Below are 60948 nucleotides of genomic sequence, written 5' to 3'. Positions count from 1 at the left end.
CCCATATTTATGGAGAGGGGCTCCTCACAGGTATCACACAGGTGGTCTACATGCAGTCTGCAGGCTGGTCCTCTTAAGAGTATAATGTCCTCCACCGGGCATGGTGGCGCACGCCTGTAATCCCAGCACTTGGGAGGCTGAGGCAGGAGGATCGTTGCTAGTTCCAGACAAGCCTGAGCTACAAAGTGAGCTCAAGGCCAGCCTGAACTGCATAGTGAGACCCTGTCTGAAAAAAGACAAAAAAAAAAGTATAACATCCTCCTATTTTCACATCAGTAGCAGATAGTGTTCCTTGGCAGTTCTGCTATCAAATACTTACTAAATAGACCTATTGAGATCATGAGCAAAAATGAGAGCAAAAAATCTATGTTGGCCATGAGATTAATAGTTTAAGGTAGCTGCATTAGATATTTAATTTTGTAAATCAGAGTTGTTCTTATTGTAATGTTAAATGGTAGAAAATATCAGATTAAATAGGTCTGGCGCATCATGGCATCAAATGCAAGTACTCCTTGTTAAACCATTAATGATTTCTAGGAAGAAACATTAGAAAAATTGTTATTCCATACAATGTTTGGCAATTCTCCAAGATGAAATCAAGATAGGATATTTTTATACCTATGATTAACAGGATTGTTTTAGCTTTTGTTATAAACAATGTGACCAAGAGAAAAAAAACTGGAAAGAAAAAAATCACTACAACAATACAAACACCATCTGCAAATAGGATTAATCTCCTCTCTTTGTTAGTCAGATTAGAGGCTTTCAACTATTTTTGTCCATTTAGAGTGGATTTATATAGAATTCATTTTTATCTCCCACCTGAGTAAGATTAATCCATCTCTGAGTAGGATATATAACTTTATCTGTATTCTAGATAATAAAAATAGTTTCATTCAATGTAGTCTTGATATTTTATTAAAATATTTTTCAAATATATGAAAAAAATCTCCATGTTTTATAGAAAAAATATTTATCTAAAAATCAAAGAACATGTCAGCTCATTTAAGAGGTTATGATTCCAGTGCTTTTGATGGTAAATATGAGACCATGCTACCGAAGTTCTTCTACTCCATGGATCATCATGTCTTCATACTCAAAAATCTTTGTAGTAATTTCATGGGAGAAGGACATATTTTGCATAGGATACCAGCTAATTGCTCCCACAGTTCCTTAAAGCCCCCCATGCTTATTGTCCCTGGGATTCTGTTATGTACATGGATATGGTAAATGGTTTTCACTGCCACAGGCTCAGGACAATAGAGCTCCCAGAAGGTGGATCTGGAGAGTCCATCAGAGCTTTGTTCCCATTGGATGAGGCAACACAGAGACAAGGACACTGCCAATCTCAGGAGGATATAAACAATAGGGAGAAAAGAATGTCCCACAAACACACAATGAGCTGTGCTTCTACGGAAATTGCAGACATACTTGTTGTTTCCTACATACTTTAAAGATAGGAAATCTAAAAACTTGCACGAGCAGCTCCTAAAGCTCCAGTCCCACAACTACTGAATCAGTGTTTCTGGACATCACCCTGGGCTTGCATTTGTGACATTTCCATGCAGCTCTGGTGAACAGCTTCTGTTCAGATGGATTTTGCTCATGATAAGTAATGCATGGTTGCTGATGGCAGGGCCATGTGCTGGTTTATAGCAGCTTGCACGATTGATCATTGTACAGTTATACTGTAACAGCTGATAGAAATATAGTCAGTTGCATTACATGTAGATGTTCTCCTTCCTTAGAAACTTAAAGAAGATGTCAAGGGCTTTTGCTCTTCATTTCTGGGCCTGTTGAGCAGCTGTCAGGCCCAATACCAGGGACACCTTTCTGATATGGCAGCTGCTGTGCAAAGAGCGCAGCTTGGCACTGAAAGTCAGTCTGCAAGGTGAGACATCTCCACCTGGATGTGAGCTGGTGCATGCTTGGGAGGAGTCTAGCAAATGACCGCTTAAGTCATTTCTTTGGACCCTTTGCTGATTCCTGACAGTGTCAAGAATACATCCCACGTCACTCACAGCAGTGACTCAGTGCCAGCTGTTTCCTCGTGTCTGGCTACCTCTGCCTCTTCTCCCTTTCAGCCCACCCTGCCTCAGGGTCTCCTCTTTCTCTTTTGACTTTGCCGTTTAGGGCCAAACTGGCACTTTTTATGCCCATTTTCCCCAAACAGGGCCAAGGTGTCCTGCTGGCTCCTTTCTTTCTTCCTGTCCTAGAATCCACAGTCGAGGCCACTCTTTGGCTACAATGGCTTTGTTATCTCAAACTACTGGACTTGCACTGTGGTAGTGCTTCAGTGCTGTGGCAGACTCCTCAATACTGCTGCATGTGTCTAGATCACACTTGTGGCAGCCATATTGCATGGTGTCCACCCCTGAGACAGGTCACAAGCCAGGAATATGGGAAGTCATCATCCTGTGTTTTCACAGATACGTGTATCAAAACATGTAGACTTCTATTGCTGTCCTGTCAGGCTAAAAGATGTTTACGATAACCCAAGTGATCTGGACTCCCTCAGTGGCCTCCATAATGCATTCACTTGTGTGACTTCCCACAGCATCTCGGGATGTGACTGCTGTGTTTGTAGGTGTGTGCACATATATGTATGCATGCTGTGTATAGTACGTGTGTGGTATTTGTGGAAGGAGGGAGGTGTTAGTGTGTATAGTGTTGCATATACAGGAAGGTTGTATGCATGTGTTTGTGTGCTATGCATAGTGTGTGTTGTATGTATGGTATGTGCATTGTGCATGAGGGGTGTGTATGTGTGTGGTCTCCCAGATTGAGTACACCCACCACTGTATGGCAGTGTCACAGGGAAGAGGGAGGAGAGCAGCTACAGCTTTTCCCTAAGGATATGCTGCCCTATGTGACATTTCTGCAGCCCTAGACACCATCCAGGGGTCACTGCCCACACTGACTCTAGGAAATATGGCTGAGAAAAAGATGTCCCTTGGTGTTTGTTCATGATAACTGTCCTTTTTGAGGGCCACAGGATGTCCTGGATAACAGCCTCCTCAGGGTGTCTTCATCTCTTTAGCTGATCCTCATCAGAGGTGGGTGTCAGACATGGCTGGTGCTAAATTAAGCATTGTATCTGGAAGGTCAGGGGGTAGAGCAGCCAGTGCCGGGACCAAGGAGAGCTGGTAATCAGCCGAGTGGCTGAGTTGGAAGGCTCCACGCAGAGGCTACACTCAGTCAGGGACTCTCCTTCTTGTACCTGTTCTCTCTCTGGGTACCAGTTTCTTTCCTAAGGGAGACAAGCTCTTTAAGGGTGCTGTGTTTCAGGGCCATGAGCATCACATTATGGTGCCCCATCTCGGTTCCTGGAAACCCTGGCCAAGCTGTGCCCTACAGCTAACAGCACAAGTGCAGCCCCAGATGTTTGAGTGACTTTCCTGGGTGCCATTTATCCTCTAGCCACAGCACAACTTTTGCAGTAGCCTGCATGGGACTTCAAGCTATTGGCCAGGCCACCTGCACAGTAACCTGTCTGGGTACCAGGGTGTGCAGACTCGGCTGTGGCTATGTATTAGATCAGTGTTGAGTAGACAGTCTCCAGTCATCCTCACGTTCTGGCTAGGTCATGGATGAATGGGGAAGGAAGTAGAGGCTGCAGGTCACCACTAACAGTACGCAGAACGAGAAGTCAGACCTAGTTTCTCTGTTACCTCAGATACCCACAGAGCAGGCTCCAAGACTGGGGTAGCTTTCTACCATAAGGTGATCGTGGAGCCTGGGCTCCTGAGTGTGTGCCACCACCATTCATCCCTGTGCACACAGGACACCTGTAGCCTCAGATGGTCCAAAGCCTATCCTACAGACTACTTGGGAAGTTCAGCATCTCCTGTAACATCATCTGTGCTTGGAGAAGCTATTCAATGTTCCAGGTTATCTGGCTCTCCTTTCCTGCAATGTTGCTGTGTGTGAGCTTGGGTGAAATTATCCTTTCAGCATGTCGGTCAGAGATCCTCCATCTCCAACTGTCTTTGAAAGAAATGCACATGCGCTACCACCTGCAGAAGCAGCGGAGGAGAGAGCTCCACAACACTCTGGTGGTGAGGGCCCCAGGAAGCCAGCATATCATCATTCTGTCTACAGTAGCAGACAGCATCAGAACAGACGTGCAGTGGCATGAAGACACACCTGAGTGACACTGGACCAAAGTTTCAGAGACCCTCATGAGAGTACAAAGGGGTGGGAGGACAGGTGGGGGGGTCTCAGCATAGTGGGCAGCAGAAACCAGAGTTGAGTGCAAAGACCATTACCTGGGATTGCATGTCCCCCTTCCCTAGCAGGGTGCTGTGGCTAGTAGATTGGGAAGTGGCCAAGGAGAAGGAGGGAGTCACTATGGTGTTGGTGTCAAAAGGCCCCTATGGCTCAGGGCCATGCGGAACATACATCAAGTCCACATCAGCATCTCTGAGATGACCAGTGGGTCTGGATGAGAGGAGTACAATGAAGAGAGGTGGGAGAATATTGGGGTATGAAGGGCCAGGAACCCAGAGCTCTTTCTGGTGGGTTGTGCTGAGTTCTCCACAGTGTGGGGACCTAGCCTCCCCTGTACCCTGTCAGCTCCTTTGCTCCACAGGGAGTCCAACAAGAATCTAAGATCTCTCCCTCACTTTCTTCAAAGGTATAAGATCTGCAGTCTCAGGAAAGGTGAGGCTAAATCCCAGGCCTCCACTTACCAGCACAGCGGTGGAGGGGCACGGTTGGTGTTGATTTGAACAGTCATGCTTCTGGGAGGTGTGGCTTCCTGTGGTTGTACTTTAGCCAGTGTCTCTAGCTCCAGTGACCAAAAGCCCACATTCCTGAGGGGCTCTCTGACCCCGTGAGGAAGTGATCCTTCTGTTCAGTAATAGACATGCATGAGAATAATTCTCAATTTAAGCACATTTTCTTATATGGTCCAGTACTGAAAATATTAATGAAAGACAGTTATTGGGTACTTACTGTGTACCAGGCACTTTTTAAAGCATTTTGGTCATTTATTTAAACTTCAGAGTGGTACTACCTTTCTGGATTGAGAATCTAGTGATGAAAGACAGATGTTAAGTAAAAATTCCCTATAAGCTGTAGATTCATTATGGGGGAAAGGGCAGAATGAAGCTACCTAAAATGGACACCAGTCCACTGCAGAGCACTGACTGCGAAGATTCCAAGAGTGCCGAAATGAGCTTAGGTCTCTTGGTGTCACCTGTCTGTGTCCCCCACATGGACAGTGTGGAGAAAGGCTCACTGGCTCGGCTCCTGTGGGAACACAGAGGACCTCTTGAGAAACTGCCAGGTAACTAGCTAAAGTCACTCACTCAGTTTTCAGAGCGTAGCTGGAGCTTGTTCCCAGCTTGTGGGTGCACACCCTGCTTGCTCCCTCAGCACATTGTGTGTCAAGACTGAGCAAAGGGAGCACGTACAGCTTCTGCCTCCTGTCAGGGTCAGGGATTGCCACACCGGCACCCAGGGATGTCCTCTAGGCTCTCCCCTGGCTCTTTCCAGATGATCGTGTTTCTGAGTTACTTGGAGATGTGAAAAACAGGCTTTTTATATCTGAGAGTGATCAGTTTTGAAAGGGATTGATCAGAGTACTGCACACTATTTTAAGAGACTAGAGCAATAACTGAAGGTGACGTCAGGGTTCAGAAAGTGAGGTGCACAGGAAAGATGGGGGGTGCTGAAGAATATAAGGGCTCCTCAGCAATGGCAATGCTCTGCTAAGCCAAGACCAGTTTCCAGGAGAGATTTACATGGTAAAGTTGACATCATCATTGTGTTGTTACTAGCCAGCCCTCTTGAAAGCTTCTAGAGAAGTATGAGGGATGGACAGCGCCTCTGGCAGGGGTGCCCTTGCCACCAGGCTTCTCTATCCATGTGCTGATACCCAGGTGCAGGCAGTGACGGCCCTGTCTGCAGGGTTGGCACATGTCCTCTGCAGGTGGGATGCTGCTGGGTCTCATATATTTTCTCCCATCTAGCCCTGCCCTCCCCCTTATTGAAAGCTGTCTCTTGTCAGGTGTTCAGTGCAGCTTTCCTCCCCTTCTGATCTTTTCTGTGACTCTGGGTCTGGCTTGGTGTACTTTCAGGTACATGCAGACTTACATATGTGCCAAGGATCCCCCTACCTCCCCAAGTATGTCACCGTGACCTGAGAAAGGAGGAGCCAATGGCTCCCATAGGGTTGGGTCCAGGTCTCTTTGGATGCCAGATGCCTGTGTGCCATGACTTAGATTTTATATGATGGCCCCCAACTTCGTGTCAGCCATCAGCCTCAGAGCTGCTGGGCGTGCGAGGGCTCTTCTGGGCTGTGTGTCTGGAAGGGCAGAAGGGCTGGAGCAGCCTCAGTCCTGTTCAGATCTGCATAGGACCCATGCCAGAGAGAAGCTTCTCACTCCAGACACAACACTCAGAGAAGGGTGAAACCAACCTGGTAGATCTTAGCCATCTAAGGACACTGGTGGGACTTTGCTGTGACAAGGTCTGACGGGAGCTAACGAGACGGCAGCAGCACCCAGGGTTGAGAGTGTTGTCTCCAAGCTCAGGGTTTTGAAAGAGCCATGTGGAAAAATGGTTGGCATCTTTACTGTGGTCCCACATCATAAAGGCATGGGTAGGGGACACCAACATAGTACCCAGGGGCAAGTTCCCTGTCATCAGAGCCACAAGAGGATAGCCTGCAGAAATTTACCTCTCAGGTCTATGGCTGGATTAAACACTGTTTTGAAACATATTCATACCATAATATAAACCTTATTAGTTCCTTCCTTGTACCCTCATATCTGTGGTGACAGCATAGCTGAGTGGTTCTTTGCTTTTGACTGGGCAGCATCACATCTTAGAGCAGCTCTTTGGGGAGGGTCAGAATGACAAGGAACAAGATGAATTATCTAAAATTCTATCTAGAATGTCTAAAACCATTAGTCCAGGATACCATTAATAGGTATTTTTGTTGATAAATATTGCCAGATGATAATCATTTGCCAAGGAATAGATTTGTTACTTTGAATTTTAAAATGCTGGCAGTAAACAACGAGGGACAACCCTACACTTCAGGGATTTCCCCCCAAGTCCAAATGAGTCTAGCACACTAATGATCACATCTGTGGAAAAGGCTACTCCCTGCACATCTTCTGCCAGAGTAGCTTGGAGCTAGGTCTTGCTCCTGTGTTGACAGTTGGAATTTATTTATCCTTGCAGGAGCTGAAAAGAAATATCAGAGTTCACTGTCGAATTCGTCCTTTCTTGCCTTTGGATTGTGAGCTAGATGACCCAATTTCACAGAATGAGTAACTTACTATGGCACTCTTGTGTGACTGTGTGTGGCTGGGGAATTTTTAGGAAAAGGTCCCGTAGATGTAGCACTGGGGAATTTTCATGTCCTCAGTTTTCCAAGCCCTAGGTCCTCATTAAAGCTCCTGGGATCTGGATGAAGGTTCCCCTTCAGGACTGCTCTGTCCCTGTGGAACATGGCTTCAAAGTGGCCAAAGTATCTGCACACACACAGAGCATCCAAGTGTTCTGCTGCACATATCTCCAAGATTTGTCCCTGTCCTGTCTAGGGAAGTGTTACCCTCGAAAGGAGCATCCCTCTTCCTTTTTACCTCCTCCAGATACTCCTAGAGGGACAAGAGGGTGATCAGAATTGACCTGACTCATATTTCTGATCTGGAGAAAGTTTGATGGTGGTCATAAGTAACACACCACTCTCTCCAGTTCATTCATTCAAATGTTTACTTAAAAGGCAGGTTCCACCAGACTCCTGGTTCTTTCCCTGTTAACCCCACCACCGCCTACCTGCTCCTACTCCCAGGGGCGCCCCACCTTCCTCACCTGCCTTTGGTCCCTGCAATGGTTTACTTTGTGTTTAGAGTTTGGTTTCTGTTACTCTTTTGGTCCCCCTTCTTACTCTGTCCAGGTTTTGCTTCTCTTTAAGGCCCCATATTTACACTAGACAATTTAGCATTGATTTTAGACAGTCTTCTGGAAGCCCTTGGTCAGTCCCAGAAAGTGAAACAGTCTCTTTTTGATGGTGATTGAAATTTGCTTTTTTTTCAAAGCATTAGGATTTCCTTTTTGCTAGTGATGGTATGAAATGTACTTTTTTGATTGGTAGCCATTTTTCATTTATCAAAGAACTGAAAATAGGGAACAACTATGTAATATAGTAGTTGATAGTCCTAAAATGGGTTAACTTTTCTTGAACTTGCTTTCAAATGGTCTGTACTGACTCCTTTTGTAACACTGTTAATCTGTGGCTAATAGATGTAAACAGATGCAAACTGAGTAAATCAGAAAGGCCTTTGCTCAGTTGCCCCAGCCACTGGGAACAGTGAGACAAAGTGTTCCCAGTGGCTGTCCTGTCCAGCTCCAAGAGGCTTAGGAGAGGGTTTGTTTTTGTTCTTCTGTGATTCACACTCATTTAGTTTTGTTTTGAAACATGTTGCATTTTTTCACATTCCTGATTGCTTGCAGGAACTTAGGTTCCCGAAGGCACAGACCTTGTAACTTTTCTGTGTCTCCAGTGTTCTAGGCGGGGCTGTACATGTGGGAGCCTTAAATACCATGTAAGTGACTACAGTGAGGACAGAAACATGGGATGGAAAGCAAGGTAATCGGAAAAATTTCAAGAGAAAATAAAGGGGAGAGAGTGTGGTGAGGACTAACGAGCAAAGAAAGGATGAAGCCAGAGGGGCAAAGAATGGGGCTATAGAGAGACAGACACATGGACACAGGACGAGGCCTAGAAACACAATGAATCCCTGTGTAGGGAGACAAAGGAGTGGGACAAGGAATCCGACAAGGAAGCAGTGATAGCATGGGAAAAAGTAAGAGTGTTCTAGAGTTTGGAATGTAGGAATTGAGAAATCACACTGGAGAGAGTCTCATACGTCCTCTACCCCTGCAGCTCCAGCTCCCGAGAAGCGGCCCACACTGTGGACGAGGTGAGTCGTCCTGAGTGTCGTCTTCACAGGAGCTTCCTGCTCAGACTCCTGTTGTTCTCAACCACTTCCGCCGCTGAAAGCAACTCAGAGGTGGAATGAATATGAGGTGATTTCCTTCCTTACACTGTGCTATCTTGGTCAACAAGAATAGCTTTTGCATCTTGATTTCTGCTGGAAAACTAATTCATAAAGCATTGTACTCACTTTGCTCATGAGAAACCAGCATCCTGAGGTCTGTGGGAGGGAGTTACCTCACCTGCATTAATTTTCTAGCCCAAAAGATAAATCTTTTGTCAATTGAGTTCTAAAATTTAGAGCATTTAGAACTATCTTTACAAGCATAAAAGCAATCAAGTTAAGAATGAAGTTTATAATTTTGACTTTGAAATAGGTGGGAATTTGTTTCTCCTTAAAACCATCACACTTAGCTTTATCTACCATAAAGCCTAGAAGTACATACTTGTGTTGGCCCAGAACGCTGCTGTGGTCTCTAAGGAAGGGGTTCTGCTTAAGTGACCCTAGTCTGGGTTGGAAAGTGGACAGGAGGAGCCTGGACCCCTGGTGTGGACAGAGAGAAGCACCAAGCATGATGGCTGTGAACCCAAGATGCAGTGTTCGTCATGAGGGACTCCTGCCCGTGCAGGGGGAAGCACAAGCTCAGCAAGTAACTCAAGCAGATTGGGACATGGAATTATGGTTAAAGCCTTTGAGTTTGTCATTATTTCTTTAAAAATGCTCACTGATGTGCATCCTATAGGAAATATATTTCAGGGAAAATGAGTAGGTTTTGAGGAAAAAGTTTTTTTTTTTTTACAAATGATCCCTGTTGGTAAATTCAGGAGGAATGAGGAAATTGGAAGCCACCCTTTGACTCCTGTGAGGAGTCAAGGTTCCCTGTCAGCAATGGCCGCTGTGGCCCTCTGGGTCCATGAAACTGCCTTGGGAGGGGGCATAAGCGGTCAGGGCTGCCTATGAAGGCCTTCTGTTCTAGTCAGGTGTCCCATTTGTTTTGTTAAAGGAAACAGCCACATTCAGAATGTGGATGCTTTTTAGGACAAAGCATCTGGTTTCTCTAACAAATCAGTAGCATTTTAAAAGGGGGGAGGGGAATGCAAGTGCTGTAGAGAAAGACATGTAAGCCACGTGGTCAGCCACTACAGGGCGTCATTTGGAGCTCAACTTGGACAAGCCAGCTATATAAGTGTGGGATATGGGAGTGTGGTGTGTGCAGTGTTAATGGGGAAAGAACTTCTGTCTCCCCTTCACAGTTGCTAGCAGGGCTGAGCATTAAATTGGCATAGGACAGGTTAGCAGGAGAACAGTACACAGACTTACTTAATATGAGGTTACAGGACACTGTACCTTCGTAAGGAAGTGAAGACATAGGGTGGCGGTAGAACCTCAGAATGATCTTCATACCAAAGCAGCACATTTGAGTAGCCTGTTTTGCTACTGCTGTGGTTTGAATATGGTCTGAGTATGTCCCCAGAGGTTCTCATGCTGGAGGCTTGGTCCCAGGATGGCATATTGAAAGGTGGTGGGACCTTTAAGAGGTGTAGCCTCTGCATGGTGATTAGGTGGCTTCTGGAGGGCCCCTGGTCAGTTTCCCGGACAGCAAGAGTGCAAGCTGCTGTACAACAGGCCAGCGTAGCTAAACAATTAGTATTGCTAATTCTGAATTTAACCTGAAAATCCAGCCCATATGGATTAGATCGTTTTGAAGATATTTTATCTTGTTTATGATCCGTCTTACCCACTTTTTCACAAGGGTCTATTTCATCTGAGTCAATCTATTGTGTACCATGAACTTTAGCAATTTTTTTCAGTTAACAGGGTGCAGACCTTCCTTTTTTTTTTTTTTTTTTTTTTTTTTTTACAAACAGGCTAAGAAAATTATTCAGCTATATTTTAAAATTCCACTGACAGTGTCTCTGGAAATAAACACTTCAAAAATTTCATTTTAGGGTATTTTTTTTTATTGGATATATGTTGCCTTAAGCACCAGTATTGTTGATGGAAGCAAAGCAAAAAGAGACAAATGAAATCCTCCTTAGAACAGACTTCTGGCTTTGTCGCTTGCTATTCTCCAGATTAGCGACTTTGACAGTTACTGACTTGAATTCCTGAGTGTAGATAGCAGAGCTTCTTCATCAAGTCACTTATCTCAAGGAGTGGGTTAGAAGAATCCCTGGCAGTCTTCCATAACTAAGTGTGAGTGTCTAGAGCTGCGTACTCTCCCATCCTAACCTTCCTGTAACCAGTGAGTCTGGCCGGCCCTCAAGAGTTTTCCAGTGGGAGTGCATGCCCTGAGCTGGAGGCCTGGCCAAGCGCTCAAGGAAGGCTCACTTTTATTATTAGCTATGTTTCTGTTATTCTATGCATCCTCTGAAGGGCCTCTCCAGGCCTTGCAAAATCCTACTGAATCTCCAAATTCAGAAATCTGAGTCTTCTCATATCTTATGAAATAAAATAGCATTTCTTTTGACTGGGGCATTTGGGATTATGTGTAAGAAAAATCAGCAAGATTCAAATTATTGAATAGATCTGCTTGTGAAAGGACTTTGTACCGTGAGCCAGGCTGAAAGAGCAACTCTTCATTTTTGTGACCTTGTACCTCTTGGCTCCCACATGCCGTCTTCATTTCCAAAAATCTGAAGAGTTTTAGTTTGCATTGGATGTAATATGGCATTTAATTTCAATTAACAATCTCATTCAGAGTTTAATAGTTTTGGACTCAAAGGAGAGTGACTGTTGACCTCATTCATATGGCTGCCATCATTGGGTTATTTACTTGCATATTTTCATTTAATTTACATCTGTTTGTTTGATAATCAGATATGGGAGAACAGACTTCTGGCTTTGTATCAAGGTCTTGCTGACCTGTCACTTGCTATTCTCCATATTAGCGACTTTGACAGTTACTGACTTGAATTCCTGAGTGTAGATGGCAGAGCCTCTTCATCAAGTCACTTATCTCAATGTCAAAACACGTTTTGGAGACACTGGTGGATTTGCCACTCCAGAGAGGACTCTCAAATGGCTGGATCTGCAAGTCCTTCTCAGATTATTTGATCTTCTCTATCTCTGGTCTCCAGGCCTTGAAACGCCAGGAGGGCGGGAACCATATAGCAGTGTGACTTACTCAGAAATGCAGAGCACAATCAGGTTGCGCTGTGTGCAGCACCTGGCCTGCTGTTGTGTTTACCAAGGGCTGAGCCAGCTGTGTCCCTCTCTGGTCCTGACTCCTCCAAGTTCCAGACCCACAGGCTACACTAACAGGGCCTTTGGGTGTGGTCCACACATTTCTCAAACCAAAAACAAAAGCTAAATTCTTGACTTTCTCTTTGGATTTACTCTTGCTTTTCCAACTCAACAAGTGGCAGCACCATTACCCAGGTCACCGTTGACTTAGATTGTTGTCCGGTGAGTCCTTGCGAGTCTAGCAATGAAGCAAAGTAATTTAGACCTGCTGTGTCAGTTCAGACAAGTTAAAGAGAAAATGTACTATGTACCTCACATGCGTAAGAACAGTGTGTGACTTGGAACTCACCTTCCTAGTCATCACCTGACATCTGTACTCCTCAGTCATCATCAAAAATGCAAGAGGGATCAGTTAGCATTTGGTGTCTGGTGTGAGGCATGTTGTGTTTGTCCTACAATCTGAGCCAAATGACATTGAGCAGAAAGTAGATTTGGAAATAGATGTTGCATTCCTGGCCCTGGGGAGGAGGGAGGGGATGAGAGGGTCAGCCCTCTGTTCAGAGGGAGGGGAAGAGCTCAGAAAGGGTTGATAAATCAGACATGTTAAACCAGGAGCAACAGAACCTGCCATCTGCAATTAACCAGCAAGACCATCTTTGAATGTGTGGAAGGAAAAGGATGTTGCCGCCCTTGCTGCAGAGTGTTTTGGTGCTAAAGGAAACAGCAGTTTTGGGAATAGAGAGCTCAGAGCTTCCAGATGCTTTTGCACCCCTCAGAGTATGGAAAAACTCCCATAAACCAGCAGCCTGCAAGGGCAGCTGACCTTTCTTACAAGCTGGGTACTTTTGTTTCTGTGCCTTGCAGCCTCTTAACTTTGCTGGAACATGGCTTTTGCCTCTGTTCCTGCTTCTGATGTCACTTCTATGCTCCATCATATGGAAGAGACCCTGCCTGATTGATAATAATCCTGGCTTCATCATTTTTAATTATGTCAAGACATGTACAAAATAAAATTTACCCTCTTAACTGTGTTTATGTTCTGCAGCTTTACACATACTCACAACATTGTGTGTCACCACAGTCTACCTCAAGTATTTCACCTTCCTAAGCTGAAACTTTTCCATGAAACACTGACTCTGTTTCTTCCTTTCTGGGCCTGATGCCAGCCTTCCACTCTGTCTCTGTGAGTTCAACCACACTGGGGATCTAGGACATGTGGAATCCCTCAGCATGTGTCCTTTGTGACTGACTTATTTCACTAGCATGGCACCTTCAAGGGTCATTGTCAGAACTACCTCAATCTGTGAGTGGATGCTGCTGGGCTGTCTTCATTTCACTCATCCTCCATTTAGTTTTTATCCAGTTTTCCTTTCCTTTAAGCCGTCTGTCATAAAACACAAGTGCAGTGCAAAAAATGACATAAAAATATGTGTAACTTTGTGCATTAGTATAAACCAGGTCAAGCCAGGACGTTACTAGCTCCTAGGTCCCTGCTGCGGCCCCTCCAGGTACGGTCCAGCTTTCTTTGCAAGGTACCCATGACCCAGCCTCCTAAAGGGGCTACTTGGTTTCATTTCCTCAGTTTTGTTGCCCATTCTGCCTTCCTACTCTCTGGGTTCAGGTCTTTCCCATTTTGTAATTTGGGGTCTTTTGTGCCTTTTTAACTGCAGGTTCCCTTTATCCCTTTCTCTTCCTTAGTTTGTTGTTGAAGAACCTGGGTCTGACTGTCTGGGGCATTTCCTACAGTCCAATTTGGCTGGCAGCAGACTTGCCCTCCAGAACAGCTCACCTTGTTCGGGCAAGCTGGCAGGTGTGCCCAGGCTGGGGCCACCCCCAGGGAGAAGGTGTTGGGCACTTTGGAGGAGGTGCATCTGGTCTGTGTCTTCACTGTGATATCCACAGCAGCAGTGATCTCTCATGGCATCGGGGTTGCAAAGCAGTGATATCTTCTCTGGCACCTCTTTTTCTTTATCCTTGGAAACTCTTGAAGGAATGCCCTCCTCCCCCATTGTGGTTACCCGGGGGTGCAGTCACTTCAGGCAGGATGGACACCCCATGCTCTCCCAGGTTCCCCAGCATCCTGGGAAGGGAGCATGGGACAGTTGGTCAAGTGTGACAGTGGACCTGCAGACTGAGTGTCCAAGTCCTTCCTCCCCTGCATCAAAGCTCGTGATGCTCCATCTCTGCCAGAGAGGACCATACCAGACTGCATCCCTGTCTGGGCTGCTGAGCTCAGCAGGGTCCCTACCAGCTGTTCTGATAACCTGGCCCTCTGGTCCCCACTCAGTTTATAGTGAATTGTGAATGCACTGGGGTTTTTGGCTTTGCTGTCTGATTGCTCTGTGTATTTCTAATGTGCAGAAGTAAGGTAATTCAAAATCTATGCCTGCATATTTACTTTGATAGTACCACAAACTTCTATAAACCCATCACCTACCACAGAAACTAGAACACAGGCAACTTCTCACTCTGCCTATGGGACAGCTGCCCCCCACAAGGTTATCACTCTTTTTAAATTACATATTGATGATGTGTTGCATTGAATGCAAACAGAGATATTCTTAAAACTTATAAAGGATGTGTGTATATATATATATATATATATATATATATGAAATTTATAGAAAATTTCCTATCCATAGATGCTCCTTTTGGTTAGTTTTAATTATACTTAGCGCGACTTAGTTCTTGTCTTGCACGTGATATGCTAAGATTCCCATGCGCAAGCAGATTCCCACGTCAAGCAGAAGTGACATGAGGTACAGGCTGGCAACACTTTGGGCTGCCTTCCTTCCTCTTTCAGGCTCCTGGGCCATGATCCCCAGGTGGTGCCTCATAGGCAGGTACTGCTCCTACGTGCAGAGCACATGGCCTGCCATGGGTGTGCTGGAGTGAGCATTCCGCCCCCCAGGGGGATCAGGATGGTACTCCTGCTGCAATGTGCTGAGGCTCTGCCCCCACTGATGAGTACACCGAGGCTCACTTGCCCTGTGAAGTTACAAGGCGGTTACTACCTACCATCTACTGCTTACCAGGCAGTGATGACCCTGTCTTACTCTGTGAGCAGGGAACAGCCAGCCATGGAAGCTATTTCTGAACCTGAGCAAGGCTAAGGGTGGCAGGGGAAGCTGCATGGGTGTCTGAATGTAATGCCCCTGCTTCCTCCCAGAGCATTCTGTAAAATGTGAGGATGTGGGTATTAAAATTTACCTCTCACTCTAAGATTATGACAGTTTTATGCCCTACACATTTGTAAAGCTATTCTAGGAAATTGAAGTTCTACTTTTCCCCCAAAATAAGACCTAATTAGAAAATAAACTTTAAGCCAGGCATAGTGGCGTGGCCTATAATGCCAGAACTTGGGAGGCTGAGGCAAGAGGATCACTGTGAATTTTAAGACAGCCTGGGCTACATAGTGAACACAAGGCCTGAGCTACACAGTGAGACCCTGTCATGAAAAAATAAAATTTTTAAAAAAAGAAACTTCAGCTGTAATTAATAACTGGTAATTACCATGGCAATGGGCAGGGTTATGCCGAAGAGTATTCCTTACTATTTCCTTTCTTGGTGGCTATTCTAATGGCAGGCTAATTGGGTCTTGCATGTTTTATCTCTAGTGATGTCTTATTTTCAGGGAAACATGGGTAAATAAGAAAATAGATGGTAAAAGGCTGAGAGTACAACTCAGTGGTAGAGTGTTTACTTAGCATGTGCATGGCCCTGGGTTCCACCCCACGCCCCAGCCCTGCAAAAAAAAATACCTTAAGAAATGAGATGGAGCTGGGGATTTAGCTCAGCGGCACAGAGCTTGCCTGGCAAGCATAAGGTCGTGAGTTTGATTCCCAGTACCCGAAAAAAAAAACCCCCCCAAAAAAAAGAAATGAGATGATAAAGTTCCTAAATGTAAGACAAACAACATTCACTGAATTCAGCTCTGAGCCAGGCACTCATGAGCATTGTTGCATTGAATCCTGGAGGACCAGCGGGTGTTGCGATAAGGTCTGTGCTCAGCTGAGGCCTGGCTTCCTCAGGAAGTTGCTCCACACAGGGCAGCTCCCACCCTAAAGGGCCTAGAACTGAACGGCCCAGAGTTTGAAAGTTTGGATAAAGGAAATTGTTTTAAAAGCTGAGGGAAGTGACTCCCATGTTTGAGAATAAAGAATATTGAGTATTGTGAAAGAGGAACTTTTGGGGTCAGTCAGGAAAGAGCTTTTAAGTTGTTCTTGGAAAAATTAAACACTGCTGTGGAATTGTGTCAGATGTTTAAAATGTGCTGATTACAGTGCGGAATGACATTCTAAAGGGCCACGGGGATCTTTTGGACTCTAACTTGTTTTTTCAGCTTTTTATGCTCCTTATATGGTGTCCCTTGAGCTTTGAGGCCCGGCTTTGTAGCCTTAGCTTTTTCACTTGTTTTCCTTTATGATTAAAGTGCGGGCATTAGAGGCAGCCGGGTATGTGTCCTGGGCAGTTCACCAGGGGCACCAGGATACTCCTGGCCTCAGCGGGGCTGGCACAGGCCGCAGAAGGAAGCACGGCCTGACGCTTGCTTGGGCCTGGTACGGGTGCCAGGAACCTGTAAGCCTGTTCTTCTGACTCTTCGGTGTACTGGTCCTGCTTTGAGGTGGAGCTCTGGCTCCTCCTCTTGTCGGGAGCTTTGATGTGAGAAGGGCAGAAAGCTGCACTCTTGTCTTTTGCGGGGGTACTTCTCCTGAGACAGGGGCTGCTCATAGAGAGCTCTCAGAAAGGACTCTGTGGAGACATGTGCACCCAGTGAGTGTGTGAGTGTCTCCCTCCTACCCCACAACAAGTCTTTATTCTCAGAGGGACACAAACACACAACCACAGAATCTGCATATCTGTCCCATGAGGTCACCTCGCCAACTGCAGCTGTGTAACAGGACAGAGTGCACTTCCCCTACTTTCCTGCACTCCCACATTGGTCCCTGTGGACAGGTCTACCCACCATGTCCCTGAGGCTCTTCCTTGTGGAGCTGGTTGGCCTCCTGACAGTGACAGTTCAGTCAGAGCTTGAACTAAGTACTCAGTGACCTTTTCCTGAGCAGGATCTGATTTTCTGTGTCACTGCCCCTTGTTCAATGGCATTTTGGAAAGTTTTCCACAGCAGTGATATGAAAGTCAAGAGAGGGCATAGTCTGGGTGTGGGCTCATGGGAATGGGCAAGAGCAGCAGACAGAAGGAACAGCCAGGTCAAGGCTTCTTCTATAACTGGGTATGGTACTGAGGCTGATGGTGAATACTTCTTCATAACCTGCCTGTATCAGCTTTTCATCACTTTGACAAAAATGCCTGGCAAAATTCAAGGAAGAAAGATTTATTTTGACTCATAGTTTCAGAGGTTGCAGTCCATGGTCAGCTGGTTAGATTGCTTTAGGCCTGCGGTGAGGCAGAAAGAATGTGGTAAGAGGGCAAGGTGGGGAAATCTGCTTACCTGTGGCAGCCAAGAAGTAGGAGAGAGCCAGAGGGCAAGGGACCAGGGATCAGGTATAGTCCCCAAGGTCACCCCCATGACCCACTCCCTTCAACTAGCCCCTACCTCCTAAGTATCTATTACCTCCAAATCATGCCACCCAACTATGATCATTTCAGTGGATTAATTCACTGTGAAATTGGAGCTTACAAGATCCAACCGTCTTCCAAATGTCCCACCTCTGAATACATGAGCCTTTGGGGGACATCTTGGATCTGAACCATAATATCAACATGCCCAAATCGCACTCCTGTGTTGTTCCCTTCTGCTGACAGCAAAGATCATCCATGTGCCTGGGTCAGCCCTGGGCATCAGTATTATCCAAGTGGGACAGTACTGTGCTCCAGCTACCACCCTGACCCAGCTTTCAGCAGCAGACAAAAACAGATGACCACCTCTGGGACAAATACTATCAGGTCCTTCTACCTGTGGCCTCCACCCAAAACAGGCCACACACACTCACACACACACACACACTTATACTTTCTGTGCATGGATAAAGTCCCAGTAAAAAGGGCATCGCTCAGGCATATTCCCAATATCACTCTGGAAAAAAATTAGGTGCTTGTGGTTATTTCACCACTGCAATTATTAGTCTTTTTATCTTTAATTTTCCCTGTGCTACTGTTCTTTCATGAATTCATGTTTTGTTCTAAAACTGGAACCAGTCCATGTTCATTTTTCCTTTGCTGAAATCCAAAGCTAATACACGTTTCTTATGAGCATGCCCTTGCCTCTTCCACACAGGGTGTAACTGAGGAACATAGCTCAGCAAGGCCAGGAGTTGTCGAGGCTTGAACACAGACATTTTAGCTTCTCCCATCATAATTAAAGAATACTGCTGCCCGAGACAGGACTGTTCTAGCTGCTGAGGCTCCTACGCTTTATCTGAATGCCAAATGCCTCTGCATTGGCCTGTGGACCAGTGGCCCTTTAACCTATGAAGTCTTTCTCAGTAAACATGACCTCCTCCTCTCCGTCATAGGTCAGCAGACTCCTGCACAGGCCAGCTAGATGCCTGGTCTCTGAGGCCACCTGGCCACGGGCTCGATTACCCAGTGCTCCCCTTCAGTCCGGCACAGTGCGCCGTCTGTCAGCAAAGGGCTCTGTGTGCTCCTGTGAGTCTTTGTTGACAAAAGCAGGCAGCAGCTGGCTCTAGCCCGGGGCTTTCCTCTGTCAGCCTCACTTGGTGCTTAATTAATGAACCTTGGCAGAGTACGATTGCTCAGTTTCATCTTTTCTATTAGGAAACCATTGTGGTGCAGTGTCATCGGCCTGGCCATCCTTTGATTAATAAGACATATAATTTTGAAAGGTAAGTGCTCTTCAAGATGCAGTACAGATCCAAGGTATATTAAACATGCAGACTTTGCATTGAAGTTTTTTAGCAAAAGATACAGTTTATCCTATTGATTAATTGTGATTATAAAGAACCCATATGTTAATCCCTCAGGTAAGTCCTCAGTCTCACATATCCAGATGGTTAATGGGGCTTTGTCAAGATGACAGCAACTAAAGATGGGGTGCAGGCCTCCCTCGCACCTGGTCTTGGTATTGTCCAAGTAGCAGATGGGACGCTTGTGAGGCTGGAAAGCTAGAAGTAGGGTGCAGAAGCAGCATCCTCCTTGCACTACCGAAGAATAATGAGGGGACTCAGTGCAAGGTTCTGCCTGCTGTGCCCCACTGCAGTCCCTGAGGACTCTTCTGGTCCCCAGTGGCCTCTGTGACTGCCGGGGCCATGATGGAGATGTGCAGGGTCTCCAGCTCAGTGCAGTCAGCGCCTGCAGGAGGAAAAGGCCAGTTCCAGCAAAGAGTGACCGAGAACCCACGGAGCTCACACCACCCTGAGCCCATGAGGTGGGGGCCTTGTCTCAGGCAGGGCTGCCTGGCAGAGCTGGAGAGGAAACCTCCAGAGGACCAGTGCATCCTGCATCCAGTGGCTCTCAAATTTTATAGCAAGCTCCACAGCTGCACTTGCTCTTTACCTCTGTTGATGAGAAAGCATGGTTACGTTGGGCATGTGTGTGTGTGTGTGTGTGTGTGTGTGTGTGTGTGTATATGTATGTATGTATGTATGTATGTAAAGGGGGGCAGATGATGCTTTCCCAGGCTTCTGTAAATGGATGTAAATGGCTTCTTCCTCCTCTATTAATGCACTGCCTCACTCTGTCTCCCAGAGTCTATCGTCCAGCAGAACCTCAGACAGCAGTGTTTGCGGATGTGTGCCTACTACTTACCTCCCTCTTGGATGGGTGAGTTAAAGTATGTATAAGGCTAGTTATTACAATTACATTTAATACTGCACATGCAAACCTCATTCATGCTACAGAAGGAGACAGGGCCATCAGAGGCCAGGCATCATGTGACAGTTGAGCAAAGCCAGGACCCAGCTCAGAGTCTGTGGGAGGATATTTGTGTCCTGGAGAAGAAGCAAAGTGCTTTGAGGAGCAGTTGTCACATGGGTGCATGTGCTCTGGCTCCATGCTGCTTTTCACTGGGAGTGGACTGCAGACTGAAGACTGCCACAGCTGCTCCCTTTCTTCTCTCTGGGGTTAGTTTTACACGTCAGAGATTTTTTAAAAATCTGTTGAAAATACCAACATCACATTGGGAAGCTTTTCCCTTTGGGAATCAGCCTTCTATTTTTGGAAAACATAACTACTGATTTTATAGGCAAGGGGCATAATTTAGAAGTAAATATACTTGTTTATCAGTAAGTAGAACTAGGTTTGTATACTTAGCACCACAGCCAAGACTCTCTACTGCAGGGTATTTGGAAGAATCTTAGTTTTATAAAGAAGTCTCAGTCAAACTTCCTGAACAAGACTTATTTGTGTTTGCCTAGCAAAGGCTTCTGCATGGCCAGTCTCAACAAAATAGAATCTATAATTACCATGTTGTTATTTTACACCCGTGTGCTGTACACCCAGGAGGCCTGTAATCTGCAGAGTGAGGTTATGTCCTCCTCATGGCCCATACATATGCAGCCAGTCCTGCCTCCGGTGACTGCAGCTCCTGCTGCAGCTTGGTTTCTGTACCCACCCAGATACTTCCGCCACTGAAAACGACAAGGCTGTCTCAGAAGGCATTCTTGAAATGAGCAGGTTGCAGAAATGAGAAAGGCACTGTAGTTAGAGTGAGCTCTGCCAGACTTGCCTTCCCATCATAACCCGAAGCAGATAGCATTATTGAAAGTGCTGAGCCTTCTGCGACTCACATCCCCGGGAGGTTTGAAGGTCCATAAAAGCCGCACATTGAACCACCTGTCTCAGTGTGCTGCTTAGTGGTAAAGTGCTTGCCCAGCATGCACAAGGCCCCAGCGTTGCAAAAACAAACAAGCAAATAAAATAATTGCAGTCAAGGACTCCCAGAGAAAAGTACTCATTTGGGGGAAGCTGGAAGAGATGTGAAATGTATGGAGATTTTGTTAAGAGTGCCATGAGCCTTTTTGATTTTGGAAGAAAATTATTTAGAATGACAGTGACCTTAATCTGCTCTATCCAATGTAGTTCCAAGATCTTTGGTGCAATGTAACAGTTAATCTCAGAGTTGGACTTTCAGGTCTCCTACCTTCGGTATCACTGTTCTGGTGAGAATCAGATGTCAATCTGAACATTTTCATAAATCCATTCTATCAGAACTCATCTGTCTGACTTGAGGTAAAACAGAAAAGTTTGAGTGAAGGTTAATTAGATCAGAACCTCTGTGCTGGATCAGAGGTTAGATCAGAACCTGTGGGCATTGTGTCACCTGTAATCTCAGCATTTGGGAAGCTAAAACAGAATCGCCATGTGTTCCAGGCCAGCTTGGGCTACAGAGTGAGTTCAGTGTCAGCCTGAACTACGTAATAAGACCCTGTCTCCATCAGTCAATCAGAACCTCTGAGGTGAGGAGTATAGATTTTGGACAGTCCCTAAGTGATTCTCACCTGGGCTTGGGCAGAGCACCCTGTATGATGCACCTAACAATCGTGGGTTAGGTTGACCTGTACCTTTAGGGTAAAGAAAACTGTATGGCTGAGAATATAAGTTTATAGCACAAACTAATCTCAAATATTCTTCCATTGTTGCCAGTCTTCTTGTTGATGTTTTGGGCTAAACAAAATGACTAGAAGAAAATTTGAATATATTGTTAAGTCTTGTGTTCTGTGAAATTAACTATTGTCAAATAATCACAGATGTGGGACTAGTCAGCCTCACCACAGGCAGCTCACAGAGAATATGAGAGCCCCACAAACCCTTGGGTAGCAAGTATAAACATGTACGGTTATCATCTAACTATAACTGTAGCCAGCAATGCTAGCAATTGTCTGTACATATAATGAGGAAAAATTTTAAGAACATTGAAAGAAAATATATAAGCGCTTATATCAAAATTATATTATGACAGGCCCAACTTTATGAAGGTCAAGTTACATCAGGAGACTCTAAGACTGCACTGAAAGTTAATGAGAAGTGTGAGTTTAGGAGGGACTTGCTAGGTTAGAACCCTGGTAAACTGTGAGCTGGCCAAGGGTGTGAGCAACTGTTCGCAGTGGAAGATGTCAAATGACATAATGTAGGTACTGATGAGATGTATGTTGTATTGTGAATGTAAGGATAATTTTATCCAGTACTCTATATAGCAAAGTAGCTATGCAGTGAATGGATTATGTAAACAATAGTCATAGTTGAATGAAAATCTAATTTACAAAGAGTGCTTACAGAGGAACACAGAATGAAGTGCACTGAAGTTTTACATCCAATTCACAATTTCTCCCAGTATCAGTTTAAGACCCTATTCCTTGTCTGTGTTTTGCCACACTGAGACATTTGAATTTCAGGTACAATATAGCGGGAAGAGCTACACCATATTGGGACCAGGGCTACCATCAGACGCCCACAGCGACTTGGGACTTATCCCCAGAGCGGTTGAGGAGCTCTTCAGGTAACTCTGATGCTGGTGATGACAGGCAGGTGCTGTGCAGGAACTGGAGGGACCATGGGAGTCATGTAGAAAGCCATACCTGGACAGGTCCACTTATCGATGACATTTAATACCCCAACAAGCCCTTGGACATTATTGCCATGAATGACACAAGTTCTTACCATGAATGTATGCTGGAAGTCTATTATTAGGATGAACTTTATTGGAAGAGACTCCAAGTTAATTACCAGTGCAAAGGTTTTGTTCTAGAGCAGGAGGAAAGTGTAGAAAGGCCTATTGTCTTTTCCTGCCAGGCCACAGAGCAGACTTATCTTCCCTTCTTGGCCCTTCCAGCAAATTTGTCCCATAAAAGGTCCTCTGTTCCATTAACATATTCCCAGAGGAGACCCACTGCCATGGTCTCAATTTCACTAACACAATTATTCTTAGAAGAAATGAAAAAAGCAATTGAGATTGGCAGGAGGGCCTGGAATGATACTGGACCTCCTGACCCACTGCTTTGCTTGGTTACTAGCCTCAGCCTTTTGGTGGTCATCTTCCTGTTTGCACACTGTTTTGAACAAGCCTGGGCTCACTCTGAGGTTGGACTGCATATTCCCCACCAAACCACTGGCTGTCAGCAGCAGACTCAACTGCAGCCAGTGTCATGGTGCTCCCACACCTGACCTTCAGTTTCTCTCTCTGTTTCCTTGCATAGATAGCCCTTTTGTGTCCTAAAACCAGGGCCAGAGCATGATGCAGGAGCTCCCACCAAGCCTAATATTTTGGTGCCTCTTCAGGCCAGTAGTATTTAAATGTTTGTATACATAAATAGATGTGCTTATCAATTTACATGTATAGACCACATCTTGGGGTCTGAGCATCCTAAGACACTATGATGCATGGGTGTGTCATAGAAGGGTTTATCAGAGTTACACTGGAGTTCACAGGTCACTGTTGCCCAGGGACTGTGTCTCTGCCAGGCTTGGTCCACTTGGCCAGAAGGTCACTGGCTATAGGTGAGAATATGGCAGAACTGTGGTGGCAGTGGCATCATCTCAGAAGAGGGACATTGGCGTGGGAGTTGGGAGGACATGTGCAGGGGGTTCCTGGGGCCCAGACCACCCTCTGCTCTCCCTTGGCCCTCATGGTAGCTGGATTCTATTCACCTCTCATTCCCCGCTAGCTTACCCATTCATTTATCCACCGCTAAAAAGAACCTGCTTGGGGCAGCCTCTTAGCATCTGTGCTGATCATGTCAACAGTGTTTGAACTCATAAGACAGCACAGATGGTACAATCAATAGATGGGAATAAACCTAAATAGACCTTTCTGAAAAGAACACATACAAACAGCCAACAGGCATATAAAAATATTCAGTGTGTTGGTTTGGGGGTTTTACCAGGAGAATAATATAATACAGGACACATAGTTTATAAGATTTATAATAGTCACCGAAAGAATCATCTACAAAGAGTGCAGGAAATCTGTCCACACACTAAAGACCAAAGTATCCAGCTGAGGACCTGGATCCCATGGCAATGTCCTTTATGAGTTCAACCCATAACAGTGCCTCCCATGAGTCCGGCTGGAGGCCCAGAGCACATGACAATGTCTCATGCAGGCCTGTTTCACAGATCTGCGCTGGGAAGGTCCAAGGTCAGTGGTGGAAGCTAGAAAGTCTGTGCCAGCAGGATGAAGGATCTGTGCTAGCAGGCTGAGGGGTCTAAACTGGAGCCAGGAAGTGACACTCAAAGAACCAGAGCTCCTCTGAAAAGTACCACAGCCATCCTCAGCAGCCGTGAGGTCCCAAGCTCCTCAGATGATCAGGAAAGCTGAGTTCCCATTAGGAAAGCTAACGCAATAAGCTTCTCCAGGAGAAGAAGCAGTGCACCATTTTCTCCTCTGGAGCCAGAAAGCGATGCCCAAGGTGAGGACCAGAGCTCCCCCAAAGTGAACTTAAGCCATTTTCAGTGTCAACAACGTCCCAAGCTCCTCAGATGGTGAAAACAGCAGAGTTTATCAGGAAAGCTAGCATGACCAGCTCCTCCAAGAGAACCAACAGCTCCTTATAGCTTCTAACAGCACCCAATAGCTTCTAATGGCACCCAATAGCCTCTTTCCTTCTTCTCCAGGTCTGCCTCTTATGCTGCTGGCAACAGTCTCCAGGTGGGACTCCCATACCCAGCACCACGCTGATTCAGTTCAGCTGGGTATTACAAACTGACCACCAGTTGTCTATCCACCACACTCAACATCACTAATCATCAGGAAAATACAAATCAGAACTACAGTGAGATCTTACCTAACTCCAACCAGTAAGAATGGCTGTTATGTAAAATATTGAAGATAATTGCTGGCAAGGATGCAGAGAAATGGGAATGCTTGCACAAGCTTGGTGAGAGTGTAAAGTAGTGTAGCCATTATGGAAAACAGTGTGATGATTCTTTAGAAAAATTAAAAATAGGACTATCACACAGTTCAGCAAACCCACTCCAGGGTACAGAGCCAAAGGGAATGAAAGCAGTGTGTTGAGGACACATATCTGCGCTCTCACGTTTATGTGGCACCATTCTCAAGAGCCAAGAAATAGAACCATCTTGTGTTCACCTACCAATGAATAGGTAAAGCAGTGTTGTAGATATGCACCATGGAATACTGTTCAGCCATAGAAAGGAAGGAAATCTGTCATCTGTGACAGCATGGATGGAACCTGAGAACATTATGCTAAGTGGGGTGAGCCAGGCACAGAGAGAGGAGTACCGAATGACCTCACTCATATGTAGGATCAAGAGAATTGCTCTCAGTCACAGAGAGTAGAACGGTGGTTTTCTGAGGACCAAGGAGCACACAGGGAAGAGGGCAGGGGAAAGGCTTCTCGGGGGGTACAAAGTTACAGGAAAATGCAGGAAAAGTTCGGCTGGGCAACTGCTGCACCACAGGGTGAGTAGAGAGAACAACATCCTGTGTATTTCAAAGCCTAGAAGAAAGGAGTTTGAATGTTTTTACCATAAAGAATGGTAAATCTATTTCTGAGGAAATAGATTCATTAATTTACCCTGATGCCAACATTACGCAGTGTATACATGTATTGAGAAATCACACAGCACCCCATAAATATGGACTACTTTTATCTTTTTATGTAGAAGTTAAAGATAAATTCAATAATTAAAATAATTGACTAATAATTTCTCTTAATGCTAAGCAAACTTTTAAGGCTCTAAAACAGGGGGTTTGGGTGACAGGAAGGTAAGACTGGAAGGTGGGAGCCAGGAGGGGTGATGGGGGGCAGGGACCCTTGCTGTTTGCTTCTTAGCCTCTGCTGGCTGAGTTCTGAGGTCCAGTGTTCAACCTCGATCCAAGGCAGGGCGACTGCAACATTTCTCTGAGTTTTTCTTCATGGATCCCACAGTGGGCAGTGTGAGGTTACTGGGCTGGCTCTGTCTGCAGTGGGGTTTACACACAGGTTACAGTGACACAGAGCAGACATTTACACACAGTAGGTCGTGCTCTGATTCTGGAGCTCAGGGAGCATGGGGAAGAGCTGCTGGGGATGTGGGCTTCTGTGGAGATGAGTTCAGAAGACGTCTGGGCTGTGAGAACTATCTAGAGATGGGATTCTCAGCATCACCAAGCAGAGGATCCCATTACTGGTAACTATTTACATCACCCCACTTTCACAGAGGGTATAAGTCATCCTTTAAATGATTTTAGTCATGGGGCATGCAGTGATAGCCTGCCATGTCTTAGGTCTTCTGTAAGAGTAGTGATTTGGAGCATCAGAGTTCAAGAGGAAGAATTCTGAGCCTCTCTTCTTCCAGCTGAGACCGAGGCCAGACCCAGCTTCCCCCAGCCTCTGTTCCTCTACAAGAATGAGAAAGTCCAAACATGCAGTCATTCCTCATTGCCAGACAGGCTCTGGAAAGGAACATGTTTAGCCAGATGCGTGGGTGAGTTTGGGTGTGCCCAGGTTAAAATGCAAGCAGTCTGTCTGCCCAAAATGTGAAACCACATGAGGCACAGATATCAGAGAATGCTTATCTGAGCCTTTATCCTAAAACACATTCCTTTGAGATGGCTGGCATTACCAAATGTAGGCTTTGCTAATGAAGGTGTCCCTGCCATTATAAATAAAATAAAACCCCATCCTTGGAGTTCTTCCCACTTCCCATCTCTCCTGGTTGCTGACACTCTATCCTCCGAGACTGATCTCCCTATTATCCTTATCAACTAAAGTGTACAATATGTTTGTGTATAAAAGCACTATCAAAAGGCATGAGAAATACAGAAATGCATGTGAGAAATCTTTCACTTTTAAAATGTCTAGGAGGAGACAGACCAGTCATCATGATCCAGTAGGATGTGTGCAGGAATAGATGGACCAACGCGGCCCAGGAGAGACTGGAAACTCTACTGAGGCCCAGTGCCCTCTGCTGGACACTGGCCATTAGAGCCTCCTGGGAGCCTCATGGTTTTTGTCATCTGGTTGATCACACTGTGCTGCCTTTGCCCCTTTACATGCTCATCTCACCTACTAGATGCTTTGCTTCTAAAAGGCTGAGAGTGAAGACTAGTTCCCAATGTTGTGCATAGAATCCAGCCATCAACTCAGTGAGTATGGTGGAAAATCTTTTAAATGAACTCTTGGGTATTCTGTAGATAAGAAACATCTAATTCAAGGTTTGCGACGCTCAGAGACTCATCCTCTCACAGAAAGGAAAGGGCAGATGCGGAGGCCACACTTCTGTACCTCTCTTACACTCTCCCACCTGAAGGGGAAAGCGGAATGTGAAATCTAGCTTAGCTGAGTTTGGTTTTCACTTCTCAGTCCTCTTCACACAGTCTTAGCAAAATGCAGTGCCCAAAACAACCCAGACCTTCACACTTACTTGAGAATTTCACCTGCTTTTTCTTTTAGGTAAGTCTGTTGTTTTTATATTGCTTATTATTTGACAATACTAAGTACTTATTTTATTCATAACTCTCTCTAGATCTGGATAAAAACTTCAGTCTAGCAAAGCTTAAAGGGGAAACATCCTGGCTAGACTTTTCCTACAGTACAAATAATGTCCAGCCACTGGAGGGTCCTGACCAGAGCTCAGAATATCTCTATGAGCAAGAGCAGTGCAAGTTAAGATGAGTTGATTTCACTGTGCAAGAGAGAGGAAGCGACAGTCTCTGCAGCATCTCTGGCCTTTGCTTCTGCAACAGCTCCCTTGGGTGGAGTTTTGTCAGAGGTGTGGTGCTGGGAGCTGGATAAGAGGAAGGAAGCTGCATGCTCATGGTCCCCTCTTCCTTGTGGATGATGGTGTTTTTCCCTCTAAGTATGTTGTGTTCTTATTTTTAAATTTCTCTACAGTCAGCACATAGTGCTTCAAAAGATAAAACAGAATAAGATATGTGGTTTTGCAAGAGCCTACAAGGGGTTTTAGGAGGTCACAGGAAGATCTTGGTTGGGAGATACAAGTTGCACCAATGTAAAGGAAGGACCCAGTCTTTGCTAACACAGCATACAGCACACAGCAACAAACCCCATTCCTGGCAGGTGCTGTGGGTCCTAGGGTCCTGGCACCCTCGCTCTGGGTTATGTGCATGGCAAGGCTAGGATGTGTGGCTTCTGATCAAGGCTGCGCACTCCACCCTCCTCACCTGGACAAAGCAGAGGCAATTGGTCTAAATAGAACCCCAGTCAAGTAACTTTGTTCACAAGACTGAATTTTAAAAGGATTTTAGAACATAAACAGAATTAAGATGTACCTGTACCCGTTCCCTATGATGAATGTAGTCACTATGGACTATAATAAAACTATTTTTAAAGAAGCAAACTTTAGTATGAAAAATAAAAGGATTTTAAATTGATTCTCTTACTCTCAAGTGACCTCGATGTTAGTAGATCCACTTATGGACTACAGGAGTTTTGACCCAGGGCTGTGTCACCTAACTTTGGGAGCCTTTTGGAAGGTCTTTCGGAGGGCTCACTGGACTTCTCAGATGGTTTAGTTCTTCTGTGTGTGTTTCCCTAGGCTTATTTCAGGAAACCCATCAGAAAGCCCAAAAGTGGATGTTTCCATAGTGGAAATTTATAACAACAACATTTTTGATCTTCTGGCCAAAGACAATTCCACAGTGGTGTCTGGGTCAAGCGTGAGGTGGTAACAACCGGGATGGATGGACAGAGGTCCCCCTGCTGACCTGCGGGTGAGTGGGGGAGGGACCTTGCTGCAAAGGTTCGGTGCAGTGGCTTTCCAGGAGGGGCCCGCCAGCTGCCAGGTCAGGGCTGTGGAGCCGTGAAACCGCTGATCACAGGTTTTTAGGGTTTAGTGTGTGTTGCATAATTTTCAACTTATTTTAAGAATTATATTTTTAATGGTAACTATGTAGCAATGACAGGCATGTTAATTGCCTGGAATATGTTTATCACAAACTTACAGAGTTTTTATGTCAATGATATCTTAATCAACTGTTAAGAAAATAAAGGAAATCCAAACAATAATCAGTTGCTTCAGAAACAAACCAGAAGTCACTTCCTTCTAGCATAAGTCATTCTCTTTCTCGTTATGCCCTGTGAGTGGCCATTTGTACTAGGTCAGTTCAAGTGCAGAAAAGAAACCCACTCACCAAGAAACGCTTCGTGGGGCTGCAGGGTCTAAGGTATATGGAGGGACCAGAGTATAGCACATGAAAAAAATAAAAATTAGAATCTAAAAACTAAACAAAAGTGTCTTAAAAAATCTTTATAAGAGTCTGTGGGATGGGTGTCACTCCACGCTGCTGATGGGGAAGCAGCTTAGAGAAGGGAGATCACTGCCCACATCCGTCCATCATGGACAAGTGTATTTATTTAGACATGTAAATGATACCATCTTGCAAAAGTGAGAATCCTCACATTACCCAGACAACCTTCTTCAGGTTACATATTTTTTAAGCCATACGTGTGCCAGGACACACCTGACTGGCACCCAGAGGAATTTTTACGTCTCTCGTCTGCCTGGAGTCTAACTGCCTATGCTGGGATTCAAGGACAGCAAAGGAAAGGCCTGCAAGCTACTTTTAATATTTCAAAAGCTCAATGGAAGCTGTCTTAGTCACTTTCCTTATCGCTGGGACAAAATGCCCAACACCCAAAACTTAAAGAAGAGGTTTCTCTTCAGCTCTTTCTTAGAATTGCATGGCCAGCAGCAAAGGGGAAGGGTGTGGTGGAAGCAAGCTGTTCACCTCACGGCAGCCTGGAAGCAGCACATGAAGGCAAGAAGATGGGGAGGGGAGCCCCATTTCCCAACACCAAGCCAGCTATAGCACCATAATCCAATCGCAGTCCACAAGCCCTGCGTCTGAGCACGAGAGGCTTTGTGGGGGATGGGGAGCCTAGACAGCATAACAGAAACCATACGCTTGACTGTGATCTATCTACAGAAAGTAACCAGAATTCGAGCCTTAGACAGTGGACCATGATGAGCATGGCCTCTGCTGATCAAAAGCTGTGACCAGAAGCTCATCTCATCAAAAGAAGGGAGAAAATGGCTTAAAGTGATATTTCACAAGTTTGATTTGATAGAGAAAATATTTCAAAACCTTGACCATGAGAGCACAACGAGAAAAGGAATGACTTAGGCTAGAAAGTAGTGACTTCTGGTTTGTTTCTGAAGCTATTGATTATTCCAGAGTGAGCACTGGAGACACCAAAGGTCAGTTAGGCCTCAGAAAGCAAAAAGTTTTATTTCTGATGTTTTGTTTTGCCTACAGTTGGCTTTGTCTCCTTTCTGGAAGTCAGTGTACCTGATTTCATTGAGAGGCATCTGTTAACAGAGAGGTGTTCAATTGGCCTGTGGCTAAGCCGCTGGCCCTTGGTGATCAGCCTTGGAGGTGTGTATGCCCTGCCTTTTGGGGTACCCTTTAAAACATGTCTTCTCAGGGCCATCACCAGTGTGCTGGAGTTCATGGAGCTTCTCCACCAAGGCCTGCAGCTCAGGGCGAGGAACCCTACCCCCGTGCATGTGGAGTCTTCCCGATCTCACCTAATCATAACGGTGACTCTGACCACAGCCACCTCCCTGGCAGCGTCGGTGAGTTGCCATTTGTACTGGGTCAGTTCAAGTGCAGAAAAGAAACCCACTCACCAAGAAACGCTTTGTGGGGCTGCAGTGTCTAAGGCATATGGAGGGACCAGAGTATAGGAATTGCAGCCACATCATCTGACGATCTGGCCCCCAAAGTCAGGAGGCTGTGAGATCCCAGGCTGGGAAGAGAAAGTGAGGAAGGAAAGCTTTTTGCTGGGTTAAAAGGAAAACAGGGTGTACTTATGCCTTGAAGCACAACACACCTGTTGTGGATGGAACTCGGTGTAATTTCAGTTTAAAATGGGAGTTACAGACTATACCGTAGAGAAAATAATTGCAGCTATCCGAGAAAAACAAGGTCTGTGTCACACAAGCCTGCAAGGCCTAGAGCAGTGGTCCTCAGACTCTGGCTCCACAGATCACCCCCTGGGCCTGCGCCTGTGTGGCCTGCAGCACACTCTCCAGGAGGCACATTTGGCAGCCCAGGGGAGCCCAGGGGCTGTTTCTGCAAGTTCATGGTTCCAGGCACCTTGCCACAGAGCCAGGCTGGGCCGTGGCTTCACGCTGTGTAACACAGAAGCCCTAGGCCAAGTGGGCCACGCAGTGAAGGCTGCTTCTCCCTCGTCAAGGCCAGTGTAGGCGGACATGCTCCATCTTGTCTCAGTGACACTTGATCCCCTGTGTCCTCTGTGGCTGCCCAGCCCAGGGAAGGGGCAGGTGAGGCAGCACACTCACCCTGGTGGCCACCAGCCCGTCTAGCGCTCACCACAGCCAGTCGCAGGACTGGGCCTACTGCGGGGCTGGGGCAGTTCCAGGCACAGCGCACCAGCTGCGTCTACCTGACGCGTGCAGGAGACAAACACCATGGGAAGGACAGAGGCTTTTTGTTCCTCTTTTTAATGCACATGTCCTATTTGGCACAGTGAGTACATATTTTTTTAGGCTGAAAAAAATCTTTTCAAGAAGTTACTTTTGGAGTACTGGCTGGCAGAACTGGCACACACTTCAAAATGAAGTGTCATTTGTAGGGTTTTGTGAAAGCTGAGTTGATAGGAATGGTGGGGTTTATTTCCAGATGGATTTTCTGTCTGGGGTTTTGTTAAACTCATCACCAGGCTTTCTAAGAAGCATTGCATTTTCTTGGGACCAATGAGGGAGGCATTAGTTCGGCTTTGCACAGTGACTTCCCTTCCTGCCTCCTCCTCACGTCTCCCTCCAGAGAAGCCACCCACTGTCCCTCTGCTCCCTCCTGTCTCACTGATGGGACATGAGGGTGGAGTTTCAGAAGCTCTTCAGCACCAAGGCGTGGCTGAGCAAAGCTTGGTGACTTTGCCTCCTGCTGTCATTCCCCTTGCCCAGACCGGCGGCCTGGTCAGACTCTCCCTGGGGAGCGCACAGGAGCAGGTAAGAGGTGGAGCTCAGCTCACAGGCTTCGCCTCCCGGGCCCGTCCCTGTGGACCCTGGAGGCCGTAGGAAGCAAGTGCGGCCCAGGCTGCAGTTGGTGGACTTGGCCGGCAGTGAGTGTGCAGGTGAGCAGGGACAGGAGGTTTGCCTGGGTGGACACAGCACAGCAGTATCCCTGCTCTGGGGATGCTGACAAAGCCTGACTCTATGCAGGTGTCTGGGGAGCTCTGAGCATGGCATATCCTCTATGCAGGGGACACTGAAGCCCTGTACATCCCCATGGGTGGTATGATCTCACCACTACAGCCCAGAACATGCCTACCGCACCCTGACACCCACACACATACACCAGGGCACTCTGTGATCAGAGGAGCTCAGAATTTCCAGCAAAAGCTCAGCACTGCTTCTTAGAGGAGGATGAGAGCACGGCGGAGCTCGTTTTGATGGCTCCGGCCTGCTGTCTCCTCTTTGAACACCCCGGGGCATGCTTCTCCTGAGAACCTGCACTGCTTTCTTTGGCTCATGTTGTGAGCGTGTGGTGACTCTACCTGGTGTCTGATCCTTCCAGGTGTGTCTGGGGTGACAGGCTTGGCGCTGAGGGAGACCTCATTCATCAACCGCAGTCTCACGGCCCTGGCAGACATCTTGGGCGCCTTGTCAGAGCACCGGGGCCACATCCCATACTGGAACAGCAAGCTTACCCACTTGCTGCAGGACTCCATCGGTTCGTCCTCCCGTAGTCTTTGGGGCCCCAAGTGCGGGGCCCCTCCTGGTGAGTCCTGGCTTTACCAGGCGTGTGTGACCCAGCTCGGTATCTCCAGCATTGCTGTTAACAACCACAGGGGGCCTGCTGCACCCTCTCACACGCATGGGTTGGTTCCTGTGGTAGAGGTGCACACTGGCCACTCCAGCCAGCCGGCTGTCTCTCAGGGGCAGTCCTAGGACGTGGCAGCTGGCTGAGGAACACTCACCCATTGGATATCTAAGCTATGGGAAGGGCAACTTGGCTTAGTGAGGTGGGACCTAGGGACCTGCAGTCCTCAGGGCCTGGATCTGCTGGCTCTGGGACATGGTTTCTGCTGCAGACGGACTTTCTGCCAGACAGCTGCTCAGCTCAGACAGGCGTTCAGGGTTTGGGCACTGTTCGATGCTGCTTTTCACCAAATTATCTTCATCTCGCATCTTGTTCTTTTTTTTAAGGAGGTGATACAAAGTTACTAGTGATTCTGTGCGTGTTCCCTGGGCAGAAGCACGTGGTGGAGACACTGCAGAGCCTTGGCTTTGGGACTAGAGCGCAGCAGGTCAAGCGAGGATGGGTCAGGAAAAAGCCTCCTCACTCCCAGGTCAAGGAGTTGTGCCTGGGCTCAGCCTAGGAATGAGTTCTCCTCCCTGAATACGTGCTCCTTGTGCCTGCTGTACGAAGGGTGTGCCTGAGAAATAAACGTTTTGTTCAGACTCACTGAGTCTGGTTTTGTTCTCGGGACCTGCAGGTCACTAAACCAGAAGGTGGGGGCGGAGGCAACCTGTCAGAGGGGCCCCTTCCCAAATGGGCATGTGGGCCCTGCAAGGAGCTGCTCGCTCTGCGCAGGCAGTGGGGGTGAGATTCACCATTAAGCCCAGCTGCACGCCTGTCACCTCGTCAGACACGAACCAGGCAAAAGTCCTGGGATCTCTGCACATGTTCTGGAACCAGACAGACATGGGCTCTGCCTCCTCCTGCTGTGTCCCCACGGGGTTAGAGCCCTGCCCACACCTGTGAGATGGGGTCAAGGTTGGCGGGTCAGCAACCATACAGGACAGACAGGAGAAGGCAGTGGTGGAGCCCTCTCGCCGGAGCCAAGCTGCTTGGCCATTCCCTGCTTCTAGAGCCCTGACAGGCCTCTCCAGCGCCCCAGAGGCCAAGGCCGGGTCTCCAGGGGAATGCATGTGTCAGGGAACTGGGGTCATAAGCACAGACCAGCAGTAACTCAGTTTCTCATTAGCGATCTGTTTTGGCTCTGAAAATGCAGTTGGGAAGCGGATTTCCGAGACAAGCCACAGCCGACTGCTTTGGTGCAGAAGTGGCTTAAATGCCAAGAAGATGTTTCTGACTTCACTGGCTTTTGCTGCACCCACATGTGGCTGAGGGGAGGTGTGAGCTGCCTGGGTCCTGACACATGACTCTGCCTGCCTGGAGTGAGGGGTGAGCATGAGCAGCTGGTGTCCTGGGCCATTAAGAGCTGGCCTTCCTCTGGCTGCCCTCCCTTGGGGTACCAGGCCCTCAGTGCTGGGCCTGGCTCTTTACAGTGATGCCAGGAGTCTGCACACATCCACTGGACACTGAGCAGAGAAGTAATGGGCCTCCTGTTTTCCCTGTCACACAAATGCAGCAATATGCTGCGGCTGTGTCTCCACAGATCATACACCGACCTCCAAGGCGACAGTGTCGGGAAAGTGGAGCCCACGGGAGGACTGATGACTGTATAAAAGAGGCCCGAGAGGTCCCTTGGCCCTCCCACACTGGGAGGTCAGAGCAAGACAGTGTCTCACCAAGCTGGAAATGGACCCTGACCAGGAACCAAGTGAGCCAGCACCCTGACCTTGGAGTCCAGCCTCCAGGTCATGAGGGACACATTTGTTTATAGGCTGCACTGACTGGTCGTTTGCTACGGGAGGAAACTAAGACTGCACAATGGGCATCCAGGGGCCGGTGAGGAGAGGAGAGGGGGATGGGGGAGGGGCTGGGCAGCCAGGGACCACGCACTGTGGCAGGTCATTACACAGAGAGCCACATAAGAGGACAGGCTGTGGGAGGGCAGTCACTCGCCTCAGGACATTCACGACAGGCCAGACATATCTTGTCACAGACTTGTCACCACAGCTGGGAGCAGCCTGGCTTCCAGGCTCGATCCTCCACCCACAGGCTGATGTCCTCACCCCGAACTCGGGGCCTCCTGCCGCTGCTCCCCTTCCCCACGCAGAGAACAAGAGGAACCTTGTCTTTCCCGCAGCTGAGCTACACCCTCGAGACCCTGCCCAAAGACAACACCCATCAAGTCCTGTAGCGAATGGCCAAGGTTTGCTTTGGTTTCCAGGATGGTGCTCACACCCTGCACTAGGGACAGCTCCCTCTTCTGTGTCAGTGCCGCTGCCCCGCCCACAGCTGCCCCCAAACCGTGGAGTCCAGGACCCCGGAGGACAAACCTCTGGGCATCAGGGAAATCACAGTGGTCCTGGTCACTCTGTGAGGGTGATGTCCAGTTTCTGCTGCATGGCCCAAACCCTTGTGTTGTCCCACCCTGTGTGTCTTTGATGACAGCAGCAAGGACAGTGATGGGAGGAGCCATGCCCTTGTCAGCAGGAGTCCAGCAGGTCACACTGGTACAGACTTTAGGGCTGCCCAAGGTGGGGACTTCGGGCCAAAAGCCTCTGAGGAGCTGGAGAACCTACCAGCAGTGGGCGTCAGGGCAGGTGAGGAGCTGAGAAGGGTCCCTATCCACAGCCTTTCCCTGGCACCTGGGGACCTCCATCCCCACTTGGGGGCAGTGAGCAGCATGTGTAGGGGTATTGGACACATGTCCCTGAAAGTCAGCCTCTCTGCAATCAAGGCTCTGAGTTCAGAGTCCCCATTTTTAGCCCAATTTTGAGGCCTGAAAATCTCACAGAATTTTCCAGGGGAGCCTCTTTCAGGAAAAAAAAAATCAAGATTGTGAATTCCAAAGTGTGTTTGAAGATAGACATAGAAACATTTTAAAACCATCAAACCCTACCTTTTAAAACGCTAGCAAATAACTCAGACAATCACAAAATTCAGTGACAGTATTCATTAATTGTCTGTGACTGATAAACAGTGAATTAATCTACGGCATATTTTTCCTGTGTTTCTCAGCGGGGCCTTTGTTGGTCACTCTTCATGTGATTTGTGAAATACCCAGCTGTCCTCCGCATGGCTGATGACGTCTGTTTCTGGTGTGGTAGTTGGAAGGCGTCTTTCCTGCACATCCTATGGTAGCCACGAGGATGGTTAGGATGGGAAACTCAAGCTGGGTCTGGGTCTCTTGCTGTCTGCTTCCACCCATTCATGCTCTGGCTCCGGGGGACACATCCACGTCACAGTGTGACCTCTGTCCTTTGCTATCCATTTCAGGAACCTGCTGCCTCTTCCATGACTGATGCTGAGCCCCGTGACCTTCTCCCTCTAGTGTCAAAACCTTCTTCAGCTCAGCGCCATCCCCCCCCCCACAGCCCCACAGCCACGGTGTCACAGGTGCTGCAGTGCTGGCCGTGACCAGGAGAGGGCCAGGCCAGCTGGGAGGAATGGCATCCCAGCCTCCCACCGCTGAGGAGCTTTACTTCTGGACATTTTACAAAGCCACGCAGCCACATTAGCACAGAGCTTAGCCTCCCTCGGAGTACTGGGACATCTGTCCCTGCCCAAAGCCTGCTGCTTGTCTTGGATAGTGTCTACGGTGAGGCGGAGGCGAGGCTGCCTCCCTAGTCTCCTGACCAGCAGCCAAAGGACGTCTGCTCCCCTCCCAGCCCTGTCCCAGCGTGGAGGGAAAGGACATTCCCTTCCAGAAAGGAAGGGCTGTACCTGGAATTCTTCATCTTTCCAGGAGGGTGCTGCTGTGACCAGGTGCATGGAGGACAGAGACAGAGCTTTGTTTCCCAAGAAGAGGTGTTTGTAAAGTGAAAGTGCGGGTGAAAAATCAGAATACAAGCTGGGATCCATGCTTCCACCAGGGAGGAGGGGAGTGGGATCCCTGCCAAGGCTCCAGAGTGGGTTGGAGTGGGCCTTGCCTTCCTCCACCCTAGCCCAGCAGGTCAGCAGCTGCACTGTCCCCCTGCCCCCCAGATGGCAGCAGGACGACAGCAGGCACACAGATGGCGGGTCCAGCCAAAACACAAACACGTGCACTGGGCAGCTGCAGCAGCAGCAGCAAGTCCCTGGGTGGTCCTTCCACATCTGGACCCCGGGTCTGGCCCAGCCAGAGCACCATGGTGGTCACTCCAGGGTGCAGTGCCGACAACTGTCTCCCACAAAGCCCCTGCCCACTGCTAGGGAGACGAGACAGTGGAAGGAGGCTTTCTTTTCCAGTTCCATGGACTTATGTGTGGCTTGGCCTTGGCCCACTTCCACGCCCAACCCAGGCCTGTGTCGCCTGCCCCATTGTCCCTTATGGGCAGAGGCTGGGAGAAGCTTGGCCTCTAATCTTTGTCCCCACTTACCGTGAAGTAGCTGCAGAGAGATACACCCTGTGGTCAAGGACGCTTGGCCCTCTTCCCCATGTCTGTCCACAGCCCAGAGGAGAGACAGAAACAGCAGTCCCCTGGGCCCAAGTGGCGTCTGGGTCAGCCATGGCCACGGCGCCCCTCATCTGTGGGGATGCAGGGCGTAGGTCTTGACTTCCACATGGACCTGAAGCTGCTGCCCACATGGCAGGGGTTGCCTGGCCTCTGCAGCTCCTGGGTAACAGAAGCCAACTCCCTAGGCACAGCCAAGGCTCCCAGCAGGGTTGACTGGATGTGGGGCTCCCACAGCGCCACAGCAGTGAGCAGACCTCAGGGGGCTCTCACCACCCTGTCCCAGACACAGGAGGGTGACTCAGAGCCGGCGGAGGGGGCTGGATATCCCCGGGCTGTTGGGAGGAAGCGCAGGGTGAGGTGCTGCCTGGCACTCCTTGTTGCCCTTCCAGCCCCTCAGGAGCCCACAGGGGTGAGGGAAGGTGGAGGGAGACGACACTGTGTGTTTGTGCTCAGCCCTCTCTGCCTAACCCTATTCTGCAAGACGGGGACAGCAGGGATGCGAAGCGAGGGGCCAGGCCTGGGCTGCCCACTCTGCCTACCTCTTCCCTGACAGCAGGATAGAGCAGGATCTGCCCCCAGCAGTGCTGGTGACCATGGGTGGCAGCAACAAGCTGGCACTCAGGAAAGATCTACCTGGCACAGGGCCTTGCCCACCCTGGAGCTGCAGAGCCACATATTACTAAGTGCAAGGTGGAGGCAGCCAGGGCAGGATGAGCCTCAGGAGCAGGACAGGCCCAGGGCAAAGGGGGATCTGACTTGGCCGCTGAACAGCCCGGCAGCTGGAAGAAGCAGGAGCAAGGTCTTGTGTGGCCCCACACCCCCCGGAAGCAGCCCATATGCTGCTGCTGGCACAGGCACATGGGCCCTGGCTCCATGCCACGGGGACCCAAGCTGGGGCAGTGAGCAGCACAGGGCTGCTGGTACATGCAGGAAAGTGGTTTACTGGCATGGAGGGGACTCAAAGGTGGGAGCAGTTTCAAGATCAAGGAAGTGCTGGAATGGGCCTCCAAGAACAGAAATCCCCAGGTGCACACACACCTGAATCCCCACGATCGCCACTGGGGGCTGGATATGAGGGAGTAGCCACCTTCAGGGCTTTCCCCTTCCCACGGCACACCCGCCCCTCCCGCCCTGTTCAGTCCATTCTGCCACCTGAGCCATGCCTGCTGACCGTGTGTCCTGTGGCCTCCCAGGACAGACCGCTGGTGTCCAGGAAGGAGTGCCGCTGGAGGGCCAGTAGTTTTCAGAGACCTAGGAACTCACTCACATCTTTTTTTGAGAACCAAGGGACCAACTGGGACCTGGACCAAAGGAGCAGAAAACAATATAGCTGTGGTTGAGATAAATGGAAGAAGAGCTGAAATTGCTCCAAGGCCTACATGGTTCCTACTGCTGTCCTGTAACTTGGTTTTTTTTTTTTTTTTTTTTTTGGTTTTTCTCCGGTACCAGGAACCGAACTCACGACGACCTTGCACTTGCCAGGCAGGGGCTTGCCGCTGAGCTAAATCCCCAGCCCTGTCCTGTAACTTCTGAACATGGTGCCGTTTCCCGGGCATCCCCAAGAGCCCTGTGATCATCACGACAGCATTTTTGGAATGTGGTAGTGTTTAATGGTAAGTCATCTTCACATACTAACTTTGGCCCAAATTACAAAAACTAGAACACAAATTCATTAGAAAGAGAGCTCATGGCTGCAAAGAGGCTGGTGCCTCCTGGGTGAGGCTGCTTTGAGCTCAGGAAGCTTGCTCGAGGCTGGCTGCCCTGCGCCCACACCCAGGTCAACCTTGGGCTCTGCCCACTGTCTGACCACGCCCTCCAGGCCCTTCCATGTCCCACCCAGATTCATCCTCCTAAAACCAGTGGAGGTGTCCTCCTCAGTCTTCCCAGGGGTTCTGTGTGTTTAGGGAGCCTGGGTGTCCACTACCCTATCTGACTCTGGCTTCCTGTTTCTCTCCTCACCAGCTGGCAAGGACCTCTGTGTTCTGTCAGCTGCACCAGCTCCTTTTCTGTGCTGGCAGGACAGGGCCTGTGCCTGCAGCCCATCTCAGTCACCATGGGACACCGGGCCTGCTAATCATGCACCTCGACTTCCAACATCCACCCTATCTCTCCTCCCTCGGCCCGTTTCCAGCCACTGATTTTGGTCTCACTTTACTTTGTGTGTGTTCAAATGATCCCTTTCCCTGGGCCTCCATCAAGATAGCAATGCTGGCCAATCAGAGTGGCCTGTCCCACATTTGGACTGTGCCAGATCCACTTGTTAGGCTTCAGTGAGAGAGATGCACAACAAGGCAAGACAAAGAGCTGCTGTCTGGCCAGGCACTCTGTGGCTTTCACCACTGCTCAGAACTCAATGTATGGGCAGCAGGTGGGCTTCAGACTGGTGTCTGGGGCCTGTGGGCACTGTGTGTGGCTCGTAGATGACCAAGCCTGTGGACCCAGGCCACTTCTGTAGTCCCTTTCCCTGGGAAATTGTACTATTGGGTCTCATCATCTAAAGGGGATGAATCAGTACCCCGCTGAGCTCCATGCCCTTTGGTTTTTGCTGAAGGATCCCATAAAGACCTAGCCCCTCCTACCCACACACAACATGTGCTCCAAAATATAGGCTTAGAGCTGGGGGTGCAGGAGTTGCAGCAGACAGGGTAGCCACATGGCAGAATGCTTGTATGCCCAGCAGGCAGGCACTCAACCCTCCAGCCCCTGGTGCCCAGGAGATGGTGCCCTCCCAAACCGGTGGTGAGGCCCATCTGTCCTTCCACCTTAGAGACAGTGTGGAGGGTCAGGAGGGTGGGCATGGGACAGATCACCCTGCACTGCTAGGGGCTTGCCATGTGGCCCACAACTGGGAACCGTGTGAGCCCTCAAACCTGCAGCCACCACCTCCTGTTGTGTCTGCCTGGGACTGTCCTCTGTCAACCCACAGGGGTTGGAATCCCTCTGCTCTTTGCTGGGCTTGGCTTCAGGTGGTGCAGACACTAATGTTGCTGAACCTTGGCTTCAGAGGCCACTGGCTGAGGGTCTAAATGCTCTACCAGCTCAAAGAGAACACTGCTGCCACCATCCCAAGGGTGAATACCACGCCTGCCTCCATCCCACCCATGCGACCAGAGTCGGAGGAGGCTGACAGACAGACAGACACCTTCTGAGCTCTGGACTCCCCACATGCCATGTTGCTTTGAGCCTTCAGCTTGCTTGTGCATGCTCCTCTTCCTGCTTTCAAAGGTGCAAAGCACCTAAGCAGATGCCCATCTGCCCCCTGGTAGCTCATATCCACTCTCAAGATGCCCACCTGCTGCACTCTCTCCCGCTGCTCACTCCTAGGATGACAGCTTAGGAGAAAGGCTGTTTTGGAAAGTACAGTTAATTTTGGCGGGGTGGGGTGTGTCTGGCCTGTGAGCTGGTGAAAGCAGACTATAGAGGGGGAGTGGGAGATCTTGGCATTGCTTTGCAGACTCAGTGACTTAGTAACTGTCACAGACCTCGACTATGGTCACTGAACTCTGTAGGGAAACCTCTTTTTTTATTTTGTTTTCTTTTTTTGGTGGTGGGAATCCAACTCAGGACCCTGCACTTGCCAGGCAGGCACTTGTGCCACTGAGCTAGATCCCCAGCCCTTTAGAGAAACCCTTTGGATGTGGCAAAAACCACCTCTGCCTTGGAGGTCCACTTGCCTGAAGAGCCCGGCTCTTCAGGAATGTGGTTCCCCAGGGGGCTTCCGCCTGGCTGCTGCTTCTGGGAGGCAGAAGAGGCCAGGATGAAGACAGCATGCCCAGGTGGAGTTCTATCACTGGCATTACGGCCACCACATGAGGTAGATATAACCAGCAGACTGGACTTCTTGTATTGTACTGCTGCCTCTTTAGATCTGACAGCAGGGGGACCTGGACTGGCTGCCCCAGGGCGTACCTCAGACCAGGGTCCCCAAAAGCCCTCAGGCTGGGGAGTGGACAGAGCAGCAGCTGTGTGGCTTGCAGCACCTGAGACTTACAGTCATCTTGGGGAGTGGGCACATGTGCAAGGTACTTGTTGTCTTTTAAAATCCCTTCCCCCTTCCCTCTCTTCTCTTCTAATTCCCCTTTCTCCATTTTTGTTCTTGTTGATATTACTAGTCTTAGGTCCTGTCTATGGTATATAATGTTTATATCCCTTGAGGTTATTAGGTTCCTGCACATGGCATATATTTACTCTATTTATTTTCATTTCCCCTCCCTCTCACTCCTTGATTTTGATCTCTTGGACCCCTTCCCATTTGCAAGAGATCCATCCCCTTGTCTCCTTCTATCCATCTTTTATTATTGTCTCTTATCAATACTTTGCCTTACTCAACTGAGAGATACCATGTGATATTTAAGCTTGTGTGACTGGTTTATTTCACTTAACATTATATTTTTCAGGTGCATCCATTTTCCTACAAATGTTTCAAATTTATCCTTCTTCAGAACCAAGTAATAGTCCATTATGTATAGATACATTTTCTTTATCCAATTATCTGTTGATGAGTATACTGGATGCATCCAGGTTTTTGTTACGAGTTTTACTGCTATAAATATTGATAGGCATGTGTCACTGTAATACAATGTCTTAAATTCTTTGGGGGAGATAACTAGAAGGGGGACAGTTGGGTCATATGGAATTTCTACTTTTAGTTCTTTGAGATGGGAGGAAACATGCCTTGTCAGCAGTTTACATTTCCACCAGTATTGTAGGAGGATTGTAAGGGCTTTTTAAGATTATATAGATCAGGGGCTGGGGATTTAGCTCAGTGGCAAAAGCGCCTGCCTGGCAAGCGCAAGGTCATGAGTTCAGTTCCCGGTACCGGAGAAAAACCAAAAAAAAAAAAAAAAAAAAAAAAAAGATGGTATAGATCTATAATCCATTTTTAGTTAATTTTAATATCTGAAGTGAAATGTTGGTTGTTACTGTTTTTTTGTAGATTCCTTTGGTAAGATATATATATTTTTTTTCATAGTTCTTTTGGTATGATATTGTTAACATCACATAACCTCTTCTCTCAATTAAATTTCATTTGTCTTTATAAAAATAAATTTATCAAATTTTGCCATATGCATATCTATTTTTAGACTTCTTTTGATTAATTGATCCATATTTCTATTCCATACCAATAACTGCTGTACTTTCCTAGTACTTTTTTTTTTTTGTCTTTTTGAGACAGGGTCTCGCTATGCAGTTCAAGCTGGCTTTGAGTTTACTTTGTAGCCCAGGCTGGTGTCAAACTCACAACAATCCTCCTGCCTCTGCCTCCCGAATGCTGGGATTACAGGTATGCACCACCACTCTCGGCGGCAATTCTTAAAATAATATAAATATTCCAAATTTGTTCAATTTAAAAATTAACATTATTAGTTCAGGTTATTGGCATTTCTATAAAAATATTAGTACCTGATTGTCAATTTCTACCAAAAAAAGACTTGAATTTTTGTGCACAATTCAGGAAAAATTGACATGTTTCTGTTACTAAATCTTCTAACCTATGACCTAATCCATTATTTAGATCTTCTTTAATTATTGCAATAAAATGCTCAGGTACAAGCATATTGTAAGTGGTTTTCTTTTTCCAACCCTCCACCACAATCTACTTTGAACATAGTAACTGGACTTTTATTATCCAAACCAAAATCATCTTACTCTTCATTTTACAGCCAACAAATGGTTTCTATTACTCATAGTAAACATCAAAATCATTTTAATAGCGGAAACACTTCCATATTGTCTTTCCCTATCGATCATTTCCCATTCCCTTTCTAGCAATCATGCTGACCTCATTCCTGTTTTTTCCTCCTCTTTTTCCTCTCCTCTTCCTCTTCCTTCTCTTCCTCCTCCTCTTCCTCCACAGAGACTTGTCCTCATTGTTCCCTTTCCATATACTCTGGTCTACTCCAAATATATGGATACCTCCTTCCTTTACTGCCTGCAGGTCACTCCTCAGATGTCACTGTATCATCTTGCTACTGACTGCTTTATAACTCTCACCCTCAGCATGCTGCCCTTACCCATCCAATTTATCTTGATTGTTATGGCTTATACCTAGATGCCCCCCCCCCATCTTGGTTACTTTTCTCTCATTGCTGAGACAAAATATCCAACACCCAAAATTAAGGAAGGAAAGATTTGTTTAGCTCACAGTTTGTGGAGGTCTCAGTTCATACTCGGCTGGTTGCAAGGCAGAGTGGCACATGGCAGAGGACAACAGTTCATGGTGGCAGAAAACAGCAAAAGCAACAAGAGCCAAAGGGAGGAGCAGCAGAGGGAAGAGCTCCCCTTATACCATATGCAAACTACTTGTCCCAGAGCTTACCAGCACTCATACACATAATCCCAGCATTGGACTATGGATCAATCAAAAATCTAGAAGCCCACCCCATGACTGCATGAGGCTTTGAGGGCACATGCAGACACAAACTATAGCATTCCACTCCTGGACCCCCAAAGACTCATGCACATCCTTTTATACAAACATCAGTTAGTCCATCTGTAAAAGTTCCCAAAGTCCTAACATTTCAGTTTCAACATTGCTGAAAAGTCTATGTCCCAAGTCTCGTCTAAAATGTAAGGCAAACTCTTAGCTGTGAGCTCCTGTACAAATGAAAAGTTAAACACTTCCAACATTCAATGGTACAAGATAAACATAACCATTTCAAAAGGTACAAACAGGGGGATACAGAGCATTGAGACCAAAGCAAGTCCAAAATCCAGCAAGGCAAACATTAAGTTCTGTGGTTTCATATTCAGCATCTGAAGCAATCTGTGGCACACTGTAAGCTCCAAAGGGCTTGTATGACTCCACCCCTGTGGCACTTCCAGTGGTTATAGCTCCCACAGTTTCTCTCTTGGGCCCACTTTGCTCCCTCCTTGCAGCTTTCCTCAGATAATCCACGTTTCTGGCTTTTCCAAACTTCTGAGGTCTCTGCTGCACCTTTGGCTTCACACTCATAGCTTAACACATTGCCCTCTCAGGGGCACAATGCCTGGCCTCCAAGGCCTTCTGAAATCGAGGTGGAAGCCTTCTTAACCTCAGAACTCTTTTTTTTTTTTGGTATCAGGAATCGAATTCAGGACCTTGTGCTTGCCAGGCAGGTGCTTGTGTCACTGAGCTATATCCCTGGCAGCCTCAGAACTCTTGTATTCTGCATGCACCTAAAACTAGCACCATGTCGATGATGCCAAGGTCTGCTGCCACTTGGAGCAGTAGCCAAGCTTTCCTCTTTCTTGGCCATATGGGTTGACTGCCTGGATCATTGGGCACTCTGAACCCAGGTCTGAGGAGCAAATTCTCTATGTTGCCACCATTCTGGAACCTGGTGTGGCCTCCGCTGCCATTCTGGAACATGGTGCTCTGTGGTTTTCTCCTCAAGGCAAGGTCTTTCACCTTTGCAGTTTTGAGGTTGCAAAGGGTGGCGACTTGCTGCCTCTTATGATGCCCTCAGGCTGTCTTTTCTATTTTCTTGTTCCTTCTCAGCAATAGAGAGCTCCTCAGCTCTATCTTTGCAATCCATAGCTTTACAGTAGCTTCCTTTCTGGCCAAGCTCACAACATTTTAATCATCCTGCTGGGCTTTTTACTCTTGATTCTCAATGTAAATCTGGCTAAAAGCCCCCAACAATAGCCATGCTACTGCCCCAACATTCAACTACCTTGAAATTTCTTCTGCCAGATTAATCAGTCTGCTGCCCTTAATCTCAGTCTTATGCAAAGTCTCTGGACACAAGCAAAATGCAGACAAACTTTCTGCCAAGCCATAACATACATCATCTGGAGTCCAGCACCAGTGCAGTCCTTCCTCCCTGCAGAAACCTCCTGATCCCGGTCTTTACCAGCAAGATTTCTATCAACTTTCTGTTCTTGAGCTCTGACCAGAATCTCCCATATAGAACACCTGAAGGCATTGGAGCTCTGCTCTTTCGGGTTACATCTTTGAACCTTTCTAAACTCTTCCCACAAGGCATTTCCAAAGGCTCTTGAACCACATGGTCAGGTACAGTTACAGCAACGACCCCACTTCTCTGGTACCAAATTCTGTCTTGGGTGCCTTTCTGTCATTGCTGAGACAAAATACTCAAAGCCCAAAATTAAGGAAGGAAAGGTTTATTTAGATCACAGTTTGTGGAGGTTTCAGTCCATACTTGGCTGGCTCCAAGGCAGAGTGGCACATGGCACAGGGCAACTGTTCATGGCGGCGGAACACAGCAAAAGCAACAAGAGCAAAAAAGGAGGAGAGCAGGCAAGCAGCCTCTTTCTCTCCTTTACACTGTATGCAAACTACCCACCCCAGGGCTGGTGTAGGACTCACACCCATAATCACTGCATTGGAGTATGGATCAATCAAAAATCTAGAAGCCCACCCATGACTGCATGAGGACTTGGGGGGACGTACAGACACAAATCTTAACACCCCAAAAGCCTCATGCACTCATAGGTGATATTTTTCAGAGGTAACTAGATCTAGAGTGTATGATGCTGGGATCAAGGATGTAATGCAAGGATTAAGGGTGTGAGTGCTACCTGCTCTAAGGGTGGGTAGGCTGGATAAACTATAAAAGAAAAAGAGTTGTTACTTGTCACCTGGTGCTTCTGCCTGCCATGAACTGGTTTTCTTTTGCAATACTCCTTTGCTAAGCCACCCTGCCTTTGAGCCAACCAGCTATGTACTTAAGCCTCTATAAACTGTGAGTCAAATGAACATTTCCTCCTTTACCTTTGGGTGTAGGGCATTTTGTCTCAGCAATGAAAAAAGTAACTAAGATATTGATGAACTCACATTTCAGTGTGTCTAGGATGTCCCAGCATGTTTGCTGACCTGTCTCTATTTCCATAATAAATGACTTAGCATCCTGCTTTTACTGATTCATTTTGCTTTATGAAAATTACTGTGTATCCATTATACATTTGCTTGTTTTTGTTTTCTAGTTCCCCCCAACGGGATTGTGAATTCTATGTGATGGTCTTCATTGTTGACTGTTTCATGTCTGATCTTTGGAACATTACTCAGCCCATAGTACTCAGTAAATGTTTATTTTACTAAATAGGTAATTAACGTTAGTTGTGTGATTTTGAGAAAGTCAGTCCACCTTTGAATTTTGGGGTGCTTGCTCCTTCCTTACCCCACCTAACTTAAATGAGATGGTAAATCTAAAACCCAAGGGGTGCTTGTGGATCTCCCTTATTTCTAGCAGTTTCATTTATGTCAACAGTTGCTCTGTGCAGAGGGAGGACACTAGAACAAAGTTTTCCATAAGCTACAGAAAACATGTAAGGCACAAAAAGACAGTGTTCTAAAGTGGGAATTCCCTCTAAGTAGCACGATTTTTAAAACAACTAGGGTGACTTTACTTGTATGAAGAATACAAGCATAAATACTTATTAAAAATTTTCTGGCTTCAGTTGCTTACCATGTTCTTATAATATTAAAAATATTTTTATGGAGTGATTTTTAAAGGGAATTTATAATGTATATAATTTATATCATTATAATGTATAATGATAATGCCCAGATTTCTATCTCTCACCGAGAGTTACTGCTTGAACTCTAGACTCATATATCCAATCCAACATCCCTCCATGAGAGGAAGGTAGAAACTCAAAGCTTAGGTTTCTAACCTCAGACTCAGCACATTCAAATCTAAACTCATTGTCTGCTAAAACTTTGCTTTCCTCTTTCTCATGTCAGTAAATGGTAATTCCATTCTTTGAAATGTTCAGGACCCAATTCTTGTGATTCCTGTGAGTTTCCTGGTTTAAGGGTTTATAATTTTTATAAAAATTGGGAAGTACTTTCAAGATAATTCTTTCTGTATTCATTGTTCCACCCTGGCTCTGTCCATCCACAGCCACATCCATTGGACCACTTCACGTTATTCCACTACACTGATGCTGTAACCCTCGTTCCAGGGATTACCCCTGTGTTTCATTGTCCATAGCTCAAGCTGCAGAGTCTTCAAACTGACCGATCTGTTCTCCTGCAGTGTCTAAGCCCCGTCAGTCTAGTCTCTTTCAGTGTGTTTTCCACATAGACCTTGTACTGTGCAGTTCTAGATGTGACCAAAATGAGCTTAACATGCTCGTTCTTCCTTCTAACCTTCTCAAACATACTCAGTTTAAGTTATAATAACTTTTTAAAAATTTTACTTTCAAGAGAAAAGAAAACAACAACCAAGACAAAAACAAAACAGCACGAAAACAACAAAAACGATACAGAATTTCAAGACAAGGTAATAGGAAGTTAACATTTAATTGTGAATTTAAGCCGGCTGGGTGCTGGACATCTTTGTACTTCCAGGATCAAGGCGTTGAGCGTCCAAGAGACGCCAGTCTGCTGATGTCCCAGGTTCCAAAGAGCAGAGCCAGACCGGCAGCCGCCGACTGCACCTCAGCAGAGCTGGCCAGAGGTCCTCTTGCCCTTTCGTGCCGGGCGTACGAGGCTCCCCGGCCCCAGCTCCAGGTTTCCTGCAGGCTGTGCGGACCTGCGCTTCTTGGCTGGCGACCGCCCTCGCCGACGCGGCGCCGTCTCCTGGCAACGGCGCCGTCTCCTGGCGACGGCGGGCGCCGCGTACGGGTCCCAACCGCCGGCTCGCGCTCCGCTCCGCGCCCGGGTCGGCGCCGCCATGACCTCCAAGCACTCGGAGAAGAAGCAGGTGCCGCGGAAGAACTCGGCGCACGGATCCGACCGGCCTGAAGAGTAAGGCAGGCGCCGCCTCGCGTGCCTCCGGGCCCGCCCCGCGCCTGGCTGTCCGCTCCAGCGCCCCGAGCCCCGACCCCAGGGGGCTTGCCGCGCTTCTCCTCTCCGTCCCGAAAGCCCCGCGTTCTCGCCCGGCAGCTGCCGGGCCTCGCGGCTCCCACCCGGACACCGGCCCCTTCCCGCCCCGCCCCAGCCGCGCGGGCGAGCGAAAGCGGGACCGGAAGAGGCGCCCGGCTCAGCCCGCCCGGGAGGGGCCTTGGTCTGGTCCAGGGAGAGGGGACGGCGGAGGGGGAGGGGGAGGGGCCGACGGGGAGGGGCAGGGTCGGGGAGAGGAGGAGGAAGAGCGCGGGAGGGAGAAGAGAGAGGGCAGAGGAAGACCTTCCTGGACTGCTTACTCACTTAAATATTGTAAAGATGGATTACATAGACTGTCGTTTCAGTACAGGATTGCCTCGGGAGGGGATACGAGGCGAGCAAACCTGAGAGGGATAAACTCAAAATAAAACAAGCGTGCAAAACACAGAAAATCAGTGTTGAAAATTTTAATAGAAAAACCATTTGGGATGTGGCATGTGTATGCCTTCATGATTAAAAATGGAAAAGAGGACGTCCGAATCCTGAGACTAGAGCTGTTACTTCTATTAGTCAAGGCTAGGGAGCAATGCAGTATCAAACAGCCGCCAAGCCCAGTAATTTAGCTCCAGAAGGAATATTTGACAGGCACACCAGGGGCTGAACGTGCGCAGTGGCGGCCTTGCCCATCCCCGGGCTTCCTGGCTGCTTGCATCTGGTGTTGTAATGATTTTGCAAGGTATCCTTCTAGGGTTCAGCCGTGCATCAAGCAGGAGTGGGCAGGTCTACCCATGTTCCATCCCCCAAGCCGCCAGTGCGTATCAGCAGCTAAACTGGAAAAGAAATAGAAATAAGGTTGGAGGTTATTTGGGCAGTCTCTACCCACACATAAAATAGTGAAAAATGATAGAAGTAAAAAATAAAGACATTCATTCTTTTATTTCATATAAATATGAGATAAATTTACTACTTCGTTCAGGCACTGTTTCAGGTGCTTAACAGGAAATCATCAAAAAAGTCAACATTCCTGCCTCTGTATGACTTAGAATCCTACCTGTAAGACGCGGTGAGTACAGAAATCAGGGCTTCCCGAGAGAGTTGTCAAGTGTTATTAAAGTGGAACAATAGGAGAGGATGCACAGAAGTGAGTAACATATACACAAGGGTTCAGAAAAGTCCTTTCCAGGCGCACCCCCCGGAGGTGACATCCGAGAGAGACTTTAACATTCTTGTCCTTAAATGCTATGTTTAGTTTTTACTGCATCTGCCTTGCTCTAGCAGCAGCATTTGGGTCTGTTGCATATTTTCTCATTTTAAAAAATGCTTTGCTTGGTTTCCCACTCATCGCATTTTACAGTTTTACCCCCCCCCCACTCTGTATTACCTTCCCATTGCTAACAATAAAGTAGTACCAGCTTAGTAGCTTATAGTCACACAGATTTATTATCTCAGAACTGTGAAGGACAGAGGTCCAAAATGGATCTCTTGGAGCTAATATCAAGGCTTCATCAGGGCCACATTCTTTTCTGGAAACTCGAGAAGATTATCTATTTCCTTGACTTTTCCAGTTTCTGGAACCTTCCCACAGTCCTTTATTTTTTCAGTTTCCTTTTTATTATTTGTTTCTTGTTCTTAGTACATGTTTGTAGTACAGAATGATCACATTCCTCACAGGGAATTGGTACATGAACGTAACACATCTTAATTCTTTCTTTTAAATGCCTTTTCTCTCCTTGCCCTCCCTCCTCCCTTCATCTCTTAGTTTTGTTCCCTTACGCGAAAGACCTGTCTCACTATTTCCTTTTGTCTGTCTTTTATTTTGCCCTTTATTTATATTTTGGGTTTCTCATATAAGAGAAATCCTGTGGTACTTAAGGTTGTGCGTCTGGTTTATTTCACTTAACATTGTGGTCTCAAGGTGCATCCATTTCCCTACAAATGATATGTTTGTCCTTCTTAATGGCAGCATAGTACTCCACTATGTATGAATAATTTTTTATTTTAAAAAAAGAACAAAAAAGAACAAAAAAGACATAAAACAACATTAAAACAATAAAAAGATACAGAATTTCAGAACAACATTTTTCTATCTATTTGTCTATTCCCACATTCCTTCATCTGTGGCCTCCTTTCTAAACTGTTTTCCATGTCTCTTTTGGTCTTCTTTCAACGTAGCAGCAAAAATGGCTATCATATTTTAGTCATGTCATGGTAACCCTGCTCACTATCCCCGTTTGGCTTCCTGTCTCACTCCGACTTAGGGCCAGTGCCCTTCCCTTGGCTTAGATCACATTTCCAACTTCGTGTTTCCTGTTTTCTCTGAAATCATATCCCTTCACCTCTCCCATGCACCCGGCTGCAGCCATGTTAAGCGCCATGTTATTCTGAAGATAAGCTACCCTGTTCACTGTATCTGGATGTTTATACACCAGCTGTTTCCTGCATCTGGAACAGTCTTCCCATTGACATCCACATAGTTTGAGTCCGCACTGTAATTATTTAAAAGCTAAAGGCACTTATCACTGTTGTAAAATTTTTTTTTACTTTAAAAATTTTTCATTTTAAAGAAAAAGAAACAATAAACACATAAACATACGAAGAAAATTCCAAAACAGTATGATAGGAGGGTAACAATGATCAACACATTGCCACATTGTGCATTGTTATCTTTAAATTAGTCAGAGTATGAGATAATCAGCATTTAACTGTCCAGACAATATTAGCACAAACCTATCTTTGCAGTGGACTGAGAGAAATTAGCAGCATATCTTATATATATATATATATATATTTTTTCCTTTTGTTTTACCCTTCCTTCTTTTTTACCATTTCCAAAAACCAGTTTCTCTTTCCTTTTGAAGTTTCTTCCCATTTTACAATATCTGTTGTACCTTTTGGGTCACATTTACTCTTTTCAACTTCTCACATTAGGGAGATAATATAATATGATGTTTACACAGTTGTGTCTTTTATTTCACATATGAGTATGGACTCAAGTTGCATCCAGTTACCTGTAAAGGTCTCCAGTTTATCGTTCTTTATGGCTGAGTAATATTCCATTATATAAAAGACTACATCTTTTTTTTATCCATTCCTTGGTTGATGAGCATTTGTGTTGTTTCCAAGATCTAGCTATTACAAATTATGCTGCTATAAACATGGGTGCACATATATCACTGTGGTAGAATGTTTTTAATTCTGGGGAGATACCCAGAAGCGGAATAGCTGGGTCGACTGGAACCTCCAATCCTAGTTTGTTGAGGAATCTCCACACTGATTTCCACAGTGGTTGCACAAGTCTACACTCCCACCAACAGTGGAGTAGGGTTCCTTTCTCCCCACAGCCCCTCCAGCATTAGTTACTGGTTGATTTCTTGATGATAAGCATTCTTTCCAGGGTGAGATAGAATCTCAGTCTTGTTTTAACTTGCATTTCTTGAATGACCAATGGTGTTGAACATTTTTTTCATATACTTATGTGCTGTTTGTATTTCTTCATCTGAAAAGTGTGTATGCATCTCTGATGCCCAGTTTTGGACTGGGTCTTTAAATTTGGGAGGTCTAATCTTTTTGAGTTCTTTACACGTTTATACTTGATAGTAAACCTTTGTCTGAGGAACACACAGCAAACATTTTTTCCCACATTGTGCATTGTCTCTTCACTCTGTTAGTGGTTTCTCTTGCTGTGCAAAGGCTTTTAATAGATGAGATCCCGGTTGTTGATTCTTTGTGATAGTTCCTGTGCAGTCGGGGTTTTATTCATAAAGTCTTTGCCTACACCAGTGTCTTCAAGAGCTTTACCTATTCTATCTTCCAACAGATTTACTGTTTCTGTCATAATATTTAGATCTTTGATCCATTTTGAATTTAGTTTAGTGCATGGTGAAAGATATGGGTCCAATTTTAATCTTTGACATGTGCAGAGCCAGTTTTCCCAGAACCATTTATTAAAGAGGCTATCTTTCTTCCAGTGTATGTGTTTGGCAACTTGTCAAATATAAGGTGGTTGAATATTTCTGGAGTTGTTTGTGAACCATTTAGTCTATTCCATTGATCTTTGCATCTGTTTTTTTGCCAGTATCATGCTGTTTTTATCACAGTAGCTATATAGTATAATGTCCAGTCAGGGATTGTTATGCCCCCTGCCTTTCCTTTGTTGACCAGAATTGCCTTTGCTATTCTGGTCTTTTCTGGTTCCAAATGAATTTTAGGATTGTTTTCTTTAATTCTGTAAGATATGCTATTAGAATTTTGATCAGAATTGCATTAAATCTGTATAACAGTTTTGAAAGTATGGCCATTTTTACTATATTGGTTTTTCCTACCCATGAGCAAGAGATATCTTTCCATTTTCTAATATCCACTTCAATCTTCTTTTTCAGAGTACTGCAGTTTTCAGCATTGAGGTCTTTTACATCCTTTGCTAGACTGATTACTAGGTATTTCATTTTTTTGGATGGTATTGTGAAACATGTTTTTTCCCTAATTTCTCTCTCAGTGAGTTTGTTATTTGTGTACAGGAAGGCTATTGATTTTTGAGTGTTGATGCTGTATCCACCACACTACTGAATTTATTTATTAAATCTATTAGGTTTTTTAGGGCATTTTGGGGGTTTTCTATGTAGGGTCTCATGCCATCTGCAAATAGTGATAATTTCACTTCTACATTTCCTACTGTCATTCCTTTTATTTCTTTCTCTTGTCTAATTGTTCTGGATAAAGTTTCAAGTCTGTGTTGAATAAGAGTGGAGACAGTGCACATCCTTGTCTTGTTCCAGATTTTAGAGTGAAAGAATTCAATTTTTGTCCATTTAGCATAATATTAGCTGTCGGAGTTTGTCACAGATTGCTTTTATCAGATTGAGATAAAGACCATCTATTCTGATTTTCTGTATTGCTTTTATCATGAATGGCTGCTGGACTTTGTCAAAAGCTTTTTCTGCATCTATTGAGATGATCATATGATTTTTGTCCTTGGCTCTATTTATGTGGTATATTACATTTACTGATTTATGTATATTGAACCATCCCTGCATCTTTGGTATGAATCTCTCGTGGTCATGGTGTATAATCTTCTTGATGATTTGCTGCATTCTGTTTGTCAGTATCTCATTGAGGATTTTTGCATATATGTTCATTAGGGAGATTGGCCTGTAGTTTTTTTTCTTGGTTGTGTCCTTCTCTGGTTTTGGTATCAGGGTAATTCGTGCTTCCAAGAATGAATTTGGGAGTATTGCTTCCCTTTCAATTTCGTTAAAGAGTTTGAGAAGTATTGGTGTTAAGTTTTCTCTAAATTCCTTGTAGAATTGAGTAGTGAGTCCATCAGGGCCTGGGCTTTTCTTTGTTGGTAGGTTTTTAATTACATCTTTGATTTCACTAATTATTATTGTTTTATGTAGGATTTTTATATCTTCTTGATTTAACATTGGTAATTCACATGTACTTAGGAATGTGTCCATTTCTTCTGCATTTTCCATTTTATTAGAACATAAGTTTTCAAAGTAAGTAGAGATGATCATCTGGATTTTTGCAGTGTCTATTGTGACTTCACCCTTTTCATTCCTAATTGCATGGATTTGAGTCTTTTCTTTCCTTTTTTTGATAAGATTGGCTAGGGGTTTGTCAATTTTATTTAATCTTTCAAAGAACCAACTCTTAGCTTCATTGATCCTTTGTATGTTTTTTTTTTTGGTCTCTAATATGTTGATTACTGCTCTGAGCTTTATAGTTTCTTCCCTTGTATGAACTTCTGGCTTAGTCTGTTCTTATTTTTCTAGAAGTTTGAGGTGCAACGTTAACTTGTTTACTTGTGCTTGCTCTATTTTCCTGATATGGGCATTCACTGCTATAAAATTTCCTTTTAGGGCTGCTTCCAATGTGTCTCATAAGTTCCAGTATGTTGTATTTTCATTCTTATTTAATTGTAGAAACTGTATAATTTCTTATTTAATTTCATGTGTGACCCATTGGTTCTTCAGGAGATTGCTATTTAATTTCCATGTGTTTATGAAATTTTTGTGGTTGCTTTTGCCATTGATTCTAATTTCATTGCACTTCCTTCTCTCCTCCTATGCTGGTGCAGAAGATTAGGGGAGAGGAGGAAGAGATAAAAAGAGGAACTGAAAAGAACCACAACTGCAGGGAGGCTAGACACCATATTCACCCTCATATAAACACAAGTTCAAACAATGAAGGAGAAAGAAAAGAAAGAAAAAGAAAAAGAAAATAAACACAGAAAAGCTACAAAAGAAAAAATAAATACAAGAGGGGGATAGAGGAAAATAAAAAGAAACAGACAAACAAACCAAAAAACAAATAACAACAACAGCAACAAAAGTTCTACTCCAGGTCTGATAATGTACATGAGATAATTTCAATTCCTTTGCATTTACTCAAGCATGTTCTGTGGGTTAGTATGTGGTCTATTTTGGAGAATGACCCATGTGCAGCTGAGAAAAATGTGTATTCTGATGTTGTGGGGTGGAACACTCTGGAGACATTTACAACGTCCATTTGTTGAAAAGTTTGGTTCAATTGTATTATTTCAGTGTTGATTTTTTGTGTAGTTGATCATTCTTTTTGTAACAGTGGGGTATTGAAATCCCCAATATTAATTGTATCAGTGCTTATTTGATTCTCTGTGCCCATTAATATTTGTTTTATATAAGTGGGTGCACTGGTATTTGTTGCACATATATTTATGATTTCTATCTCTTCCTCTTGGATTGTTCCCTTTACAAGGATGTAGTGATCTTCTTCATCTCTCTTAATTAGTCTTGGCTTGAAATTGACTTTATCTGCAAATAGGATAACTACCCCTGCTTTTTTCTGGGTTCCTGTCACATGGAATATTGTTTTCCATCCTTTGACTTTGAGTCTATGAATTTCTTTTTGAATTAAGTGTGTTTCTTGTATGCAGCATATTGTTGGATCATGCTTCTTGATCCATTCTGCCCGTCTGTGTCTTTTGATTGGTGAATTGAGGCCATCAGCATCGATGGTTACAACTGATACGTGTTGACTTACTCTTGTCATGTTATTTTCCTGTTGTTGGCTCCCCCATTTTTTCACCCTCCCTCTGTTTACTTATTTGCCTTGCCTGGTGGATTCCTTCTGTTGGGGTTTATAGGTCTGTCTTGGTATCACTTTCTATAATGTCCTTCAAAACATTTTGGAGTATTGGCATATTAGGTGCCTCCCCCCTTATTCAAGGGTCTGGGGTAGGATTTTAGAGTCACAGGTAGTTTGTTAAAATCTTGAGAAATTAAACAGGGTTTCTGCTTTACATTTAAATATCATACATGTAGACAAAAATAATACTCAGGGTTTAAAGACATGGAAACTGGTGAAAGTAGAAAATAGGTCCACTTATTCTGTAGGAAATTGGTCAAAATATACTTGGTCAAAATTTACTACAAACTTTAAATATTCAAATATTTTAGCACTATAAGACACTAAGTTTTACACTAGGGAAATTATTAAGAATGGAAAGATTTAGTAACAAGGACAGTCACTTTATTATTGTTTATAAGAGTGAAAAATTAGCCAGATTTGGTGGCACATACTTGTAATCCTAGTATTTTGGTGCTGAGGCAGGAGGATTTCATGTTCAAGCCCAGCCTGGGAAATTTATGGACTTGGCAAGACTCTTTTTCTTTTTTTTTTTGTTTTTTTCTCCGGTACCGGGAACCGAACTCACAACCTTGCGCTTGCCAGGCAGGCGCTTTTGCCGCTGAGCTAAATCCCCAGCCCCACAAGACTCTTTTTTAAAATAAAAAATAATTTTAAAAAAGAGAGAGACTCAGAATGTCATTCAGTGCAAAAGCCTAGGTAAAGAAATTTAAAAAATCATCCCCCCCAAATTTCCAAATGCAGAAGTTTGGTTAAATGAAATATAGTATACAATGAAATATAGAAATAAATATTACATAATTATTAAATTGATACATGGACAACCATTCATGGCCATGGGAAATACATAATACTGTGCTGATAAATGAGAACAAAGCAGTGTATAAAAAAGCCTATGCAGAATGATTTCATTTTAAAAGAAAAAGAATGTATATCTGAGAGGATAAGTAGATGCTAACTCTGTAGTGCCTAGAGTGGGTTGGGTGTATTTTTCTTATTTAAATGATTTGTACTTTTTAGTTTTTAAAAAAGTAGTGTTTTCATAATACTGTTACACTTGAAGAAATCCAAATCATATTTATATTGATATTCCAAATACTGTTACTATTATAAGTGTAAAGAATTTTTCTTTAAGTGTGTATTATGTTTAAACATTCTTTTTTTCTTTTTTTTCTTTTAAAGAGAATAGTAAAAAAATAAAAGAACAATAGCAAAATACAAACAAAGCAAAGCAAGGACATTAAAAATGATACGGGGTTTCAAACCAAATAATAGGGATTAACAGTGGTTGTTGTATTACATATTGTTGTTTTCAACCAAGTTGTTCAGATTGCCAGATGTAAGAATGGAAAATTAATCAAACAAGGGGAATAAGAAGATAGTAATTTAAAAGAATGTTAGAGACAATACATAGTTTCACTAGACAGGATGGTAGAAATTCACCAATGGTTGTTATACTGCATATTGTTGTCTTCACATAAGTTGCTCAGATTGCCAGATAAGCATACAAAATTGGTCAAAATACATTTAAAAATTTAAGCATTAACTGTTCTCTGTTTAAACATTTTTATGTGCAGATGATAACACGTAATAGTCTTCTTGTATCTATTTTTGAGCATCCTGAATTAGTAAGCAGGAGTTAATGTTGAAATACGTTAATGAAATAATTTCTATGGGATCATTTTAGTCTGTAGAAACTTAATATGTGGGAACTGATTGACAAATGTATGTAACATACTCTTCTGATGAGATAATTATGTCATGCAGTTAATCCAATATTTTATTTCAGAGGTTTTAATTAAATGCCTCTCTCTCTCTGTCTCTTTCTCTGCTCCCTCTCCAGTCTGTACCCTGTTGGCAGTCATGTACAATCCAGTTCTGTTGAGCAAAAGAAGGGGAAATTCCAAATCTGGCCAGAATGGAGTGAATCTGACATAAATGCAGAAAAGTGGGATGCAGGCAAAGGAGGGAAAGAAAAGGACAAAGCAGGGAAAAGCCCTGTACTTGTAAGTAGACTTGACTGTGACTAGATTTCATTGTGTTTTTTAATTTTGTAAGGCAGTAAGATTTGTTAAAATGAGAGTGTACTCATTCGTCTTTTCTCCAGTCACCTTCCAAAGGGAAATTTTGGCTTTCTGCCTGGCCTTTCCCATCACCACCTTGTCTTTCCAAGCCTTAGGTCAGAGCTCTGGTGAATTACATTTGATAAATGGGAGGAAAGAACTATGATTTAAAAATCCTAATAAGCTAAGGAGAAATTGAGAGAGAAGTCCGTTTAGGCAATAGATTTTGGACAGAATTGAGAACTAGGCAATTAGAGTGGTTTATGGAGTAAGAGTCTATCGTGCATTTGTGACTGTTACCTGGAGATTGTGGGAAAAGTGGCAGTAGAGAGCTCCTGTGGTGTGATAAGAACTGGGTCCCTCATAATGCCTCAAGGTACATGGATAAAGATCTAAATTTTCTTTGTTTACTTTTTTTTAAGAGTAGGAAGAATTTATTGAGGGAAAGAAGACTTGTGTCTGAGAAGGACAGAAAGGAGACTAGAAAGTGGGTTGCCCATCAACCCCACTTCTCGAGGGTGTTTTATTGAGCAAAGCCATGAGGTGAAGTGGGCTTAAGACGGGACAGCACTGTTGCCAATCAATAAGATTACAAGTATAGTAGCTTAGGTAGTACTTAGCTACTTAGAGTAGCCACAAGTATAGTAACTTTGCCATTGATCCAATGGCAATCATAGGGTGGGTGTGAGATGGGACAAAACTATGGTCAACCAATAAGTATACAACAAGTATAGTCACTAGGGTAATATTGATTAAGTGGGGATCAAATGGGGAAACAAGTCATGTAGCATGTGCCATGGGCAGACAAAGACTTTCCTGGAAGCAGGGGGTTAAGGAGGTCTGGTCCTCCACCCCAAGGTGATTGATGCCTACTTAGAATATCTATCAATCACTGCTGTTCATCCCTAGGGAAGTATATGGGTGAATAGTTCTTCTTTTTCTTGAAGTCTGGCCTTTTTACTGAATGTGCCTCAAGCCACGGCTGTCTTGTGCATTGATCTCTTGAGGGCCCAGCCCTGTCTGACTGCTTACAACATTTCTACCTAACTTAGCTATCTATAATATTCACCCCTTTGAAGAAGTACCCCTAATTGCTGTGAGGGAGCAAGGGGTGAAGACAGATCTGGCTTCCAGCTGAAGAGGGTTGTAGTTGTGATCAGCAGTCAGAGGTCAGAGATCAGCAGTCAGTTAAAGGATCTATCTAAAGGCCCTAATAGGTGCCAGGTGTTCTTGTCTTGGGTAGACGTACAGCTGTAAGTCTGGAGGAGACAAGGTCACAGGAACAGTTAAGTATGCATGGGCCAAATAATAAAATCAGCAGGATAAATTATGAATATAGCCAACGAAGTTTTCCACCAGGAAGAGCCAGTAATAGCTTTCCATAAAGAGGATAAGGAGAAGGTCCAGGGAATTTTAGAATTTGACAGTCATTAACCTGTGGTCTAATATCTAGAACAGCTATTGAGACATTAGCAGAAGGATCAGGAATGTACACACAACATTCAGCTTTTATAATTGTACAAGTATCCCCTGTGCTGCTATTACAGTGTCTAATGCCATTTGATTTTTGCAGAATGGCTTGACTTCTTTATTCAGGAGATGGAGATCAGCCACTGTGTTGTTTAAGGCCTGCTGAATATAGTTAGTTAAGGCCTCGAGTCATGTCATGTAAAAATGTGTTACATGACATCCTCTAACCCTAGGGAAGAGATAAAAATAGAAGCCAGATGGACATAGCAGTGAAACCATCAGTGCCATAGGTGGGGTAAGTTTGAAGGTTTGTTAGTGCTTTTGACACTTCTGCCTTGTAACCATGCCAATCCCAGTGTACATCTTCCTATCCATCCAGGGGTTCCACAGGACCAGTGAGTATCATTGGGACTGCCCATCTAATTCTGGGGCAATTAAACCAGTTTGTTGTAAACCAATCTTCAGCCTATAAAGTAATTGTATGTATATCTTGTTCAGGGGGTGTCCATCCCAAGTACTTAGTAGAGTTAGGCCTATGAGAATAGGAGTGATTTTTCTGTTCCTAAAATAAGGGGGCCTTTCTACTAAGATGTCCTATAGTGGGGGTTAACCAGAGATAATCAGTCCATATCTGAAAATAGCCATCTTGAGATCTATGGTTGTTGGCCCTCAGGAGAGGGCCCTTACTTTTATTTAATAGGGGTCCTACTAGAGCCTTTAAGGAGACTTCAGTGGCATTGTTAGGAAAAATTCTATTAAGTCCAGAATCACTGACAGTATGGTTTATAAGTTACTCAGCTACCTTGTGGGCTAAACTGTGAACCTTGCACTCTTTCGTAACTCATCAATGTAGTCTTGTAGTTTATTCCAGTCTTCTCCTTGGAGTGGGGATACCCACCAAGGAAGTCCAGATGTATTTGACAAGGGGAACAGGCCACATATCCAGCAAGATGTTTGTAACAACTCTGCGTATGCTTGTGCCCACCTTAGAAAGGAATTATATTCTCCCTTAAGTGGTAAAATGATTAGTAAAAGGGTTAAGAGTAACATCTTAGATTACTTATCTGAAGACTGTTTTTTCTTGAACAAGAATCTTAAGTCTTCTATAGGGTCACAGGAGTATTCCAATAATGGTTGCTTACATTCAGTGACAGTCTCTGGTTCCCAGGACTTGAGTTGAGTGTGGTGTATCCAGGAGTCTCCTATCTTGACAGCTGATGGAGTTAAGAGGATCATAGTGTATGGTCCTTCCCACGTTGGTCCTAGGGAAGTGGATGATGAGGGAAGAGACTTTACCAGTATTAAGTCTCTGGGATAGAATATAGGATTTCTCTTTTTTTTAGGCTGAGCTTCCCTTTAATGTTGAAGAGTCTATTGGAATTTATCCAGGGAGGTGACATCCCTCAGTAAGGCATCTGTTGAAAAGAGTGGGAAAAAACCGCATCCATAAAGCATTTCAAATGGACCGAGGCCTAGAATTTAAGAAATAAAATTTCTTATTTTGATGAGAGCTAAAGGTAGTGAGGCCACTGTAGGTGGGTCTCCTGGGCCATTTTGTGAAGATGTCTCTTTAGGGTCTCATTCTTCTACCTTTCTTGATGATTGTAGCCTCCATGAACAGTGAAGGTGATAGAGAATGCCCAGCATCTGAGAGACACCCTGTGTGACTGTTGCTTTAAAAGAAGGCCCATCATCACTCTATAAGCACTTAGAAAGTCCAAATCTGGGGATAATTTCTGAGACTAAAACTTTTATCACTACTTGTGCCTTTTCTGTTCTACAAGGAAAGGCTTCAACCCAATTTGTGAAAGTATCTACCCAGTCTAATAAGTATCAAACTCCTTTAGTCTTTGGCATATAAGTGAAATAAAGCTACCAGTAAGTCTAGAAACTGTTCTTAAGGGGCTAGAATAGCAATTATATCCCACTGGCTCTTAGACCCCTCTGTTGATGGAGTCTGATATTTTGTTTTAGGTCCTTCTAGGTTTAGCTGTAATTATCTCCAAAATTTTGATGATTTATGAGAAATACATTATAACAATTAACACATTAATTTTGACCAATGAAAAACTCAAGTTCTTGTACATAGACAACAATACATATTGTATTTGTAAAACCAGTCTAAGCATTATTCTGATTAGTTGGTAACCTGGTACATATATTATAGCATTTTGACAGAATAAAATATCTCTCCCCAGGGTGGGAGCTGGGCTTTAGGCATAACTAAAAGGAA

General features: G+C 45.5%; 2 protein-coding genes across 5 annotated transcripts in view; both read left to right on the top strand.

Moving 5' to 3' along the window:
* Window positions 1-5106: 5106 nt before the first annotated feature.
* Kif25 (kinesin family member 25) lies at window positions 5107-33452 on the top strand. Its single transcript, XM_013517304.1, is given in 16 exon segments — window positions 5107-5290; window positions 7195-7252; window positions 8528-8605; window positions 8903-8939; window positions 18879-18946; window positions 19809-19883; window positions 22454-22466; window positions 22469-22557; window positions 28560-28688; window positions 29122-29187; window positions 30199-30221; window positions 30280-30599; window positions 31953-32038; window positions 32040-32122; window positions 32566-32721; window positions 33198-33452. Coding segments are annotated over 16 exon segments (1638 nt in total). The 3' UTR covers window positions 33371-33452.
* A 14001-nt stretch (window positions 33453-47453) lies between these two features.
* Adgb (androglobin) overlaps window positions 47454-60948 on the top strand; it is a 124928-nt gene continuing 111433 nt past the window's right edge. For all 4 annotated transcript variants that reach the window (XM_005390627.2, XM_013517404.1, XM_013517405.1 and 1 more), the window contains exons 1-2: window positions 47454-47979; window positions 57026-57188. In XM_005390627.2, the coding sequence (XP_005390684.1) occupies window positions 47906-47979; window positions 57026-57188 (237 nt within the window). In that variant the 5' untranslated portion in view covers window positions 47454-47905. The remainder of the gene's footprint in view (window positions 47980-57025; window positions 57189-60948) is intronic.

The sequence above is a fragment of the Chinchilla lanigera genome, unplaced genomic scaffold (genome assembly GCF_000276665.1).
Source record: "Chinchilla lanigera isolate Chin_1 unplaced genomic scaffold, ChiLan1.0 scaffold00038, whole genome shotgun sequence".
Taxonomy (NCBI): Eukaryota; Metazoa; Chordata; class Mammalia; order Rodentia; family Chinchillidae; genus Chinchilla; species Chinchilla lanigera.
This window is presented reverse-complemented; position numbering and strand designations above follow the sequence as displayed.